The sequence below is a fragment of the Oryctolagus cuniculus genome, chromosome X (assembly GCF_964237555.1).
Source record: "Oryctolagus cuniculus chromosome X, mOryCun1.1, whole genome shotgun sequence".
Classification (NCBI taxonomy): Eukaryota; Metazoa; Chordata; class Mammalia; order Lagomorpha; family Leporidae; genus Oryctolagus; species Oryctolagus cuniculus.
This window is the reverse complement of record NC_091453.1, coordinates 75651961-75724049: the sequence shown is the minus strand read 5'-3', so window position 1 is coordinate 75724049 and position 72089 is coordinate 75651961.

The following is a 72089-nucleotide window of genomic DNA, read 5'->3' as shown; positions in this document are numbered from 1 at the left end:
ATAATAATGCATTATATACTTTATGAAGATATAGAAGATACAAATTCAAAAGCTCCAAACATAAAGAAATGATTAAAAGATGGAAGCAATGGTTACCCTCCCTAGAAATTTGGTTTAGGAGTGTTGAGATTAAAACCTGTGGCACTGATTAACTCCTCAACACTTCCTAGTTATTTTTTTTTTAATTTCTAAAACTTATTCCAAGATTGGGGCTCTTATATCTAAATTGCCTATTCCAGTATTCTAACTTTTGCGTTTTAATTGGTTACTCAATATATTGAGAGAAGTTTTAGAGAATGTCACTAAGATATGAAGAATATTTCAAAAGTATTTAATCTTTGTAGGTGAGGTAATTAAATGGTTACCCCAAGGATGTGTTCTCTTTAAAGCATAGAGCATATTACAAAAAATAAATTAGTTGCTAATTTTTGAAACTCAGGAGATTTTCCAGAATATTCTGAACATAGGAGATGTTCAAAAACGTGCATAGCATGTAGCAAAAGTGTTCAATAAATGTTAATTAAAAGAACTGAATACTGGAGAACAATCACCAATGCTGTGAAGTTACACAATAGCTTGTTTTGTAGAACAGGTGCAGTCACTAAAAAGAGGTGACCATGCAATTAGGAAGCTGTGTTTATATGCTTTGCTTATTGCTTTGAAAATAAAGTCATGTCACCAATTAGCTTACATTAAAGATTTTGCCATGTGGAAAAGGACCACAATAGCTTTAGGCTTTGTCTACATGCTGCCTAGCATCTGGATAAACAGTGATAGACTCAGTTAATCATTTGGGTAATCATAAACCCTTCCAGTTTGATAGTCTTCCTAGGCTTTTAAAGCACTACCACATTTACAGTCATATTTGAGTCTCACAGCAAGTGCATATCACTTAAAATAGCTTAATGAGTGAGACCTACAATGTAGAATCAAGCAGATTGAGCTCACATATTCATTCCTACATTTGCCTGTTATGTGGTTTTTGGCAAGCTACTTAACTTCTCTGAGCCTTAATGTGTCTGATTTAACTTGAAGATAAAAATAATACCTGTTCATCAGACTGTTGTGATGACTAAGTGATTATGTAGATCAAACTACTGAAAAAGAGCCCAGAAGATAGTAAATGCTCAGGAACTGTCAGTCTCCATTATAATTACAGCTATTTCTACAAATATTAATTTAGCTATTATACCTCACATAGTCAAATATTTGCCTGGTTGGCTGTGTCTTCAACTTTACTGTTTAGGTAAGTTACAGTACACTATGTGGGTCAGAGCAGGATTTGTCATGTTGCTTGTTTAAACCACAGAGGGCATATTTCAGAAGGTAAAAGCATCAAACACTTCATATTATTAATATACCTCTAGACTAAAGGCAAGACTTAGTCAAGATATTGGTGGCAACGATTGTATACAAGATGGTTCTTGTTACAAGAAAAGATCGAACTAAGGACATTTTTTAAGCAGTCCTCTCCCTCTTTTTGATCCAAATATTTGGCTATATTTTTGTGACAAATGGCCTTAGCATAATAGAGGATCATTGCTTAATACCTATCCTGATAGGAATAGATACCTTTTCCTATTTAATATATGAGGAAATGAGGTGCTTAGAAATCAATTTACACAAGATCCTGCTAATAAATAGGTAGAAGTAGGGCAAAAATATTTATTCACAGGTCCCTAAAACTCATACTTTTCCAAACATATTGTGTGGCTTTTATCTGTACCTAAGGATATTATTTGCCACACTTGAAAGGGAGTCAGCCTGTTTGGCTCCCAGTGTAGCTTGTTCTCCCCCTTGCAAAGAGGATCACCATGGCCCATGAGAAAATTAAGTAACCAGAAAGTTGGTACCCTCTCCAGAAATATCATAGCTCTAGCATTGGCTCTCAATTGGCATGATTTTATGGCTAGCTCTAAAATGTCCCAAACATTTTTATGAAAAGTCTAGTAAAAAATATTAGAATAGGTCTTGGGAATAAGAAAACAAAATGGTTTTCTCCAGACATCTTTCTTAGGAGCTGGAAGGAACCTTAGCGAGTCCCTATTTTCATAGGTAGAAATAATTATCATGCTAATTACAGATGGGGTCTCATTAATTCATTTATTAATTCTTCCTAGTTCCATCTGAAGTTCCTACCAAAACTAGAAATAGCATATATGGATGAACTCCCCCTCTAAGGATCTTAATTACCCCCATTGTATAGGCCTAGAAGCCAGGGTTAACCAGTTGGGAAAACAGACAGCATCTACCAAATGTTCCCATAAGGCAGCTGTATACATGCTTCTACTACTAGATTCATAAGGCCACCATTACAGTGAAAAATGTCTTCAAAAATCAAGACATAAAAGGCTAAATACGAAATGACTTATTTAGAGGTTAGAAAGTAGGAACAGAGTGAGATTTCAAGTGGTGAATGGAGCAGGCCCATCTTAGGGAGAGCTGAAGCATGCAGAGGCCTAACTAATGAGGTAAGGTGCTGCATTCCCTGTATATAGCCTTGGCACATCTCCATCTGGCTAGATTATACTATGGTCCAGAGATTATAATGATCTGGATAGTTTGATTCGTGCAAGTAATCTTATTTACATCCTTTTGTAATAATTTAGCTCTCTTTAACCAAAAGAAAACTAAGAAGCACAAATAGCACTTATATCACTTTTTTTAAAAAAAATTGGGGAAACACTAGACTTAAAAAGAAAAGACAGCTAGTAACAATTAAAAAACATTATATCCTGCCTGCCATAAATGATCATATTATACTACAGAATGCACTAGAGAGATGGTTCAAAATGGAAAGTGACTGATGCAATGGAAATATTTAATTCCATATTCAGCTGATAGTTTGAAAAAAGGAAATAATGGACAATTCACCAATTCCTGACAGAGCTTTTCTTCAAATACTGCTGCTGGGCAAACAGAGTATTCATATAATCTTGTTATTTTTTTCTAAAGGAATTTCTCTTCTTTTTTGTCCAGTTTTACTGAGGTATAATTGACATATATGTGTGTGTGTGTGTATGTATGGAATACAATGTGATGTTGGTGTTTTGGTATACATATACATTGTGGAATGACATGATACAATCAAGCTAATTAAAAACCCATCACCTCACATAGTTACTTCTCTGTGGTGAGAACATTTAATATACAGTCACTTGGCAAGTGTCAAGAATACAATATAGTATTAGTATTAGTAACTATAATCAGCTGCACATTATTATATAGCACTAAGTCCAGTCACAGTATTCATTTGATCTCTAGAGCTTATTCATCCTATGTAACTGAAAGCATATGCCCTTTGAGCAGTATCTCCCCATTTCCCATCCACTGCTCTTCCCCAGCTTCTGGTAACCCCTATTCTACTTCCTGCTAATGTGAGTTTAGATTGGATTTTTTAGATTTCACCTATAAGTGGGAACATGCAGGATTTGCCTTTCTGTGCCTGGCTTACTTCACTTGGCAAGATGTCTTTCAGATTTATCAATATCATTGCAAATGACATGATTTCCATCTTTTTAATGGCCAAATAGCATTTCATAGAAAATATATACATATCACATTTTCTTATCTAGTCAACCATAAGCAGATATTTAGGTTATTTCCAATCATGGCTATTGAGAATAATGCTATAATGAACATGGTGGTACATATAGATACAGATATATACATATAGATCTCTTCAAAATACTAATTTCATTCCATTTAGATGTATACTCAGAAGTAAAATGCTAGATCAATTTTTAATTTTTGAGGGACTGCTATAATCTTGCATAATGACAGTACTAATTTACTTTCCCATTAACAATGCTGGAGAGTTTCCTTACTCCATATCCTCACCAATATTTGTTATTATTTGTTGTTTGTCTTTTTAATGATAGCCATCCTAACAGATGTGAGATAATACCTGATTATGGTTTTTATTTATAATTCTCCAGTTATGTTGCAAATTTTTCATATACCCGTTGAGTAATTGTATGTCTTATTTGAGAAATGTCTATTCAGGTAATTTGCCCATTTTTAATGTTAAAATTTGTTTCCTTGCTTTTTAATTGAATTTCTTATATATTTGGATATTAATCATTTACCACATATCTGATTTTTAAATTTTATTTAAGATATACAAACTTCCAATCCAGCTCTCTGCTATGGCCTGGGAAAGTAGTAGAAGATGTCCCAGTCCTTGGGCCCCTGCACCCACGTGGGAGACCAGGAAGAAGCTCCTGGCTCCTGGCTTCGGATCGGTGCAGTTCCAGCCGTTGCAGCCATCTGGAGAGTGAACCAGCAGATGGAAGACTTTTCTCTCTCTCTGCCTCTCCTCTCTCTGTGTAACTCTGACTTTCAAATAAATAAATAAATCTTTTAAAAAAAGATATACAAACTTCCTGCATTTCATATATACAAATTTAGGAACATTGTGATTCTTCCCAACATCCCCTCCCCCTCCCACCTGCACTCCCACTCTTCTTCCTCCTCCCTCTTCTATTCCCACTTTTAATTTTTACAAAGATCTATTTTCAGTTTCCTTTATATCTGATTTGCTAGTGTATTCTCTCATTATGTAGATGGTCTCTTTATTCTTTTTTTTTTTTACTTTGTTATGCAGAAGCTTTTTACTTTGAAGTAGTTTCATTTCTCTATTTTTGCTTTTGCTATCTGGGCTTTTAGGGTCATGTCCAAAAAATCATTACCCCCAACCAGCATAAAGAGTGTCCCACTTATTCCTTCTAGGAGTTTTATATTTTCAGGTTTTATATTTAGCTTCTCAATCCATGTTGAGACGACTTTTAGATATGGTGTGAAATATGGATATAATTTCAATCTTCTGAATGTGGATTTCCAGTTTTCCCCAAATGATGAATGTGGAGATTTTCTTGCCCCATTGTGTATTCTTGGCACATTTATCAAAGATTAATTAATGTTAAATGCAGAGGTTTATTTCTCAGCTCTCTATTCTATTGGTTTACGTGTCTGGAGCTGAACAGATACTTCTCAAAAGAAGAAATAAAAATGGCCAACAAATATACGAAAAAAATACTCATTATCATTTTCTATCAGGGAAACACTAATCAAGACCACAATGAGAAATCACCTCACCTCTGTCAGAATGGCTATTAAAAAAAAAAAAAAAAAAAAAAAAAAAAAAAAAAAAAACAGAAAGTAGGGCCAGTAGTGTGCAGTAGTAGGTTAAGCCACCACTTCTGATGCCAGTTTTCCATATTTGAGTGGAGATTTTAGTATCAGTTAATACACCTTGGATCCAGCTTCCTGCTAATGCACCTGAAAAGGCAGCAGATGATGGCCCAAGTGTTTGGGCCCTTGTCACTCCTGTGGGAGATCCAGATGGAATTCGTAGCTCCTGGCTTTGGCCTTGCCAGATCTTTCTGTTTCACCATCTGGGGAATGAACCAATGAATGAAAGATCTGTCTGTCACTCTATGCGTTCAAAATAAATAAATAAGCAAATAAATCTAGGAAAAGATAGAAATTAACAGGTTCTATCAGCTAGTATTTGCAGACACTATTCTTGTTTATGTGATCCCTTTGGTTCTTAGTCCTATCATTATGATCAATTGTGAACAGAAATTGATCACTGGGACTAGTGAGATGGCATTGGTACATGCCACCTTGATGGGATTGAATTGGAATCCCCTGGTATGTTTCTTACTCTACCGTTTGAGGTAAGTCAGCTTGAGCATGTCCCGAATTGCACATCTCTTCCCTCTCTTATTCCCACTCTTATATTTAACAGTGATCACTTTTCAGTTAAGTTTCAGCACTTAAGAATAATTTTGTATTGATTACAGTATTCAACCAAAAGTATTAAGTAGAACAAACAAAAAAAATACTAAGAGGGATAACATATCAAGTTGCTCATCAACTGTCAGGGTGAGGACTGATCAAGTCACCATTTCTCATAGTGTTCATTTCACTTTAACAGGTTTCCATTTTGGTGCTCAGTTAGTTGTCACCTATCAAGGAGAACAAGTGGTATTTGTCCCTTTGGGACTGGCTTATTTCACTCAGCATAATGTAAGTGAGATACACAGCAGACCCATAGAATGGCAGATGTCCTAAACAGCACTCTGGCCTCAGAATCAGCCCTTAAGGCATGCGGATCCAGCTGAAAAGCCCATGAGACTATTTCAGGCGTGGAAAGCCAAGACACTCTGGGAAAAAAAAAAAAAACTAAATGAAAGATCTCCGCGAGTGAGATCCCAGTGGAAAGAACGGGTCATCAAAGAAGGAGGTACCTTTCTCTGAAGGGAGGAAAGAACTTCCACTTTGACCATGGCCTTGTCTAAAAATTATCAGAGTCAGTGAACTCAGGGGGCTTCCATAGCCTTGGCAGCTCATGACAAATACCTAGGGTGATTACTTATGCCATAAACAAGAGTGTCAATTTATTAAGTCAACAACAGGAGTCACTGTGCACTTACTCCTCATGTAGGATCTTTGTCCTTAGTGTGCTGTACTTTGAGATTTAATGCTATAACTAGTATTCAAACAGTATTTTTCACTTTATGTTTCTGTGTGGGAGCAAACTGTTGAAATCTTTATTTAATGTATGCTAAACTGATCTTCTGTATATAAAGAGAATCGAAAATGAATCTTGATGTGAATGGAAGGGGAGAGGGAGTGTGAAAGGGGAGGGTAGCGGGTGGGAGAGACGTTATGGGGGGGAAGCCATTGTAATCCATAAGCTGTACTTTGGAAATTTATATTCATTAAATAAAAGTTAAAAAAAAGAAATTAACAGGTTCTGGTGAGGATGGAGTGTAAAAGAAACTTTAATACACTGTTTCAAGAACATGAATTAGAACAGCTACTATGGGAAACAGTATGGAGAGTTCTTTTAAAACTGGAAATAGAACTACCATATGATCCAAAAATCCCACCATTAGATACATATTCAAAAGATGTGAACTCATTGTATCAAAGGCACTCCTGCTCCACCATATTATCATGCCACTATTCACAGTAGTCAAGACATGGAATCAACCAAGCCATCCAGCATTAGATGAATGGAAAAAGAAAATGTGGTATATATACACAATCTAGTAGTATTCAGCCACTAAAATAATGAAATATAATAATTTGTAAAAAAAATGGAAGACATCAGTGTAAGTGAAATAGGCCAGACACAGAAATCAAAATAATCACGTTTTACTTCATATGTTGGAGAAAAAAAAGAAACAAAATCTCAATCTGAAGATGTAATGGTAATTACTACACACCAGAAGGGGTTGGAGGGCTAGTGAAAGTGTGTTTAAAAATGGTAAGCTAGATGTGGTTCACTAATTGTCACAAATGTATCACACTAAGATGAGATGTCACTAATAGAGGAATCTGAATGTGGGTGTATGGGAACTCTTTGTACTACTTTACAATTTTCTTTTGTAAACTTGAAATTCTTCTGAAATAAAAAGCCAAATATACATGAGTGTGTAAACACATGTGTCTGTTTTTAAAACAGTTCCACATTGTTTTGTTTGCTATAACTTTGTAGTGTATTTTGAAATCAGTGTATATGATACTTCAACATTCTTATTGTTCAAGACAATTTTGGCTATAAACAGTCTTTTGTGACTCTATATGAATTTTTAAAAGATTTTTATTTATTTATTTCTGTTACAGAGAGGCAGAGAGAGAAAGAGAGAGCCAGAGAGAGAGAGACAGACAGACAGAGAGAGGTCTTCCATCCACTGATTCACTCCCCAAATGCTTGCAATGGCTGGAGCTGGGCCCATCTGAAGCCAGGAGCTAGTAGCTTATTCCAGGTCTCCCACATGGTTGCAGTGGCACAAGGACTTGGGCCATCTTCCACTGCCTTCCCAGGCCATACAGAGAGCTGGATTGAGACAGGAGCATCCGGGACTTGAACCATCGCCCATATGGGATTCCAGCACTGCATGTAGCGGCTTTACCCAATTTCCCACGGTGCTGGTTCCTCTATATGAATTTTTAATTGTTTCTATTTCTGTGAAACTCTCATTAGAATATTGATTGGTATTTCACTGAATTTGTAAAAATCTTTGAATAGTACAGACACATAGACCTGGGTTGTCTTTTTATTTATATTCTCTTTCATTTATTTCATCAAATTTTAATAGTTTTCAGTTTAAAGATATTTCTGGTCTTTGGTTAAATTTATTCCCATTTTATATTATTGTAAATGGGATTATTTTCTTTATTTCTTTTTCAGATAGTTCACTTCTAATATATAGAAACAACTGATAGTTGTATGCTGATTTTTTTATTCTGCTACTTTACTGATTTCATTTATTAGTTCCTAGAATATTTTGGTGAACTCCTTAGGGTTTTCTATATATAAGATCATATCATTTACAAACAGTGACAATTTCACTCCTTTTCCAATTTAGCTTCCATTTATTTCCTTCTTTTGACTAATTGTTTCTGGCCAGGACCTCCACTACTGTGTCAAACAGAAGTGAAAAGTCTAGGTACCCTTTTTTGTTTCCTGATTTTGTGGAAAAGCTTTCTACTTTCCAACATTGAGTATGATGCTGGCTATAGGTTTATTATATATTGTATTTATGATATTGGCTATAATCGCTTCAATACCCAGCTTGTTGAGAGTATTTAAAAAAAAAGCCTGCCATTGTTAAAAATAAATTAATTAGCGGCAAGCGCTGTGACATAGCAGATAAAGCTGCCACCTGCAGTGCCAGCATCCCATATGGGCGCCAGTTCAAGTCCTGGCTACTCCACTACTGATCCAGCTCTCTGCTATGGCACTAGAAAGCAGTAGAAGATGGCCAAAGTCCTTGGGCTCCTGCACCCACGTGGGAGACCCATAAGAAACTCCAGGCTCCTGGCTTCAGACTGGCCCAGCTCTGGCCATTGTGGCCATCTGGGAAGACCTCTCTTTCTATCGCTCTCATTCTGTCTCGCTGTCTTGCTCTCTCTCCACCTCGGCCTCTCTAACTCTGCCATTCAAATACATAAATAGATCTTTAAAAATAATTAATTTTTAAAAATATTTAAGGTAAACAAATTCATGTATTTCACATATACAGATTTAGGAACATAGTGATACTTCTCACCTTACCTCTTCTCCTCCCCATGCTTCCAGCCTTCCTCCTTCATCTTCTCTTAATTTTTACAATATATCTACTTTCAGTTTACTTTTTACTCATCAGATTAATCCTACACTAAGTAGAGAATTTAACAAATAGAAGAAAAAGAAACACTGTTCCTCAACAGTTGAGACAAGGGCTATAAAGAATCAACGAATCTCAAAATGTCTATTTCACTCCCATATATTACAAATTTTGGTTATTATTTTATTCTAGAAATTATGAACAATGCTATATATATATATATTGATATTACTGAATACAGGAAATAAAAATACTTGTGAGGACAAAAATGTAGAATGTTAAAAAAATATATTTTTCATCATTCACACATAATATGTTTGACCACCATAAAACTTAAGGGAATCAATTGGAAAACTAACAGAGCTACTAAGAGATCAGCCAATTAGCTGGATAATTCAAATCAATTACTGTTCTATATATCAACAATAATCAGGTAGGAAATCTAATGAGAAAAATGTCCATTTGTAAACTCATTTTGGCTTATTAGACCAATTATTATGAGACCTTATTTATTTTTGTTGGTCTTTTTTGTTGCATTTGTCATTGAATTTTGTCACATAATTTCCTTCTGCATGTATTGAGATCACATAATACAGTCTGTTGCATATGTTAAAGTGTCATTGCATTCTAGAAATTAGATCTGCTTGATTATGAATATGCTGTTGAATCTGTTTTGTAAAGATTTTTACATGCATGTTAGGCATATTGGCCTATAATTTCTTTAGTTTTAGTATCCTTTATCTGTCTTTGTTATAAAGGTAATACAGATTTTGTAAAATGAATTTGAAAATGTTCCCTGCTCTTCAATATTTTGCAGTTTGAGAAGAATTAACTTTAATTCTTATATGAGAGAAACTGAGATCTTGAGATGTGACTATTGTTTATAGTCCTTGTCTATACTCCTATGGAACAATGTCTTTCTACTTTCTACTTGTTGAATTGTTTGTTTAATGGAGGATTAAGCTTGTGATTAGAAATTGGAAGTATGCTATTTTAAACATTAAAAGGAAAAAAAAGAAAGGAAATAGGAAGGAGGGTGAAAAGTATCATTATGGGCTTAAAATTGTATATATGAAATGCATGAAATCTATTCTAATTATATAAATAAAAAATTTAAAAGAAAAATAAATCCAGTTCAAACAATAATAATTAAATTTAAAAAATCAAAAGTATTTTAAAGATTTGGTAGAATTCACCAGTGAAGACATCAGTTCCTGGGATATTCTTTGTTGGGATGTTTCTGATTTCTGATTCAATATTTTCCCTTATTATTTATATCTTAGGATTTTCTGTGTCTTATAATTTAGCCTTAGTAGGTTGTTTCTATGAATTTACCCATTTCTTCTATACCCATTTTTTCTAGGTATTTTCTTTATTGGCATGCTACTGTTTGTAGTAAAGCCTTATGACTCTATATTTCTATGGCATCAATTATAATTTCTCCTCTTTTATTAATAATTTATTTACTTGAATCAACTCTTTTTCTGACAGCTAAATTGTTGTCAAATTTTTCACCTTTTCAAAAACTTGATTTGGTTTCATTGACCTTTTCTATTGTTTGTCTACTCTCTATTTCATTAATTTCTTCCCAATGTTTATTATTTCCTATTTTTTTGTAACCTCAAACTTAGTTTGTTATTTTTGTAGTTCCCTAAAATGTATGGTTATAATGTTTATTTGAGATCCTTCTTTTTTAATTCATGTAGGCATTTATCAATATACACTTCCCTCTTATAATAGTTTTTGCTTCATCACATAAGTTTTGGTATGTTATGTTTTCATTTTCTTTTGTCACAAGATATTTTGGGGATCTATGGGAGATAGCCCATAGGATAGATGATCAGTACCCATAGGTACTAATTCCACAAGAGCTCGCCTAGTGCCAAGGTCCATTGGGGTGGGCCGGGTGCCTGGCTCAGGAGGGCCAGGATTGAAGACCAGGTTTGTGGGGCTGAGCTGATGTTGTGGGAGACTTAGATCCAAAGTAAAGTAGGGATGCCTGGGTCTTAGATCTATGGGACTAGCCAATAGTCTGGATCCATGGAGACCAAATTGGCAGTGTTGAGGGCCTGGAATCTGGTTCTATAGGGACTGACCTGGAGTCTGTGGCCATGGGATGGGCTTAGACCCTGATATTGCAGGGCACAGTCTAGCAAAGGGGCAATTCTAGAATGTGAGACTGTGAGGGCCAGCCTGGTGATGAAGTTCACTGAGGTGGCTATTGCTTCTGTCTTCAGCAAATCAGATAGTCATTCCATTCTTCCACATAGAGCGTCTCTCTCTCTGCACTGCATTGCATAGGCTTAAGGGAGAGTGACATGAATCACATGATGCGAAACTGTTCTTTCAGCTCCCTATAGTGCCATCCTTTCTGATTTCTCTGCTCTGCTGAAGTGCTATGCTATATTTTATCACATGGATTCCTTATCTCTTGTGAAAGTATCCTTGTGCTTTGATAGTTGTTCAAATGAATGTTTTTTGTCGGGGAACAAGTGCTAGAAACTCCTATTCCACCATCTTGCTGACATCACTTTTACGTTAAAGGAAGTTTTAATTTAATGTAATCCTGGGATGTGTTGCTAGATATGTGTCAAACCTCATAAAATAAATACTCAATTTTTATTTTAATGTGTTAAATTTGCCTCAGGGCATACCTATAATGTGCTAAGAGTATAGCCCAGATGATTTTACAGTCTCCTTTTCCTCATCCCTAAATATTCCCCAGAGATCCTGGGTATAGTAATCAGTCAAGGGGATTTTTAATAGGTCCATCTGTACTAGACTTCTTCATTAGAATTTTCTGGAGACTTCCAACTAAAATCTAGGCTCCATTTTTACAATGTCATTCAGAACCTGTTCAAATTCCACTAATTTCCTCATGAAAACTATCCTTTTTGATATTTCAACTGCCACACACTCGTGATACACTCAACTAGTTTTCATTTGCTAATTGCTTTAGCTTTTAAATCCTTTAGCTTCTTTTTCTCTTTCATTTTCAAACTTAATAGGATAAATAGCAAATTTTGTAGGCCATTTCAAATGATTTATTCATTAGGTTTCAAAGTATAACAAACTGTTGTATATAACTCTTTAAAAATCTAAAAATAAAATTTCTACTAGTGCCAAATAAACATAGAAACAACTTTATTGAATTAAAAAATGATTACTTTTAGAAACATACAGGAGCATTTGCAGTATGCAATATTTTAATATCCTAATTTATAGTATAAACATGAGGTTCAAAATACCCAGGAGATAATATCCAAAAGCTGTACTTTCAGCTTAAATGATACTTTCTCAGAAATTTTCCCTGGCACCAATCTAAAGATGCATCCAGTCTCAATTATTCATAAAACCTCGATTTTTTTCTACAAAAGACACCATAGACATAGTGATGGATAGAATTAATAGAATAATCTTCAAAATACATTCATAATTGACATTTTTGAATGTATTTTGAAGATTATTCTATTAATTCTATCCATCACTATGTCTATGGTGTCAATTATGGTATGCACTGCACTTAGCACATTGCCTAGCCCTCGATAGTATTTGTTGAATGAATGAATAAAATCATGCCTTGAGACAAATGATCTCTGTAAAAGCCTGTTTCATATTCACATTCTTTCATTCTAGATTGCATGTTTTAGAAAAAATCACCTTCTAGTGTATTGGATACCCTTTTTTGTTTTCATAAAATGCTCCACAAACAGGGTTGCCTGTTTTGTCAACCCTAACTTTTTATGAGGATTTTTCAAAAAGTTCATGGAAAATGCATATTATTTAGAAATTATACATGAATTTCAAAAAAATTTGCACCAAAATAAGCTTATCTTTTAATATCATCTTTTTTTTCACAAAATGTTTGCAGTACACTTGCATAAGAGGACCCAGAATCTCAGATAAACAGACAATACCATTTTAGTTGATCATACGTAGTACTGTCTGAATCCTAGGCTGGTAACCTATGTCCTCATAACAGTAATATTTCTGATATGGGCAAACAAGAAAATATCTCAGTAAAAGAAATTAAACTATCAAATATTCATCAATAAAGAAAAATAAAATTTTAAAGCCAACTAAGTTTTAGGAAAATGTAACTTTCATACATTTAGAATTGTGTGCCATCATCATTATATGATAACCAGAGACATCTTAATATTTGCTTCAATCCTCTATTTCACCTTGTTCATGTAGACATTGACACCACCTTCATAAATTTAGTTGAAAGTCATAGAACCAGATGGTACTTAAACTTTAATATATATAAATCTTTCAAATAATAATAAAAAAGTTTCAAATATTGCCTTTCCTTTAGTAAATGTTAATATTATTCATTCTCATGAAGTATTAACATAGTACAATCTCACTTCAGGATGTAAGGGCAAGCAACACAGGTATCAATTTGCAAAGACTCCTCTTTAAAATTGCTCTTGGGTGACAAGCTTATGAGTCATAACATTTGTGCAGTAAATTCATTATAGATTCTCATATCATGGTCCATCATCATTTCAGTTTGGCATGCTTTCAAATCTTCTGAATAGCACTAACAATTTGTTATTTTTCTTTCCAGCTGCTTTAATGTACTATCCTTTAGAATGCTGATTTGAATTATGGAAAATTTGAAAATACCCCAATTAAATTTGTCTACCACAATAGTAATTCTGAGCTAGCCATTAAGATTCAGGATGCCAGCTGAATCTTAAAAAACCAGGTTTTGAAGTTCCTACATTAGCTGTCTCTTTGAGAAGTTGGATGATGTTAACATATCACCATTGATCCAACTGTTTTCACGGTTGAATTGATTGCTTCAATCATCATTCCAATCAAGCCATCTGGTCCTTTCGGACATTAAGAAAACCAAATCAAATCAACTGTTCAATCGCTCAGCAATCTACCCATAAAATGGTCAATATAATCAATCCTGTCAAGCCAGCTTCAATCCTGGAGAGGAAAGCTGCTAAAATGCCACACTTCTAGAGAATGCAAATTGTTTCGTTTTCCCTGTCAGCTAGTGCAGAATGATGTTTTACTACTATATAGTAAAGACATCTTTAATAAATAATGACAGGTCAACTCTTCATTAATTGAGTTCAAGGTTCTTAAATATTAAATGTCACAAAATGCCTATGCAAAAGATGTCAGTTTAACATTTTATATATATAATCATACTCATACAGTGGTTGGTTTCATTTGGTTATCCATAAACCACATTTCTCTATGTGACCAGAATCTCTAAAAATGTATTGAGAAGTGAATGAGGAGATACAAGTCACACTGAATTATATGAAGTTGCAATTAGATTGATAAGCAAAAAAGAAGAATAACAAAATACTGTTACTTTGCAAAATTAATTACTGGGACCAATCTATATTTGGGGGCTATCAAAAAATGATGAACATTGAGAAAATATGCATGTTCTTAAAGGTACAAAATAAACTGCAATATGTTGAGTAAAATATACATAAGAATTAAGGTGAATTTTTTTCAAACTTGAAACTATAGTTCTTGTTAACTTTTGTTAAAACTCAACTTCAGTAACAACAGAAGTTGTATTTCCAAATGAGACAAGAAGACTATCATGGGGTTTTCATATCATGATTTTATATTACCACTGTAAAAATCTTAGTGTCTGTTACTGCTGTTGTCAGGCTAGCTACATCATTTTCTTATAAATTTGGAATATTCTATTTTGTATGTTAGAATTGGGTCATTTCAGTAAGAAAATTCCTATCAAATTACATCTCCTGGACACACAGGCAGAGTTGCCAAAATATTCTGATCAGCTGAGAAATTTTTGCTCAAAGCAAAAACAACAGAATGAAAAATAAAATAAAAGCACCCTACAATTTATATATTATCCCACACATGAAAATAAACTCATGTGAAAGAGAAATTATGCCCATGACATTACACACATATCTGTACATACTCATACATGCATCCTGAGTGTCATGTTTATCTCCTTTGAATAGCTTTTTTTTTTTTAGAGAAAGTCTCCTTGGAAGCAATTGTCATTATTCAGTTTTGTAGGGGCTGGTGTTGTGGCACAGCAGGTTAAGACACCACCTGCAATGCCAGCATCCTATATTGGAGCACTGATGCATATCCCAGCTGCTCTACTTCCAATCCAGTTCCCTGCTAACGTGTCTGGGAAAGCAGTGGAAGATGGCTCAAGAACTTGGACCCTTGCCATCCACATGGGAGACCCAGATGGAATTCCAGGATCCTGGATTCAGCCTATCTTAGCCCTGGCTGTTGCAGCCATTTAGAGAGAGAATTGGCGGAGGGAAAACCTCTTCCTCTGTTTCACCCCTTCTCTCTGTCACTCTGTCTTTCAAACAAATGCAGATAATACAATAAGTCTTTAAAAAGTAAATTCAGTTATATTAACAAATATCAAATGCCAAAATGGCAACATAATCATGATTCACATGTTATCATTTGACAATGGGACACATAAAGAAACACAAACTTGAAGGGAAAAGAAACAGTGCAAAATTCTCATCCATCCCAGAGAGTTAAGATGGCAAGGTGAAGTCAGAGATCAGAAAGAGCTGTCCTGTATGGGTTTTAGAGTAAGGGGGAAGGAGTTACTTCCGGAAAAAAAATTGGAAGAGAGTTCTACCACCCAACATGCAGAGAATATTTTGAACGGATGAGAATATAGAGAATCAGAGTAATTAAAATGTCATTATAGTCACCTAGATATAAAGCAATGAGGTCTTAGATTAATGTTAATTATACTGATAGCCATGTCTAAATGGTTTTGTGAGGAAGGATAATGCCATGTGAATGAATGCAATATTGTTAAAAGTATTGTGATCTATCCTCTTATGATTAAACTAGCTATTTATGCTCCCTATTTGCTATAAAATATGCTACATTAATTATTCTTTTTCTCTAATATCATCAATCACAGCCTATTCATTAATTCTTTCTTCTTTACCTACAATTAACTTAATGACTGCATGGATTAAAAAATGATGAAAAAGAACTAAACACAACAGAAACTTTCCTTCATCTCTAAATCCTCTTTATCCATCAGATTATCATTCTCCTTTCCTATACTACTAAACACTCTTGAAGAAGATAGACTAAAATCTATCTTCCTTCAGCTCATTTCAACAATTTGATGAACATTTAATGAGCACCTGATTTCTACCAAATGATGTGTAAGGTATTGAGAACAGAAAGGTTAATAAAGACATGATCCTAGTTCTCAAGAAGTATGTAGTCTAGTAAGGGAAATACATAAATAAATCCAGGTTTCCTATAACTTGAACACTTATTACATAAAATCCAAAAGCTAACTTTTTTGGGAAAAAATTTAGTTGAGACAGATATCTTTCATTATCTGACACTCACTACTTAGTATCTAAAGCCAAGAACAAAATATGTTCAGATCACAAGGTTTTCTTTGTTATCTGAACCCTCACCATTCAAATTCAGACATCAAACAGAGGTAGACAGTGATGGATACTTGGTTTTATAATATGACACTTAAAATACCACAAATACATACAAGTAACAGAAGTTAATACAATTTCTGCTACAAATTCAGCACTAGTTTCATGTTTGATAAACTTAATCTGAAGCTTTTCATACTATTGTGTACCCCTCATTCTTGACACTCTGCCCCATTGGCTTCCAGGAAAAAAATGTATCTCCACATATTTGTTTGCATCTTTTTTTTTTCTTAGCATCTCTCAGTAATGTCTTCCCTTCAAGCCTAGGCCTTTGCTATTGAAAATTCTGTCCATAGCCACAACCAATCATCATATCAGAGCTTATTAGAATGCAGAAACTCAGATGCCATCCCAGACTGACTGAAACAGAATCTCTAATTTGATAAACTCTTGATAAATTCAGAAAAGACACTTGGCAAAATCCAAGATTGTGCTGGAATAGAAAAAAAAAAAACTTAGCAAAGTCAGGTTATAAAGGAACTCCATCAAATTGAGAAAGATACAAAACTACAGTTTTCATTGTTGATAGTAAGAGATATATTTTTCCCCCAGAAGGTAGGGAATAAGGCAAGAACATCCACTCTCATCATTCTGTTTAGCATTGTTCAAGAAATATTAGCAACTGCAAAAAGCAAGAAAAAAGAATAAAAGTCTTTCAGATTATAAATTCGCTGAGTGTAACAAATGTTCTACTCTGAAGGATGATGACAAATAGGCTGTACATCGGGGTGGGGTGAATAAAGAGCATTTCGGGACTCTCAGTACTATCTCCCAATTTTCCTATCAATCTAAAACTACTCTAAAAATAAAGCCTATTTTTAAAAAGAAGAAATAAAACTGTACCTGCAGATACAACTGTCTATGTAGAAAACCCCAAGGAAAATTCAAAAAAGCTAATAGAACTGATAAGTTTGCCAAGGTCTAGGGCTAAAAGGTTAACAAATAAAAATAACTTGTACCACTATATTAAAGCAATAAGTAATTGGGAATTGAAATAAAACAAACTGTTTACACTACTCCATAAACATAAAATCTAAATAAAATGCTTAGATATAAATCTAGGAAAATTATATATAATCAGTATTTAAAAATCCTGCAAAAACATAATTGAAAGCTGTAATATTTAAATAAATGAACAGACATACCATGTTGATGGATTGAAAGAATCAATATTGTTAAGATGTCAAAACATGCTAAACTGTTCTATAGATTCAAAATAAATCTAATTAAAATCAGAGCAAGAAGAAGAATTTTTTGTAGAATATACAAGTTGATTCAAATAAATTTATATGTAAATAGAAAGGAACTAGTACAGTAAAAAAAATCTGAAAAACAAAATAAATTATTTTAGCTCATATTAAAATTTTTTGTATATCTACAATAATCGAGAGATATTAACAAAAGGATAGACATACATATAGATCAATGGGGCGTAACAGACTTCAGAAATAGATCCATACAAATACATCTGATTTTTGATAAAGGATAGAGGAAATGATGCTAGTATAGTTAGACGTTCATATGTACAAACGTGAGCTTGATCCATATCTCACAACATACACAAAAACTAGCTCAAAATTGATAATAGATAGACCTAAATATAAAACCTAAAACAATAAAGCTTCTAGAATAAAATGCCCAATAAAACCTTTGTGATCTTGGTTTAGGCGAAGATTTCATAGATATGACACAAAAAAAATGATCCTTGAAAAAACAATGACATATCAAGAATGTCAAAAACACTGTCAACATAATGAGAAAACAAGTCATGGACTTGGAGAATATTTAAAATACATACTTCACAACTGAGTTGTATGTAGAACACATAAAGAACTTTGAAAATTCAATGTTTCTGAAGAAGCTAAAGAAATGGTTATCATATGACCCAATTCTCTCCTAGTTATGTACTCCAAACATGTCCATACAAAATCTATACATGAATGTTTATGGCAGCATTGTATATAGAACCCAACAAATGGAAATAATCCAATGTTCTACAGACAGCTCAATTAAAAAGAAGCAAATACGTGAATAGATACTTCAGCCAAGGTTTAGAGACAGCAAATAGAGGCTAATATAAATTCTCATAATTAAACATAGGAAATTTCTAGTTAAAAGCACATTTATATACCATCACCCACTATTTAGAGTGGCTATATTTAATTTTTAAAAACTGGTTATTTCCAAGTACTAGCAGGGATACAAAACAAGAACTTTCATACATTGTTGATTAGTACAGTCATTTTAGAAAACAGTTTGGTATTTTCTTAAAAATTTAAACTTACCACACAATACAGAAATCCCATTCGTAGATATTTTCCAAAGTAAAATTAAAAAACATATTTATACAAAAACCTACGTAATCCAAATTGTAAATCCCCAATATCTTTAAAAATAAATGATCAGGCCGGCGCCACGGCTCACTAGGCTAATCCTCCACCTGAGGCACCGGCACCCCAGGTTCTAGTCCTGGTTGGGGTTCTGATTCTGTCCCGGTTGTTCCTCTTCCAGTCCAGCTCTCTGCTGTAGCCCGGGAAGGCAGTGGAGGATGGCCCAGGTCCTTGGGCCTTGCACCCACATGGGAGACCAGGAGGAAGCAACTGGCTCCTGGCTTCAAATACACGCAGCGTGCCAGCTGTGGCAGCCATTTGGGGGGTGAACCAATGGAAGGAAGACCTTTCTCTCTGTCTCTCTCTCTCTCACTAACTCTGCCTGTCAAAAATAAATGATCAATAAAATTCAATGATGTAAATAAATATTAAATGTATTGTGCTACATAAAAGAACATACATTAAAAGTATTTCATAATGTGTAACTTAGTTATATGGCATCCTGAAGAAGGCAAAGCTACAGGGACAGCTAAAAAATCTGTGGTTCAGGGGTTTAGGGTAGGGGGAAAGTTTGGTTACAAAGAACCAAGAGATATTTATTAGGATAACTGAATTGTACTCTAAAAAGAATGAACTTTACTATATAAAAACTATACCCTTACAAAGTGGGAAAATATGCAGCTCGAAAATATGGCTTTGTAGTGCAGCAGGTTAATTTGCTCCCTGCGACATCAGCATCCCATATGAGTGCCAGCTTACGTAACAGATGCTCCACTTCTGATCCAGCTTTTTGTCAATGGTCCTGGGAGAACGGTGAAAGATAGTACAAGTACGTGGGTTCCTGCCACCCACACAGGAAACTTTGATGGAGATACAAGCTGCTGGTTTCTGCAGTTATTTGGGGAGTGAACGAGCAGATGTAAGGTCGCCCCTTCGCCACCCTCTCTGTAATTGCGCCTTTCAAATAAATAATATTTTTCTTAAAAAATGCCTTTGTGGGGGACATTGTTGTGGTGCAGTGGGTTAACGCCCTGGCCTGAAGCGCTGGTATCGCATATGGGCGCTGGTTCTAGTCCTGGCTGTTCCTCTTCCAATCCAGCTCTCTGCTATGGCCTGGGAAAGCAGTAGATGGCCTAAGTCCTTGGACCCCTGCACCCACTTGGGAGACCTGGAAGAAGCTCTTGGCTCCTGGTTTCGGATCGGCACAGCTCTGGCCATTGTGGCCCATTGGGGGGGTGAAACAGCATATGGAAGATGACTCTCTCTGCCTCTCCTCTCTCTGTGGAACTGTGACTTTCAAATAAATAAATAAATCTCTAAAACAATGCCTTTGTGAATTTTTTTCATTTCTAGTGTTGAGATTATTTTAATGTTTTCCTTCAACTTTATTATAACATTAATTTTTTCTTTTTTTTAAGATTTATTTATTTATTTGAAAGAGTTACACAGAGAGAAGAGAGGCAGAGAGAGAGAGAGAGAGAGAGAGAGAGAGAGAGAGAGGTCTTCCATCTGATTGTTTACTCCCCAGTTGGCCCCAAGGGCCAGAGCTGCAATGATCTGGAGCCAGGAGCCAGGAGCCTCCTCCAGTCTCCCACGTGGGTGCAGGGGCCCAAGGACTTGGGTCATCTTCCAGTGCTTTCCCAGGCCACAGCACAGAGGTGGATCGGAAGCGGAGCAGCTTGTCTGGAACCAGCGCCCATATGGGATGCCAGGGCATTAACCCACAGTGCCACAGCACTGACCCCTATTATAACATTAACTTTGGTATCAATAGTTATATGCACATGACAGTAATTTTGTTTAACAGTATATAAGACTGGGTTTCTTTATGGTAAGGCCAGTATTCCCATATTTAGCACAGCTGGCCTTTGCACAGATCAGCTTTAAGAGAAAGAGCATAAAGACCTCAAATGCTTGTAAACTTAAATGAGTGAGGCAATGATGGCATCATTAGCAAAGGCAAAGAGAGCAAAAAGGAAGACAAAGCATTAGGTACACAGAATGTAAGCAGCGTGAGGGACTTGACCCAGTGCATTTTCTCATCCCACTATATACCAAATAAAATGTTTAGATTGAGTGAAATTCAGAGCCCATTGAAATGGATATTAGAATTACCATAAACAGAGATGAATCAAGAGATTAGGCAAGGCTGAAACAAGTAAGATAAGCAAGTGAAATCAGCAATTCAGAACTGGGAACATAATAATAGAATAAAATCCCAAATCCAATGGCCACAGGGATTTGCCAAGGAGAACAAGAAATAAGGCAGCATCTCAAATAGCTTGATACTGAGAAAATAATCTATTTTCTAAAGCACAAAACTTAATGACAACAACAACTGCATTTGCATAACACTTTCTACTTTTTAAACTGCTTTCCCAACCATTATCTTGTTTGGTCTTTGTAGATGGTTAATTAGCAAAGTTATTTACATATTATACATATTTATAATTTCCCACCACCAAATAAAGAAATAACATTTCCACAGACAATTATGATTCATTTCTTATTAGCTCAGTACTCTCTAGTTTTCCATATTTTACTTTCATATATATAGTTCAGTCTCTTTTGTCTAAAATGTTCTATAAGCAAATATTCTTGCCAGCTCTCATTTATCTGAAGTATATCTGCTATCACATTGAAGTTTTATCTCCCAAATCATGCTGCTATATTTTCTCTCTTTTGTTGTTTTTTATTAGGATCTTGATTTGGAGATCCAGCAGTCCTTCTATTGCTCTCCCTTAATCCAATGTCATCCATAATTCTACTAACTCAAAAACATTTTCACTAGGATATTTCCAAAGATGAAAGACACATCATATATTTTTCAGCTTTACAATTTTCTCTTGAGGGGGCACAGTGTCTCCTCTGAAATTTTGCATTCATTTTAAACAATTGTTTATTATACAAAGCAAAACAAACACTTAAGTTTTGTTTCTCCTAATTCTTTTAGTCCTTATACTTTCATTTTATGTATGTATGTATCTATCTATCTATTTGGAATAGATTTTATGTATTTCATATGTACAGTTTAAATAGAATAATGATTAGTTCTTTTAATTTCTTCAGCATATTTAATTTTTTTTCTCTTCATTGAGTTCATCTACCAGTTTTATAAGCCCCATCTGAAGAACCTTGAAAGGTTCTTTTGCTTTTTTTTTTCTTTGCTACAAACCTTTCATTCTTTACTTTTCCTAAATCTTCAGTCTTTAGCATCCACTCTGTCATACCCTTTTTGGTTTTGAAATGTTTTTACTTTCCAGCAAAGGGAAGCCTTCTCATTAATCATTGAATACTTTTACCTTTCAGTGCTATGAAGATATACTGTGGAAGGAAGTAATGGCACATACTACAACACGAATGGACCTTGCAAACCTTATGCTAAGTGAAAGAAGCCAAACACAGAAGTCCAGATACTATATAATTTCATTTCATGACCTGTCCAGAAAGGATAAATTCATAGAGACAAAGAATAAATTAGTAGTTGCCTGGGGTGAGAGGATGGATCTATGGGGAGTAATTGACAATGGGTACATAGCTTCTTTTTGAGGAGATGAAAAGCTAAAAGGATAATATGAATAGTCAAACAACATAAGAGAGTTATTAGAAGATTGATGAATGATACTTTTTAAATGGATGCTTTATGATATGTATGTTACACTGCAATATAGTTGTTGAAAACAAGAAGACAGCCAATGACAATTATGCTATGAGGAGTAAACTTCCAGCAAGGATGGTTGTACCAAACCATCCTTCCTTCTGTGACACTAAGTTGGTTTCCTCCTGAATCTATTTGACCTCTCAGTCCAAAGAACTGTAAAAGGCATTATTCAGTACATTGAAGTGATTGGGAAAGCAGTTTGAAAAGTGAAGAGTGCTATACAAATTATCAGTGGGAACTATACATTATTAAAGTACAGGAAAATTGGCAGCACAAAATGTTTGAATTGGTCTTGTTCCATGTTCTGGTCTAGTGGATGAGTTCAGCTCTTCCATGATTGCCCAATACTCACAACAATTTGCCTAGCCCTCCACATATCACTGATATTTTATTTTGTTGCTAGCCTCCAAGGACTGTTAGTATAAGCTCCATTCAGGTTCATTTACCTTTATGTCCATAACCTCCTATTCACCATGGGTGGGAATATTTGGCACACCCTTTCACTGACATGCTCTACCATCTAATTTGTAAGTGGAAAAGTTTTGTATGTTTATGATCATAAAAGGTATGCTACTTATGATAATGTTTTGAAGGGAAAACACATAGAAGAACCAGCACCTCCACTGTCTAGTTATAACTAGCTAACACGTTGTGATGATATCCTAAAAGAAGTCTTTGAGGTTTTGGCATCAGTGGATCTATTTTGTGGTGATTTACTTATAAGAAAATGTTATGAACAGGAACACCTTGGCTTCTGATTCAATCTGGAGTCTTCGCCCTTAGTATCTGTCATTCTTTATTTATCTCTCTTATTCTCTGTAGATGTCAAACTTCTTCAATATATTTCTTACGTTCTTGTGAGTGAGTGAACCTACCCCTCTGACCTCAGGAAGCCATAACTACTGTAACTGTGATTTTTTATTAGTATTTAAAAGGCAGAAAGAAAGAGAGTAATAAAGAGTTTAATGTTTCGTTTGCTGGTTCACTCTCCAAATGCCTGCAACAGTAAGGGATAGGTCAGGCTAAAGCCTGGAGCCAGAATTCTACTCAGGTCTCCCACATGGGTAGTAGGGCCAAGAGTACTGCCTTCCAGTGTGCCCATCAGCAGGAAGCTGGGTCAAAAGCAAAGCCAGGAATTGAATGAGGCACTCCAATATGGGATGCAGATATTCCAAGTGGTATCTTATCCACTGCACCAAATGCTCATCCTTTGATTGTGATTTCTAAAATTTCATGCAATATAATGTAATGTGGGGTAGCATATAGTGGTCATTAAGAATACGGGTACTGGGATTCAACAGATTGTCTAAATCCAAGTTCTATAACTTACTAGTTGTCCAATCCTAAAAAGTTTTCTTGATTTCTTAAAGTCCTAGCATCTTTATTTATAAAATGAAATAACTAATTCCCTCTTGTGATTATTTTGTGGATCTACTGAGATATTATATATTAAGTACTTATACAATGGTTGCCAAAGAGATTTTCATAGCATTTTCAATGTCAGCAGGTGTCAGAGATGGAAGACAGAAGAAAATAAATGGATCTTTTAGAATTAGAAATTTCTCTTGCATACATAATATAAAGTGAGTGACTAGGCAAACTTCTGACTCAGTTCCAGCATTTATTGCTGCATCTAACTGAACTTAGAAACCACAATAATGGGTCCAGCATTGTGGCATACCATGTTAAACTGCCGCCTATGGTACTGACATACAATTTAGGTGCTGGATTGAGTCCCAGCTGCTCTACCTCTGATCCAGTTTACAGCTAATGCACCTAATTTGCTTCTGTAAGCCCAGTGTCAGATGGCTTCACTATACCACAACCTATCATGTTTTCAACCAAAACAAAAGTCCTAAATAGAGATCACCAAACAGATCAAGCTGAATGAGATATTTAATTGGAGTACAAAGGAAAATTGCTAATACTTACCCTACTCCTATTGAGAATGAACAGGCTGGAATAAAACCCTCAGGCTCACAATCTTTTGTTTCCTCTGAAGAGTAGCTCAGTTTGGGTCTACGGCACTACCTACGGGCCATCCAAAGGTTTCCACCTGATTCCTGGGATTTAGAAGAGATCTTCACCAAAGTCCTGGGGAAGGAAGCAGGAAAACAGATATCTTAGAAAACCAGATATTCCATTCATCAACCTAAGGACTTATTGTGGGTTATATGATTCCTGTATCCCTAGTAGATCTCTTGGCATTTGTGGAATAAACAGAATAAAAAGAGACAAGCAATATGCTTAACTTCATTTTCCGATACAGAGTATCAAAAGACGCTTCTAGAGAAAGGAGGTAGATTCCATATTCCAAGTCAACTTCTGGCATACGTTTAGTTCAAACAAAGCTACACATACCTCAACATTTTAACACTCATCCTGAGAATGCTAGTATTGCTTAGCTGCAAGAAGTCTATCTAGTATGGTAAATGCAAGTTGAGGATTTATTTTTTCCAAATACTTATGCTGCATAGAAAACTTAGAGGATCCCATAGCAACTCAGCTGGTTCTGAGAAATGATGAAAGGTTACTCTACCCTTACAGAAAGCACAATACTGACATTGCATAGAGGGCAAAAGTTACATACATGATACATCTAAGACTATGACCATAACCCAGATCTCTTGTCCTCCTTTCTGAAGAATTTTCCACTATGCCACTCGTTACTTCATGAATTGGTTAACATTTATGTGTTTGCTGTTGAAAATATGTATTCTACTAAGGTGAGGAAATGTTGCTGCTAATAGCTACTTCTTTCTAAGCATGTCGAGAGCATGGGAGTGTCGTCTATCAACTGCTACTTCTCTGGGCCCAGATGGCGCTCTCAACCAGCAGGAAGGTAAAATAGGATTGAAATTTATTTTACTTTGTAATCATACCATTATAAATCCCAGCTCTTCAGCCACTGGTGGGGGTACTCAGTGAGGTTTATGTTCTTGTGGGTTGCAGTCCTCTGGATTCACTTATCAGAATATGATTATATTGTTTTTAAACAAAACATAAACCTAAAGGCATAAACTAGGGTCAGAGAAGTTTCAAAGTCAAGAAAACACAGACATGACAGCAGTAAGGCTTGGCCTGTCTTGGGCATCATAAAATCACAATAGGAAAAGATCATCCCTGAAGAGGTAGCCTAGTGGTGAGCAAGTCTATTGGCCTGCCATGAGAAGGAGATAAAGATAATATATGTGAGAATACATTCCCTAGATATGGAGCAAAAGTAGTAGTCATTTACACCTTTTGCCATGTCTTCTCAGTTCACACACCTTGTCTATTTAAACTACATCACTAACCTACCCATAGAGATCAACATCCCACTCAAGTGTAGTCACTCCACTCTATAACCACTAGAAAGCAATCACAATTTCTCTGTCAGAAATATGAACTAAGCACTGAATGTGAGAACATGGAGTGTAACCTAAGAATAATGGTTTTGCTTTTTTCTTTTTTATCATATAAATTTAAAGTATATAACATGATGTTCTGTATATGGATACAGAGTGAAATTATGACTCTAGGTAAGCAATTTAACATATCCATCATCTCACAAGGTCACCTTTCTTTTTGGTAAGAGCACCTAAAATCTACTCTCTTTGAGAATTTACAATATATAATATTATAAACTATATTCCTCATCCTGTACCTTAGCTCTGTAGATTTATTTCATCAAAATTACTACAACTTTGTATTCTTTGCATCCTACATCTCGCCAACTCTGCTTGCCATTCTATTCTCTGTTCCTATGTATTCAATTTTTATATAAAATTTTTTATTTTTATAAGGTGAAAAAATTTCATCTATTCATATATACAGATTTAGAAGCATAGTGATACTTCCCACCTACCTTCCCTCCTGCCCATGCCCCCACCTACCTTCCTCCTTCCTTTCTTATTCTTTTAATTTTTACAATGCCACACTTTCAGTTTATTTTATAATAACATTAACACTCCACTAAGAAGTCAAAAAGTAGTAATAAAACAAAAACACTGCTCCTCAACAACAAAGACAAGCTTCTACATGTAAGAGAAAATAATTTGTATTTGTATTTCAGTATCTGCTTTATTTCATTTAGCACAATCCCTTCCAGCTTCATCTAGATTGAACCAAACAGCAAAATCTCATATACATATATATATACACACACATATATATACATATACTTATATATATACTTATATATAAATACATATATTTATATTCTTAAAGTGAATGTATATTTTATATGAATATATTTATATGTGGCAATACATTTCATATATATATATAAGATTTTTATTTATTTATATGACAGATGAGTTACAGACAGAAAGAGGGGGATACAGAGAGAGAGAGAAAGGTCTTCCATCTGCTGGTTCATTCCCCAAATGGCCCCAACAGCCGGAGTTGGGCCAATCCAAAACCAGGAGCCAGGAGCTTCTTCCAGGTGACCCATGCGGGTGTAGGGGCCCAAGCACTTGTGCCATCTTCCACTGCTTTCCCAAGCTGTAAGCAGAGAGCTGGATTGGAAGAGGAGCAGCCAGACTCGAACCAGCACCCATATGGGCTGTCCTTCTCCTCCTATTCTCTTCGATATTAAATCTCCTAAACATGAGTGCTATATATATGGTTGACATTCCTTGTTCTAACCAATCAAACACCACTCATGGTAATATTAGTATTTGTTCCATAAGCTTAGGATCCTTGAGTGCATGTGTTTCCATACTGTTCTGAGGCAAATGCTTTGACTATATTGCCTGTGAACCTGTCCTGCTGCTCTTTGGAGCACATTAGTTTGTGAAAGAATATCCTATAGAGGTAGTTTAAAATGAAAGCTCTTACACTTCCTGAGTTTCTGCTTCAATAAGTTAGAGGTAGGTCCAAGAATCTACATTTTAAATAAGTACCCTAGATAATGCTGATGAAGGCAGTCCTGGGACCAGACTTTGAGAAGCACTGTTCTAGAGGGAGTTAATTAACCTTCATGAGACCAGCATTGTACCTCTTATTAATTTATGATAAAAATATCACAACCTTTACCAGCAACTTAAATATTTTTTCTCAAGATGCCTGCCTTCATTTAATGTTGATTTAATTTTATTCATTATACAAGGCACCCAAATTATTTCACTGTGGATCCTGTCTGTCTCTAGACTTTAAATATCATCATAACATCTCTCTTGTTAAATGTCACAAAGACAGTTTTCCTTGGAATACAAGGTTTAATGAAGGGTAAAATACCACTTTAGAAATACATGGTGCTTCTAAGTCTGTTAAGTGGAGTAAACCCAGGATGAAATTCTAGTGCACATAGTCCTAAAAGACATATTCTACTGTAAAACATAGGCGGAGGACCATTGAGACTGTCTCTCATTAGTGCCTCATCTATACTAAAGAGTATCCTAAAAGGATTAGAATATGACTAAGACAATGTTGTATATTGATCAAACTCCATTTAGCAGATTTCAGAATAAGGACTGTCTCCTAATTTAATCACTGAACATTTGCCATTTTCAACACTCTATATCTTGACTGATTGCCCATTCTGCTTCTTCCTCAATTTTTATAGAGGCATTTAACAGGAAAATAGCGTCAGCCTGCAAAACAAATTACTCCTTGAAAAGGTCAAAGTAACATGATTTTTTTGTCCTATTTCCAAAGATAAAACAGAAATTCTAAACTGTGTAGCCCTCAATCCCACCCCTACAAAGCACAAATGCTCTTCTAAAAGTTAGTCTTTGATGCTCATCAAAGCCCATTAAAAAACATCAGATTGTACTTATTCAATCAAATCCTTTTCAGTATATAAATTACTCTCCAGGGCTTTCAGAAGCACAGTAACTCTTTGAGGCCCCTTTGAGGTGAGTAAGGCATCACAGCAGTCATTTACTAATCGACCTTGTGGCCTAAATGCCTTAATGCACTCCCCAGGGGACTAACTGGCTTAATAGTCATCTATTCCTAAAGGACTACAAATGGATGTCATTATGCGAACAATGTCCTTTCAATACATGTCTTAGGCCCTACATTTCTTTATCATATTTAAAATATTCTAATTCTCAGAATGGAGCTTACTAGGACTATGATTCATGCTCTCAACTAAATTAAGGTGAAAGAAATACTCAAACAATGAAATAGTATAGAATCTTGTTATAGATTGAGTAGGAATTATCTCCCCAAAACTTATGCAGATGTTTAAACTCTGATGCATTACTATACAAGACTAATATATTAAGGGTGGAAACTTGATCTAATTATGGCACCCAGAGATGGGTCTGTAGGAGGTCTTTAGGTCATTGGGGGCATGATTCACAGGGTGGTTCTTGCAAGAAGGTTGATGATTTGAGTTCAAGTTCTTCCTAGCTCTTCTCTGTCTGCCTTCCTGGCTCACCTAGTGATCATTTCTCTGCACCGACCATGACTGGGCTCCCTAGACTCTGACTGGACTATGAGGCCACTCAATTCTGAATTGTACCATCAAAACCATTAGCGGAAGTAGACCTTTTCTTTCCCAAGAAAGTTCTCTCATGTCTTTTTTTAAAGATTTATTAATTTATTTGATAGGTAGAACTACAGACAGAAAGAGGGAGAGAGAAAGAGAGGTCTTCCATCCACTGGTTCACTCCCCCAAAAGGCCCCAATGGCCAGAGCTGGGCCGATCTGAAGCCAGGATCCAGGAGCTTTCCTCTGGATCTTCTGCATGAGTGCAGGGGCCCAAGCACTTGGATTATCCTCCACTGTTTTCTCAATCCATTATCAGGGAGCTGGATCAGAAGTGAAGCAGCTGGGACATGAACTGGCACCCGTATGGGATGCCAGTGCTACAGGCAGAGGCTTAACCTACTATGTCAGAGCGTTGGCCCCAGGTCTTTTATTTAAAGTAATGAAAAAAAAGATTAATGCAAATCTGAACCTTTCCAATAGCTGATATTTAATCTTAATGTAATATTCTAGGGAATTAAAAGATTAGGATAGTTTAACTATTCAAATAATTTGGAGTTAAATAGCAAGATTTAGAGTGCTCCTAAATAATATAGGAAATGTGTTGCTAATCTTGGAAATCTGCTATAGGTTGAAGCCTTCCTTGCACAACAAGTTAGAGGAAATTAAATTGCTGAAGACATGAGGGTTTGAGACGAATAGAAATACTCTGGTCAGACTCTTCTCCAGGCTTTTATATAGAAACATGGTCTTGATTTTTCATATATTGGCACATATATTGGTTAACTGACTAGAGCTTATAAATCGAAAATTATCCACATTAATGTAGAAGTTGGAAGATAAAGGGATAGCTCAAGTAAATTACTTATTACTAAGTTAATGTAATTCTCATCCCTTAAAATATTGGATTGTCTGTCTCCTACTTACAGGTTATCTCAAGTCCTTTTGAAATACTCCAACCCCATGTCCTAAACAGCACTCTGGCCTCAGAATCAGCCCTTAAGGCATTCAGATCCGGCTGAAAAGCCCATGAGAGTATTTCAGGCATGGAAAGCCAAGACACTCTGGCAAAAAAAATGACCTAAATGAAAGATCTCCATCAGTGAGATCCCAGTGGAAAGAACAGGTCATCAAAGAAGGAGGTACCTTTCTCTGAAGGGAGGAGAGAACTTCCACTTTGACTATGACCTTGTCTAAATAAGATCAGAGCCAGTGAACTCAAAAGGCTTCCATAGCCTTGGCAACTCATGACAAGAGCCTAGGGGATTACTGATGCCATAAACAAGAGTGTCAATTTGTTAAGTCAACAACAGGAGTTACTGTGCACTTACTCCTCATGTAGGATCTCTGATCTTAATGTGTTGTCCAATGTAAATTAATGCTATAACTGGTACTCAAACAGTATTTTTTACTTTGTGTTTCTATGTGGGTGCAAACTGTTGAAATCTTTACTTGATTTATACTAGATTGATCTTCTGTACATAAAGATAATTGAAAATGAATCTTGATGTGAATGGAATGGGAGAGGGAGTGGGGAAGGGGAGGGTTGCGGGTGGGAGGGAAGTTAAGGGGGGGTAAAAGCCATTGTATTCCATAAACTGTACTTTGGAAACTTATATTTATTAAATAAAAGTTAAAAAAGGGAGAAAAAATGAAAAACTAGTGTCCTTAGTGTGCTGTACATTGAGATCTAATGCTATAACTAGTACTCAAACAGTATTTTTCACTTTATGTTTCTGTGTGGGAGCAAACTGTTGAAATCTTTACTTAATGTATGCTAAACTGATCTTCTGTATATAAAGAGAATGGAAAATGAATCTTGATATGAATGGAAGGGGAGAGGGAGTGGATAAGGGGAGGGTTGCAGGTAGGAGGGACGTTATGGGGGGGAAGCCATTGTAATCCATAAGCTGTACTTTGGAAATTTATATTCATTAATTAAAAGTTTTAAAAAAATAAAAAATAAAAAAAATAAGTTATGAACTACCTTTATTTTAGTATTATTTTTAAATTTTATTTTTCACTGACACATGAAAGTTGTACATATATATCGGATGCCATGTGATGTTTCTCTACCTGTACACACTTTTTTTTTCTTTTTTTTCTTTTTTTTCTTTTTGGACAGGCAGAGTTAGACAGTGAGAAAAAGAGAGGCAGAAAGCAAGGTCTTCTTTCCATTGATTCATCCCCCAAATGACAGCCATGGCCAGCTCTGCACCTATCTGAAGCCAGGAGCCAGTTGCTTCCTCCTGGTCTCCCATACGGGTGCAGGGCCCAAGCACTTGGGCCATCCTCCACTGCACTCCCAGGCCACAGCAGAGAGCTGGACTGGAAGAGGAGCAACCGGGATAGAACCAGAGCCCCAACTGGGACTAGAACCCGGGGTGCCGGTGCCGCTGGCAGAGGATTAGCCAAGTGAGCCATGGCACTGGCCTGTACACACTTTTTAATGTCCAATCAGGTAAGGTTATTTATCTCCTCAAATATTTACCATTTCCTTATTAAATTTATTTGAAAGACAAAGAGAGAAAGACAGAGACAGAGAGAAAAAAGAATGAAACCCGACTTGCTGTTTAAACCCAAATACCTGCAAGAGCCAAAACTGGGCTAGGCCAAAGCCAGCATCCCAGAACTCAATCTGGGTCTCCCATTTGGCAGACAGTTAATCCAATCACCTAAGACATCACCACTGCCTCCCAGGGTGTGCACATCAGAATGAAGCTGGAGTCAGGATCCCAACCAAATCTAAGTACTCTGATATGTGATTTGGGCATCTGAAACTTTAGGCCAAACACTCACCCCCTAACATCTCTTTAAGGTGAAAATATTCCAAATTCTTTTAGAGGGTTATGCAAATCTTTGCTTCTTCCGCTTTTGCTTATCCCTCCACTGATCTTCATTGTGTTTCTAGTTCACTCATTCAAATCTTGCTGTTTTGGATTTGATCTGGCTCTTCAAAGGTATTATCCACAAAGACTCTCAAACATTTTTTCTAAAAAAAACCTTAAAGACTATTTACCTCCATGAATTTCACCTTACCCCATGTTTTATCTTTATGTACAGGCACTTTCTGAGCACTGAAACTCTGTGTGTGTACATTTCCTCTAAGGCTGAAGCTGTTTACACAAAAGAAACCTGAAAGCATAAAATGAAGTAGACTATAGTAAATCATAAGGTCAATTATATCTTATCAACTACACCACAGTTGAACTTTTTATATGACTTAGAGACAGTGTTAACATTAAGAGAGTCAATGAGATTATTAACAGCACACATTTGTATGCTACCATATGAATACTAAGCTCTTTCAGACACTGAGTCTAAATTTTAGAGATGAAGGACTAAAGCTCAGAGTAGTATACTGATTTGTCAAAGAACATGAAATTAATAAGCATAAGCATATGTAATTTCAACCTGGTAGTTAGTAATCTGTAAAAACACAGATTATATGGTTATGAGGCTACTGTCCATGAGAATATTGCAACACAGTGTCAAAGATAATGTCACTGTAAATTTTTAGTAGATAATTATTTACATGGGTCCAAACATATTTTTATCATCTCCACAAACTTTTAACATTTGCTTAAAGTAAAAACATTCAAAATCTTACTTCTAGTTCTTTAAGGGAAATACACAGTACGTTAACATTACTTATAGGCACCATACTATGCAACAGAATACCACTACAAACTCTTACCTAACAATAATGGGTCCAAATTCACATTAAAGATATAATTTGGGTCAACCTTATTGGATAGAGTGTCAAGCAAGCCACAGGTATTTGCCCTTCCTTGTGTTCAACCCATATGAAATTGGATATGACGTTGAAACTAATACAAAGATTTAATTCTCCATGGCTACAGCTCCATTTAAAGTGAATCAGTCTTACAAAGTTCTTTCTAAATAGAGTTGCCATGGCTGACAAGATGAAAAATAGGGGCCAGCATTGTAGCATAGTAGGTAAAACCAATGCCAGCAATGTTGGCATCCCATTTGGGTACCAATTAGAGTCCCAGCTACTCCTGGGGGAGCAGTGGAGGATGGCCCAAGTTCTTTGGCCCTGGTACCCATATGAAAGACACTGAAGAAGTTCCTGGATTCAGGATCTTCAGCCTGGCCCAGCCCTGGGGTGTGAACCATTGGATGAAGGATGTCTCTCTGTCTCTCCCTCTCTGTAATACTGCCTTTCAAACAAATAGAATAAATCTTTTTTAAAAAGTAAAGATCTTCCAATCAGACTCACAGCAGACTTCTCATCAGAAACACTACAGGCTAGGAGGGAATGGCGAGACATAGCACAGGTGCTAAGAGAGAAAAATTGCCAGCCCAGAATATTATATCCTGCTAAGCTCTCATTTGTGAATGAAGGTGAAATAAAGACCTTTCATAGCAAACAGAAATTGAAAGACTTTGTGGCCACTCGTCCGGACCTGCAAAAGATAATTAAAGATGTGGTACACTCAGAAACACAGAAACACGGCCATCAATATGAAAGAAGGGAAAGGAAGAACACCTACCAGTAAAAGAGCATGGGAAGCTCAAAGCATATACTAGAAAATATCTCCGGGAAAATGGCAGGGCAAAGTCACTATGTATCAATAGTCACATTAAACGTGAATGGCCTGAACTGTCCAGTTAAAAATACAGACTGGCTGACTGGCTTAAGGAACAACACCCAACTATTTGTTGCCTACAAGAAACACATCTCTCTAACAAAGATGCATGCAGACTGAAAGTGAAAGGTTGGAAAAAGATATTCCATTCCAACAAAAACCAAAAAAAAAAAAAAAAGCAGGTGTAGCCATATTAATATCAGACAAAATAAACTTTAATACAAAAACTGTTAAGAGAGACAAAGAGGGGCACTATATAATGATTAAGGGTTCAATTCAACAGGAAGATGTAACTATTATAAATGTATATGCACCTAATTACAGGGCACCGGTCTATTTAAAAGATATGTTAAGGGACTTAAAGGGAGACTTAGATTCAAATACAATAGTACTGGGGGACTTCAATACTCCACTCTCAGAAATAGACAGATCATCCAGACAGAAGATCAACAAGGAAACAGCAGATTTAATCGACACTATTGCCCAAATGGATCTAACAGATATCTACAGAACTTTCAATCCTACATCTAAAGACTTTACATTCTTCTCAGCAGTGCATGGAACCTTCTCTAGGATTGATCACATACTAGGTCATAAAGCAAGTCTCAGCAAATTTAAAAGAATTAGAATCATACCATGCAGCTTCTCAGACCACAGTGGAATGAAGCTGGAAATTAGAAACTCAGGAAACCCCAGAAAGTATGCAAACACATGGACACTGAACAACATGCTCCTGAATGAACACTGGGTCATTCAAGAAATCAAAAGAGAAATCAGAAACTTTCTGGAAGTAAATGAGGATAACAACACAACATATCAAAACTTATGGGATACGGCAAAAGCAGTATTGAGAGGCAAGTTTATAGCAATAGGTGCCTATATCAAGAAATTGGAAAGGCACCAAATAAATGAGCTTTCAGCGCATCTCAAGGACCTAGAAAATTTGCAGCAAACCAGACCCAAATCTAGTAGGAGAAGAGAAATAATTAAAATCAGAGAAGAAATTAACAGGATTGAATCCAAAAAAAAAACGTTACAAAAAATCAGCCAAGCGAAGAGCTGGTTTTTTGAAAAAATAAACAAAATTGACACCCCATTGGCTCAACTAACTAAAAAAAGAAGAGAAAAGACCCAAATAAATAAAATCAGAGATGAAAAAGGAAACATAACAACAGACACCACAGAAATAAAAAGAATCATCAGAAATTACTACAAGGACTTTTATGCCAGCAAACAAGAAAATCTATCAGAAATGGATAGATTCCTGGACACATGCAATCTACATAAATTGAACCATGAAGACATAGAAAACATAAATAGACCCATAATTGAAACAGAAATTGAAACAGTAATAAAGGCCCTCCCAACAAAGAATAGCCCAGGAACAGAAGGATTTACTGCTGAATTCTACCAGACATTTAAAGAAGAACTAATTCCATTTCTTCTCAAACTATTCAGAACAATCGAAAAAGAGGGAATCCTCCCAAATTCTTTCTATGAAGCCAGCATCACCTTAATCCCTAAGTCAGAGAAAGATGCAGCACTGAAAGAAAATATAGACCAATATCCCTGATGAACATAGACGCAAAAATCTTCAATAAAATTCTCGCCAATAGAATACAACAACACATCAGGAAAATTATCCACCCAGACCAAGTGGGATTTATTCCTGGTATGCAGGGATGGTTCAACATTCGCAAATCAATCAGTGTGATTCACCACATTAACAGACTGCAGAAGAAAAACCATATGATTATCTCAATAGATGCCAAGAAAGCATTCGATAAGATTCAACACCCTTTCATGATGAAAACTCTGAGCAAATTGGGTATAGAAGGAACATTCCTCAATATAATCAAAGCCATTTATGAAAAGCCCACAGCCAGCATCCTATTGAATGGGGAAAAACTGGAAGCATTTCCACTGAGATCTGGCACCAGACAGGGATGCCCACGCTCACCACTGCTATTCAACATAGTTCTGGAAGTTTTAGCCAGAGCCATCAGACAAGAAAAAGAAATTAAAGGAATACAAATTGAGAAGGAAGAAGTCAAACTATCCCTCTTTGCAGACGATATGATTCTTTACTTAGGGGATCCAAAGACTCTACTAAGAGACTATTGGAACTCATAGAGGAGTTTGGCAAAGTGGCAGGATATAAAATCAATGCACAAAAATCAACAGCCTTTGTATACACAAGCAATGCCATGGCTGAGAAAGAACTGCTAAGATCAATCCCATTCACAATAGCTACAAAAACAATCAAATACCTTGGAATAAACTTAACCAAGGACGTTAAAGATCTCTACAATGAGAATTACAAAATCTTAAAGAAAGAAATAGAAGAAGATACCAAAAAATGGAAAAATCTTCCATGCTCATGGATTGGAAGAATCAACATCATCAAAATGTCCATTCTCCCAAAAGCAATTTATAGATTCAATGCAATCCCAATCAAGATACCAAAGACATTCTTCTCAGATCTAGAAAAAATGATGCTGAAATTCATATGGAGGCACAAGAGACCTCAAATGGCTAAAGCAATCTTGTACAACAAAAACAAAGCTGGAGGCATCACAATACCTGATTTCAGGACATACTACAGGGAAGTTGTAATCAAAACAGCATGGTACTGGTACAGAAATGGATGGATAGACCAATGGAACAGAATTGAAATACCAGAAATCAACCCAAACATCTACAGCCAACTTATATTTGATCAAGGATCTAAAACCAATTCCTGGAGCAAGGACAGTCTATTCAATAAATGGTGCTGGGAAAACTGGATTTCCACGTGCAGAAGCATGAAGCAAGACCCCTACCTTACACCTTACACAAAAATCCACTCAACATGGATTAAAGACCTAAATCTACGACCTGACACCATCAAGTTATTAGAGAACATTGGAGAAACCCTTCAAAATATTGGCACAGGCAAAGAATTTCTGGAAAAGACCCGGGAGGCACAGGCAGTCAAATCCAAAATCAACTATTGGGATTGCATCAAATTGAGAAGTTTCTGTACTGCAAAAGAAACAGTCAGGAGAGTGAAGAGACAACCGACAGAATGGGAAAAAATATTTGCAAACTATGCAACAGATAAAGGGTTAATAACCAGAATCTACAAAGAGATCAAGAAACTCCACAAAAACAAAACCAACAACCCACTTAAGAGATGGGCCAAGGACCTCAATAGACATTTTTCAAAAGAGGACATACAAATGGCCAACAGGCACATGAAAAAATGTTCAAGATCACTAGCAATCAGGGAAATGCAAATCAAAACCACAATGAAGTTTCACCTCACCCCGGTTAGAATGGCTCACATTCAGAAATCTATCAACAACAGATGCTGGCGAGGATGTGGGGAAAAAGGGACACTGACCCACTGTTGGTGGGAATGCAAACTGGTCAAGCCACTATGGAAGTCAGTCTGGAGATTACTCAGAAACCTGAATATAACCCTACCATAGAACTCAGCCATCCCACTCCTTGGGATTTACCCAAAGGAATTTAAATTGGCAAACAAAAAAGCGGTCTGCACCCTAATGTTTATTGCAGCACAATTCACAATAGCCAAGACCTGGAACCAACCTAAATGCCCATCAATGGTAGACTGGGTAAAGAAATTATGGGATATGTACTCTTTAGAATACTATACCGCAGTAAGAAACAATGAAATCCAGTCATTTGCAACAAAATGGAGGAATCTGGAACACATCATGCTGAGTGAAATAAGCCAGTCCCAAAGGGACAAATACCATATGTTCTCCCTGATTGCTGACAACTGACTGAACACCAAAAAGGAAACCTGTTGAAGTGAAATGGACACTATGAGAAACGGTGACTTGATCAGCATAGCCCTGACTGTTAATGAACAACTTAATACATTATCCCACTTAGTAGTTTTTTTTGTCTGCTCTACTTAATATGACTGGTTTAATTCTGTAATTAATACACAGTTATTCTTAAGTGTTGAAATTTAACTGAAATGTGATCCCTGTTGAACATAAGAGTGGGAATAAGAGAGGGAAGAGATGTACAATTTGGGACATGCTCAGGCTGACTTGCCCCAAATGGTAGAGTTAGAAACATACCAGGGGACTCCAATTCAATCCCATCAAGGTCCAAGTGATCAATTTCAGTTCACAATTGACCATAATGAAAAGAATAAGAGTCAAAGGGAGCACATAAACAAGTCTAGTACCTGATAATACTAACTGATAGAATAAATAAAGGGGAGGGTGATCCAACATGGGAAGCGAGATACTCAGCAGACTCATAGAATGGTGGATGTCCTAAACAGCACTCTGGCCTCAGAATCAGCCCTAAAGGCACGTGGATCTGGCTGAAAAGCCCATGAGAGTATTTCAGGCATGGAAAGCCAAGACACTCAGGCAAAAAAAAAAAAAACCTAAATGAAAGATCTCTGTGAGTGAGATCCCAGTGGAAAGAACAGGTCTTCAAAGAAGGAGGTACCTTTCTCTGAAGGGAGGAGAGAACCTCCACTTTGACTATGACCTTGTCTAAACAAGATAAGAGTCGGAGAACTCAAGGGGCTTCCATAGCCTTGGAAACTCATGACTGGAGCATGGGGAGATTACTGAGGCCATGAACAAGAGTGTCAATTTGTAAAGTCAACATCAGGAGTCACTGTGCAGTTACTCCTCATGTAGGATCTCTGTCCTTAATGTGCTGTACATTGAGACTTAATGTTATAACGAGTACTCAAACATTATATTTCACTTTGTGTTTCTATGGGAGTGCAAACTGTTGAGAGCTTTACTTAATGTATACTAAACTGATCTTCTGTAAAAAAAAAAGAAGAAGAAATTATCAATTCCCAACTTGACTCTCACTGGGATTAAACATGACAATAGGTCTGATCTGATTTCATCATCATTTAAAAAATCATCTATTATTTTTCACTTTATGTTTCTGTGTGGGAGCAAACTGTTGAAATCTTTACTTAATGTATGCTAAACTGATCTTCTGTATATAAAGAGAATCGAAAATGAATCTTGATGTGAATGGAAGGGGAGAGGGAGTGGGAGAGGGGAGGGTTGCGGGTGGGAGGGACGTTATGGGGGGGAAGCCATTGTAATCCATAAGCTGTACTTTGGAAATTTATATTCATTAAATAAAAGTTAAAAAAAAAGTAAAGATCATATTTGATATTTATAAAAGATGAAAAATAAACTTGGTTTCCATAATTATACCTGATTAATTTCAAGGTCATACCCAATTGAATATAGTTTGAATACAAGGAAAGGCAAATCCCTGTGGCTTCCTTGACACTCTATCCAATCAGGTTGACCCAAATTATATGATGATTAACTTATTAGATTTTATCTTTCAGTGAGTATAAGGTTAGTTACCTACAGAGCTTAGATTGGATCCCAAAGTATTGTCTCTTAAAAGCACAGCCTTCAATTAGTCATAACTCACAGTCCAGCTGTGAAAACACTGACACTCAGGGTAGGATCAAACAAAGAGCATCTGTCTATACTTTCACATCATGTATCCTATCCATAGACTTCACACACCCACTCTTTTTTAATTTATTTATTTGAAAGGCAGACTTGGAGAAGGAGAGGGAGAAGAAGAAAGAGAGAGAGAAGGAGGGACAGGGAGAGGGAGATTTTCCATCTGCTGGCCCACTCCCTAGATGCCTGCAATGGCCCAGCATGGGCCAGGCCAAAGCCAGGATCCTGAAACTCCTTCTTCAGCCATCTTTCTCTGCCTTCGCAGGCACATTATCAGCTCCATTAGAAGCAGATCAGCTGGTAATAGAACCAGCAACCATATGGGATGCTGGCTTCACAAGCAGTGGCTTAACCTGCTAGGCCACAACATTGACCTCTCATGCTTATGCTTAAAGAGCCTAAGTAAAGCACTTAGACTCTTATTCCCCCTTTTAATACATGGAAGCATTGATTGCAGTCACATGGCTGCTGTATGATTGTGAATACGGTACCTACAGCCACTGATGGGCATGGGCACAAAAGCATTTGTCTAACAGCATTGCAGAGCCCCTTGTTTACTCAGGAGATTCTACTTCCAGTTTCTCTTTTCTGATGGACTCTTTAGGACATCAGTTATTCAGTAGCATCCAAAAACTTAAATTGTTAACTAGTAAAGAACCCTAGATGAGAAAATAGCACCTTCACTGTCCTGAACAAATGAAGTTCTGTTTACCGTATCTTAAATAGTTTCCTGAGACTATTTAAAGTTCTTTAAACATCTAAAATGCTGGCATAAAAAGTTTCCATATCATAAATGTAGCATGGTAATTATAGTTTCTATGTGATTTTTTTAAAGAAGGAAAAAAATGATAATGGCTAGGCTATCTACCTGAACAACTGCCTGTAGGATTTAATAGAAAAATCGATTGTAGTGATAAGCAAACATTATCTATGGAGGAAACATCCAGGATAGCAAAAACCTAAGCCTTCCTTCTACTATGTTTTTAAGATGTATGCATATGTATAGATGGATAAATATATTTTCATTCATATAAGAAAATGTTTCTGAATTGACAATGAAATTAAGCAGCAATATGTAGCTCAGTTTTCAAATATGCAATTGATAAAAAACATATCCTTGTGGTGGCAAGAAAAAACAATTAGTAAATTTGTTTATCACATGCAGAATAATGACCATGCCTGGCTCCTGCCACCGTGTGCACCGTTTGTCCATCCCTGGGGGAAGGTTGCCGAGCAGGGTGGGCTGCTGGGGGCACCTGCTTGGGCGTCAGAGAAATGATGAAAGTCACGAGGCTGGGCAACGACTCATTGGGGTAGACAGTCAGCGACTCCAGCTTGATGGGTGCATCCCAAGGTCAGAGCCTGCAGGGGACGGCTCTGAGGCTACAAGTGGATGGAACTTCTCTCTTTTCTGTCTTTTCTCTCTCCCTCCCTCCCTCCTTCCCACACTCTCTAACTCTGTCTTTCAAATAAATAAATAAATCTTTAAAAAAGAACTTAGGTTCTGTAGTCAGATAAATCTAGATCTAAATCCCAGTTTTGTGATTGAAAAACCATTAGTCTTTCCAAAACTTAACTTCGCTGAACTTCTGTGTGTTCCTGTGAAAATTAAATAATACAAGAGTAACTTACATGTAACAATTCTATAGAAATTTATGTTGTTGCTGTCAATCAATACAAAACATCTTCCAAAGCTAGTGATTTTCTAGCAATTTTACAAACCAAGTCAAACTGAAGAAGTTTACTTCTATCACAAATATAAATAACAGATAAACTATATCAAAATATTTAGTTTGGCAAGGTATTTTGCTTCTGCACATGATAAAGTGACTAGTACTAGCCTTAAGCTCATGCTGCTAAAAAAAATCTAGGAAAAGGCGCAAAAGTGTAGAACAACTGTTTCCATACATTGGATAAGAGACTGTGTAGGTTAAATATCCTTGAGCAGAAGGAAACAATAGGTAAGCTTAAGGTATCTGCATATAGATTCTATTGTGTCTTTGGCTAACAAGGAAGCACTTTATGTATAGGTTAACACTCTGAAGCCAAGCAAAGGGGTGTAGTAAGCTGAACAATTCACAGGGACACATGGTTGGAAAACACTCTAGTTCGCATCAGCCCACAGATGACCAATAATTTCATAAAAGAGTTAAATAGTAAATATTTTAGGCCTTGTGGGCCAAATATAGTCTCTGTCACATATTTTTTTACTACAATTTATAAAACAATTCTCAGTTCTCAATCTGTTCAAAGTACTCTACCATCTGGCTTTGACCTAAAACTTTGAGCTAGACTGAAAAGACCTCCTTGAGCACCAGAGGAAATTCAGCAAAGACCCATTAAGGTCACACTTTAGTAGTATCAGTAATCAGGATATAGAGTACAGAATATTTTTGTACAAATACTAACAAAACTGAAAAACAAATCAAATGAATCAAGAAAAAAAGAACATAAAAACAAAAGTATCTTCTGGTTTCTAGTTCCACATGTAAGGAGCTTCTAAGTCACCACCCCGTCCTAACAAATAAAAAACTGAATGGACTGTGAATCATCTATTTTTCTTGAATCCAAAAAATGATAAGGAGACAGACATGTGGTATAACAGTAAAGACACTGCTTGAGATGTTGACATCCGATTTGGGAGCGCCTTGATGCAAATCCCAGCTCCACTCTCAATTCCAACTTTCTACTAATGCACACCCTGGAAAGCAGCAGGTGATTGCCCATGTAGTTGTGTCTCTATCATGCATATACGGGACTTGGATTGAGTTCCAGGCTCCCTCTTTCCATTATAGTCATTAAAGAGAAAAAAACAGTGAGTGGGAGCTCTCACTTTCCCTGCTTCTCTATCCCTCATATTCTCTCTCAAATAAGTGATAAATATAATTTTTAAAAAGATAAAAGCACAGGGTAAACCAGAGCTCCCAAAATTGCAGAGACAGATAGCTGAGTAGAAGGAATCATAGCTTAACAGAGCAGGGACTCATGAACAGAAACCTCCATGGGAACGAGTGCTAGGTTAGAAAACCTGAATGGCTATTGATGAATTGCTAGAAGCTCAGAGTAGATAACTCTAAAAGTGAAAAACTCAAAGGGGACCCAATCATAAGGGACCCCCTATACTTTTATAAATTCAGCTCCAAGAGACTGACTAGGGTCTCAGAGTAAAAATCAAAGAAAAATCTCCTCCTGCTTCCATCAGGGGGAAAGAAAATATAAGCACATTGAAATATGCTAGTACACTATATATATTTTTTAACAAGGTCTGCCCTCAGGAAAAACTACTTATCCAGAGCCTAACCTAAGATATTATCAAATAACTGACATGAGGGAAGAGAAATGCCCAATTCCAGTCTACTTGATCCCAGGTGTTGTCTGCTCAAATTTTGGTTTTCTCAAAACATTGCCCTAATAAGCAGTTTTTATTATTCTTTTGGCTTCCAAAAGATCAACAAGTAAAATGCCTTTTCCTCTTGACTAGTCCATTTGGTTTGACCACTTCAACATTTTTGACGCCATGATTTTTTTTTTTTTACTATGTTCATCAGGGTTATTTTTTTTTTACTATGTTCATCAGGGTTATTGGTCTGTAATTTTTTTCAATGCTGCATCTTTCTCTGGCTTAGGGATTAAGGTGATGCTGGCTTCATAGAAAGAATTTGGGAGGATTCCCTCTTTTTCGATTGTTCTGAATAGTTCGAGAAGAATTTGAGTTAGTTCTTCTTTAAATGTCTGGTAGAATTCAGCTGTGAATCCTTCCGTTCCTGGGCTTTTCTTTGTTGGGAGGGCCTTTATTACTGTTTCAATTTCTGTTTCAGTCATGGGTCTATTTAGGTTCTCTATGTCTTCATGGTTCAATTTAGGTAGATTGCATGTGTCCAGGAATCTATCCATTTCTGATAGATTTTCTTGTTTGCTGGCATAAAAGTCCTTGTAGTAATTTCTGATGATTCTTTTTATTTCTGTGGTGTCTGTTGTTATGTTTCCTTTTTCATCTCTGATTTTATTTATTTGGGTCTTTTCTTTTTTTAGTTAGTTGAGCCAATGGGGTGTCAATTTTATTCTTTTTTTTTTTTTTTTTTTTCAAAAAACCAGCTCTTCGCTTGGCTGATTTTTTGCGATGTTTTTTTGGATTCAATCCTGTTGATTTCTTCTCTGATTTTAATTATTTCTCTTCTCCTACTAGATTTGGGTCTGGTTTGCTGCAAATTTTCTAGGTCATTGAGATGAATTGAAAGCTCATTTATTTGGTGCCTTTCCAATTTTTTGATGTAGGCACCTATTGCTATAAACTTTCCTCTCAATACTTCTTTTGCCGTATCCCATAAGTTTTGATATGTTGTGTTGTTATCCTCATTTACTTCCAGAAAGTTTCTGATTTCTCTTTTGATTTCTTCTATGACCCAGTGTTCTTTCAGGAGCATGTTGTTCAACCTCCAAGTGTTTGCATATTCTCTAGGGATTCCTGAGTTGCTAATTTCCAACTTCATTCCACTGTGGTCTGAGAAGCTGCATGGTATGTTTCTAATCCTTTTGAATTTGCTGAGACTTGCTTTATGGCCTATTATGTGGGTCCCATGCACTGCTGAGAAGAATGTAAAATCTTTAAATGTAGGATTGAAAGTTCTGTAGATATCTGTTAGAGCGATTTGGGCAATAGTGTTGATTGAATCTGCTGTTTCCTTGTTGATCTTCTGTCTGGTTGATCTGTCTATTTCTGAGAGTGGAGTATTGAAGTCCCCCAGTACTATTGTATTGGAATCTAAGTCTCCCTTTAAGTCCCTTAACATATCTTTTAAATAAACCAGTGCCCTGTAATTAGGTGAATAAACATTTATAATAGTTACATCTTCCTGTTGAATTGAACCCTTAATCATTATATAGTGCCTCTCTTTATCTCTCTTAACAGTTTTTGTGTTAAAGTTATTTTGTCTGATATTAATAAGGCTACACCTGCTTTTTTTTGGTTTCTGTTAGCATGGAATATCTTTTCCAACCTTTCACTTTCAGTCTGCATGCATCTTTGTTGGAAAGATTTTTCTTTTTGTAGGCAGCATATAGATGGGTTTTGGTTTTGTTCCCAAATCCATTCAGCCAGTCTGTGTCTCTTAACTGGACAGTTGAGGCCATTAACGTTCAATGTGACTATTTATAAGTAGTAACCTTTCCCTGACATTTTTCCAAAGATATTTGTAGCCATGCTTTTAACACTTTGTTTTTGCAATGACTTCATTTTCAGGATCACAGCTGTAAAGCCACATTCCAGCTCCTAATACGGTTCTACCAAGAAATACTTCAGGATCTTCATACCACTTGTTAAAAACTGTCATTGAAATCTCTGCCCTTATCTGCAGCTGATTTGAAAATCACTGAGCAGAAAGTTTACAGCACTTTAATATTTCAGTCAGAATTGTGTAAGCTTAACCAATTGAGATGTCTCTGGTCCTGGCTACTGTTCATGCTGTCAATCATTGTTCTTCTTCAATTAGAGCATAAGCAAGATTAATTTCTGTCCTTGCCAACTGATGTGGATAGTCTCCTGCTGCAAGTTTCATCTTCAACATCATTTCACTTCACCCTTTTTTAAAATGAGTTTTTCATTTGAAATCTGCTGATTTATTTGAGGTATTGTTCTCATGTAGTTTTCATAAAGAATCAATAATTTCACCTGAGGCTCACAATAAATTTAAGGTTTGTTCTTGCTTTCATTTTAGCAGAATTTGTGTTGCTATAATAGAGGTTCTTTTTAAATTGATGACTTATCATTGTGCCTCAAATTATATCCTGTTCAGATAAGTCCTAACAGCTTAGTACAATACAAGTGTATTCGTGCATTTGTACAAACAAAATTGAAGTCCATGTAAATGCTTTAATAGTATGTATTTCCATAAACTTTTTGAGAAATACATATATATATATATATATGTATACTACCTTTCATATTTGGTAATATATAGAGAAAGGAAATAAATTTGGCTCATAATTCTGGTGGTTGGAAAGTCCAAAGAAAATTGTGCTAAAGGACACCAGCTATATGCAGAAGGAACAATTATGCAAGCCCGGAAGAAACAGAGTCAGGGTAGGCACCAAGTTCAACTTTTAACAACCCACTCTTGAGGACTTGTAATGAGAACAGGAATACATTCCCCAAAAAAGCATTAATTCTTCTTAATCACCTCTCATTAGGTACACCTCTTTTTAAACTTTTATTTAATAAATATAAATTTCCAAAGTACAACTTTTGGATTATAGCAGCTTTTTCCCCCCATAACCTCCCTCCCACCCACAACCATCCCATCTCCCGCTCCCTTTCCCATCCTATTCACATCAAGATTCATTTTCAATTATCTTTATATACAGAAGATCAATTTAGTATATAATAAATAATAATAATAATAATAATTTCAACAGTTTGCACCCACCTCTTAATGGATCCACCACCCCTCAACATTGCCACACTAAGTACCAAGGACCAAGCTTCACAGCACATAAAACTTTGGAGGACAAAACACACTAAATACAGTATTTATATATGTTTACATATATAACAGGGTCTTTAAATTTTTATTGGAAATACACATTATCTTTTAATTCCATTTTTTCATGAACTTTCTGCAGTACTCTCATAGATAAAATGAATAACATCAATGTTACAAGGGATAAGAGAGAATAATTAGGTTTAATTTGTTATCAAAGACATTCACACTACCCATGAAGTATTTGAATATTAGACAAATAGTTCTATGAAAGTAAAATTAATTAGTTTTCAATAGATATTGTAAAATCTAAGACATTGAATTTTAAAAGTAACAAAAAGCAAATAACTGCTATGCCAATAAAGGAAAATGGAAACATAAACATTAAAGAAAGAAATAGAAAAAGAAACAAAAGATGGAAAAATCTTCCAAGTATGAATATTGGAAGAATCAATATCAACAAAATGTCCATACTACCACCAAACCAATTTATAGATTCAATGCCATCCCAATCAAAATACCAATGACATTCTTCTCAGATCTAGAAAAAAATGATGCTATAATTCATAAGGAAACACAAAAGACCCTGAGTAGCTGAAGCAATCTTAAACAACAAAATCAAACTCAGAGGTATCATAATACCAGACTTCAAGACATACTACAAGGTAGTTAAAATCAAAACATCTTGATATGGTACTGGCACAAAAATAGACAGGTAGAATATTAGAACCAAATAGAAAACCCCAGAAGATAATCTACATAGCTGCAAGCAACTAATCTTGGAAAAAGGAGTTAAAATCAATCCCTGGAGAAAGAGACAGTCTCTTTAACAAATGGTGCTAGGAAAATTGGCTCTATGCATGTAGAGGTATGAAACAAGTCCCCTACCATACACCTTATACAAAAGTCAACACAAAATGGATCAAGGACCTAAGTCTATTACCTGATATCATCAAATTACTAGAGGAGAACATCAGGGAATTTCTACAAGACATGGACATAGGCAAAAACTTTGTGGAAAATATCCCAGAAGCACAGACAAAAAAAAAAAAAAAAAAACCAGCAAACCATTTAAATCATGAAAAGCAGCTTCTACACTGCAAAGGAAACATTCAGAATGGGAGAAAATATTTGCAAACTATGTAACTGATAAAGGATTAATATCCAGGATCTATAAAGAGCTGAAGAAACTCAACAACAAAGCAAACAAACCAGTTAAGAAATGGGCAAACGGCACAAACAAGCAACTAAGATGAAATACAGGCTGGCACTGTGGCTCAATAGGTTAATTCTCTGCCTGTGGAGCTGGCACACTGGGTTCTAGTCCCGGTCGGGGTGCCAGATTCTGTCCCGGTTGCTCCTCTTCCAGTCCAGCTCTCTGCTGTGGCCCGGGAGTACAGTGGAGGATGGCCCAAGTGCTTGGGCCCTGCACCCCATGGGAGACCAGGAAGCACCTGGCTCCTGGCTTCCGGCCGCAGTGGCCATTGGGGAGTGAACCAACAGAAAAAGGAAGACCTTTCTCTCTGTGTGTCTCTCTCTCACTGTCTACTCTGCCTGTCAAAAAAAGATGAAATATAAATGTTCAATGGACACATGAAAAAACGTTCAGGATCAATAACCATCAGTGAAATGCAAATCAAAACCACAATGAAGTTTTAACTCACCCCACTTAGAATAGCTCTCATACAGAAATCAAAAACCAATAAATGCTGGCAAGGATGTATGCAAAAAGGTACCCTAATCCACTGTTGGTGAGAATGTAACTAGTACAACCATTACAGAACACAGTATAGAGATTCCTCAGAGATGTGATCATAGATCTGCTGTATGACCCAGGCATTCCACTCCTGGGAATGTACCCAATGGAATTGAAATCAAAATATGAAAGAGTTATTTGTACTCTCATGTTTATTACAGCCCAATTCACAATAGCTAAGATAGGGAATCAACCCAGATATCCATTAAGTGATCACTGGATAAAGAAACTATGACACATATATATATGTTATGCCCTAAAAAAAAGAATGAAATCTTGCCTTTTACAGCAAAATGGATGTAACTAGAAACCATTATGCTTAGTGAAATAAACCAGTCTCAAAAAGAGAAATATCTTATGTCTCCTTAGATATTAGGCAGTTAATATAGAACACACAAAAAATGCTTAGAACAAAATGGCCATCTTGGGATATGATCGTTGTTTTAGCCCTTATTTATATATTTATATTGCTCCAGAAGTGTGGACGTCCTAATTTAATCAATTAATGAATTATTTGAAAGTCATAGTTATAGACATACAGGGAGAAACAGAGACAGAGACAGAGAGACAGACAGAGAGAGAGAGAGATCTTAAATCCACCAATCCACCTGTTCACTCCCCCAGATAGCCGCAATATCCAGGGCTGGGCCAGGCCGAAGGCAGGAACCAGGAGTTTCTTCTGGGTCTCTCATGTGAATGCAGGCACCCAAGCACTTGGGCCATCCTCCACTGTCTTTCCAGGCACATTACCAGGGAGCTGGATTGGAAGTGGAGCAGCTGGTACTCAATCCAGCACCCATGTGGGAGGCCAGTTCTGTGGACTACAACTTAACCTGCTGCACCACAGCACAGGCCCCAGTTATTCCTTCTTTCACTTGTTGAATATTATAATTAGTGATGAATATAATGAGGATTAAAATTATTTCTTTGGAAAAACTGATGAAGAGAGGGGAGGGAGAGTAGGAGATTTGGGAGGTACAGGGCAACAAGGAAATTTCTTCTTGGAACTGTTCCTATGGAATGCATAAAATTTGTCCCCTTTATATTAATAAAATTTTTTAAAATAAAGCTGTTTCCCCCCAATAAAAATCCACAAAAGACAAGAAAAGAGTGAAAGACAAAACAATTTTGTCTATATTAATACTAGACGGAGTGAACTACAAAGCAAGGAAAAATATCAGGGATAAAGAAAGGCAATACATAATGATATATAGGTCGATTATCAAAGAAGATATAATGATCCTTCATGTTTGTGCCAAAAAATAGATTGTCAAACTATATGAGGCAAAAACTGACAAAACTTCAAGAATAGATGAATGCATTATTACAGTTGGAGACTTTCATTTATAAGAAATTGACAAGTCCCTCAGGAAGAAAATCAGCAAGGGGTAGCTTGCTGGATAAGACACTAATCAGGACAACCCTGTCTCATATTTGAGTAGGTGTGTTCAATTCCGGATTCTAGGTCCTGACTCCAACTTCCTACTAATGCAAACTTTGGGAGACAACAGTGATGCCTCAAGAAGTTTGGTTCCTGCCACCTACATAAGAGACCCAGAATGAGTTTCCATCTCCCATCTTCAGCTCCCTGGCCATTGTGGACATTAGAACCAGAATATAGAAGCAGGTGCATTCTTCCTCTTTCTCCTCTCTCTCTCTCTCAAATAAATTACTTAAAAAATAGAAAATCAGAAAATCAGTGAGGACATAGTTGACCTCAACAAAACAATCAATAAACTTGATATAATAGACATCTACAGACTACTTATTTCAACAATAAAATATACAATCACTGAAGTCACATGGGGTTTTCAATATTCAAAAATCAATATAATTTATCACATCAACAGGCTAAAAAAGAAATCATATGACTTTTCAAGATTCAAAAAACTATTTGACAAATTACTTTACCCATTAAGAAACCTCTTAATAAACTCAGAATATAGAAGTTTCTCAGCTTGATAAATAGTGTAGACAAAAACCCTACAGCTAGCAGCACACTTAATATTGACAAACTAGAAGTTTTCTAATTTCATGAACAAGATAAGGTTTTTTTTTTTTTACTTCTCATCACTTCTTTTTAATATAATACTGTAAGTCTCAGGTAATGCAAAAAGACAAGAAAAGAAAATGTATACAGATTAGGAAGGAAAAAAGTAAAACTCCCTTTGTTCATAGATGATATGATCATCTACAGAGAAATTCCAAAAAAAACCCTCTGGAATTAATAAGCAATTGTAGCAAAGTTTCAGGATAAGATGTTAACAAACTAAAGATAATGACTCTCCTATATATGAGAACAGAACAATTACAAATGCAATACTGGGGTGAGTGCTATGGTACAGCAGATTAAGCATCTGCCTGTGAAGCCAGCATTCCATATGGGCACTGATTCGGGTGCTGGCTGCTCCACTTCCTATCCAGCTCCCTGTTAGTTGTGCCTAGGAAAGCAGTGGAAGATGGTTCAAGTACTTGGGCCCCTGCACCCGCATGTGAGACCAAGATGAATGTCCTGGCTTCTGGCTTCCTTCTGGCCCAGCTGCTGTTGCCATAAATTTAGAAAAGAGAATGCCATAAATTTAGAAAAGAGAATTCATTTTGAATTATTTTTTTCTAACCTTTTTTAAAAATTCAGAATAGTTTTAAATTTATAAAAAAAAACTTGTGAAGTAATACAAAGTATCCTACATACCCCATACCCTGTTTCCCCTATGTTTACCATACATATGTATATATATATATATATATATACACACACATCACAGTTGAATAACCACATCCAATAGTTGTTATATAACTAAACATATTATTACCATTTAATACAGCAATAATGTTATTTACCCAAAGGTGTTGAAAAATTATGTCCACAGAAACACTTGCACAAAGATGTCTATAACATCTTTATTCATTACTGCCAAAACTTGGACCAAGCTAAAACATCCTTCAGTAGGTGACTGGATAAACTATGTTCTACACAAACAATGTAATATCATTTTAGGGCTAAAAAGAAATGTTATCAATCCATGGAAAGACATGGAGGAATCTTAATGTATATTACTACATGAAGTAAGACAATCTGAAAATACTACATAGTGTATCAATCCCACTATGTGAAATCCTGGGAAAAGGCGAAACCTTGGAGAGAATAAAAACATCAGTGGTTGCCAGTGATTAGGGGTGGGTGAATAGTTGCAGCACAGAGGGATTTTAGTGCTGAAAAATGCCTTGTAATTGTGAATACATGCCATTATACATTTATCCAAACCCACAGAATGTATACTATCAATAGAGAATCATAACGAACACACTGGTTGATAATCAAGTGTCAATACAGGTTTGTCAACAACAACAAATGTTGATAGCTGGGGATGCTATGTCTATGTGGAGATAAGGACTATATGGGAAATCTCTGAACCTTCCTTTAAATTTTGATGTGAACCTAAAAATATTTTTAAGAATAAAGTCTTAGAGTGGTTCCAAGATGGCAGAATAACAACAGAGCAGTCTGATTTAGGATAGGTGAAATTAATATTAAAAAAGTGGAGAAAGCACACTCTCAGGATAAAGCTGCAGGGGAAACTGCAGTGGGAGATCCTGCAAAACAGTAGAAATGGTCCGGAACTGTGCAGAAAGTAGAGACATGCAGCAAGGTGCAACAAGACAACAAAACACCCAGCAGTTTGGATTCAGGGAAGAAGGCACCTGCTCTGGCAAATCAGGTGAGATTGGATGACTCAGGCTTGTGCCACTGTTCATACAGTTGGAGGGAGAGCTTAGTGAACTACACTGGTTTGAGGCCGGCCCAAATCCCCCAAGACAGCAGGGTGACTCCTCATGGGGTAGGGAGTTGGGGTGGGAAGCAGTACTTGGCTTGCTCTGCCCTCCCCCTTCCTACAACAGCAACCTGCAGCCAGAAGTAAGAGGGCTGGCACCATTTTTGGACATAAGCAGGTAGTGGCAGCTCCAGCTCATGTGCACACACCCAGAAATTACTGGGGACATCCTCCACCTAGTTGGTGGGGCAACCACAGCAATTCAAGAGCAACTGAAATGTACAGTCTCCACTGTGCCAGCTGCAGTCACCCTGCAAGGGGTGGGAGGGGGAGCCATCCCTACAGAAGGGAAGTGCTGCCTGCAGGACTATCCTATGTGTCCAGCAAAATTGTAAAGCAAGTGAGGCTGCAGCTACCTGGTACTGTGTGGATCTGTGAACCAGAGATCTCACCAGAGAGAAAAACCCACATTCTCCACTGATAACAAATGTGGTTGGGAGGACTGGACTTAATCCAGTGGGCTGAAATGCACAGGAACAATGGTTCTGGGAACACCTCAGACTGTCTAAAGACAGGACTGGCTATTGGGGCGAAGTGGCCCCACTGTACTCCTTGACACTGAAAGCCCTGGGAGCAGAGACTGAGAAAACACTGTGACTGCATGAGAGGAGGCAGGGTGTAGCTGGGTTCTGCATGGTCACAGAGGACTGCTATACACTCTCAGAGCTCCTTGTGTGCCCAGAGCAGCTCATAGCAGAGGGAACCATGCTCAACAGAAAAGACTGTGCAGATCAAATGTGTGGTTCATATGGCTGGGAGGATGAATGTTGAACGTACTGGGGGCTAACACCTGGGTGTTCCTCAGCCTGGAGGAGAAAGGGTGATCACACCAACCAAGGGGACCATTCGCCTAGATCCAGTTAATGAAAGGAGAGCAATTATGACAAATCTGAGTGTTATCCTGAATACTCGCCCCATCCTGGAGCACGGACCAGAGCAACCTGGTCACACACAGCACAAACCTCTTGGTATTCATTGAAAGTATAGACATAACAAACAGAAATTAAAAGAATTTGCCAGCACATGTCTAGCCTTACAAAAGATGCTAAAGAATGTGCTACACAGAGAAACACAGAATAAAGGCCATCATCATGAAAGAATGTAAACACAGAAAACAATCCAGTAAAAGTACAAAAGAAACCTAAAGTAAATGATAGGAATATTCATGGAAAAATGGCAGGGCCAAGTAGTTACTTATCAATAGTTATCCTGAATGTAAATTGCCTCAACTCTCCAGTTAAAATTACAGATTGGCCAAATGGGTTAAACAAGACCTAACTATTTGCTGCCTACAAGAAACACACCTCAACAACAAAGATACATGTAGACAGAAAGTCAAAAGATGGAAAAAGATATTCCCCGCTAACAGAAATAAAAGATAGATGTAGCCATCCTAACATCTGACAAAATACGCTTTAACACAAAAACTATTGAAAGAGACAAGAAGAACACTATGTAATGATTAAGAGAACAATACAACAGGAAGATGTGACTATAGTACATGTATATGCACCCAATTACAGGGTGCCTGGCTATTTAAAAGAACTATTAATGGATCTAAAGGGAGACATAGATAAACCAGACAGAAAATTAACAAAGAAACAACAAAGATAATGGACAATATGGACCAAATGGATCTAACTAATATCTACAGAATATCTACAGTTGCAAAACGCACATTCTGCTCAGCAGTGCATGGAACTTTCTCTTGGATAGACCACACACTAGAGCAAAAAAAAAAACAATTACCTAAATGAAAGATCTCTGTGAGATCCCAGCGGAAAGAGAGGGCCATCAAAGAAGGAAGTACCTTTCTCTGAATGGAGGAGAGAACTTCCACTTTGACTATGGCCTTGTCTAAGTAAGATTGGAGTTGGCGAACTCAAAAGGCTTCCATAGCCTTGGCAACTCAAGACAAGAGCCTAGGGTGATAACTGACGCCATAAACAAGAGTATCAATTGTTAAATCTCAACAGGAGTCACTGTGCACTTACTCCCCACGTAGGATCTCTGTTCTTAATGTATTGTCCAATGTGAAGTAATGCTATAACTAGTATTCAAACAGTACTTTATACTTTGTGTTTCTGTGTGGGTGCAAACTGTTAAAATCTTTACTTAGTATATACTAAATTGATCTTCTGTATATAAAGATAATTGAAAATGAATCTTGATAAAGAATGGGAAGGGAGAGGGAGTGGTTGCAGGTGGGAGGGAGGTTTTTTTTTGGGGGGGAGCCACTATAACCCAAAAGTTGTACTTTGGAGATTCATATTTATTAAATAAAAGTTTAAAAAAATTCAACAGTTTGCACCCCCATAGAAACACAAAGTGAAATATATTGTTTGAGTACTCGTTATAGCATTAAATCTCAATGCACAGCACATTAAGGACAGAGATCCTACATGAGGAGTAAGTGCACAGTGACTCCTGTTGTTGACTTTACCAATTGACACTCCTGTCTATGGCATCAGCAATCCCCCTATGCTCCAGTCATGAGTTTCCAAGGCTATGGAAGCCCCTTGAGTTCTCCGACTCTTATCTTGTTTAGACAAGGTCATAGTCAAAGTGGAGGTTCTCTCCTCCCTTCAGAGAAAGGTACCTCCTTCTTTGAAGACCTGTTTTTTCCACTGAGATCTCACTCACAGAGATCTTTTGCCAGAGTGTCTTGGCTTTCCATGCCTGAAATACTCTCATGGGCTTTTCAGCCAGATCCGAATGCCTTTAGGGCTGATTCTGAGGCCAGAGTGCTATTTAGGACATCTGCCATTCTATGAGTCTGCTGAGTATCTCACTTCCCATGTTAACTGATCCTCTGTAAAAAAAAAAAAAAAAAAGAAAAAGAAAAGAAAAGAAACTATCAACTCCCAACTTGACTCTCACTGGGATTAAACATGACAATAGGTCTGATCTGATTTCATCATCATTTAAAAAAAATCATCTATTATTTTTCACTTTATGTTTCTGTGTGGGAGCAAACTGTTGAAATCCTTACTTAAGGTATACTAAGCTGATCTTCTGTATATTAAGATAATCAAAAATGAATCTTGATGTGAATGGAAGGGGAGAGGGAGTGGGAAAGGGGAGGGTTGTGGGTGGGAGGGACGGTATGGGGGGGAAGCCATAGTAATCCATTATTCGTACTTTGGAAACTTATATTCATTAAATAAAAGTTTAAAAAAAAATTCAACACTCTTAAGCAAATTGGGTATAGAAGGAACATTCCTCAACATAATCAAAGCAATTTATAACAAACCCACAGCCAGCATCTTACTGAATGGGAGAAATTGGAGGCATTCCCATTAAGATTCAGAACCTGACATGGATACACACTCTCACCATTGCTACTTAATATAGTCCTGGAAGCTTTAGCCACAGCCATCAGGCAAGAAAATGAAATCAAGGGGATAACAATAAGGAAGGAAGAAGTCAAACTATCTCTATTTGAGGATGACATGATTCTATATGTAGGGAACTCAAAAGACTCCACAAAGAGACTATTGGAACTCATAAAAGAGTTTGATAAAGTAGCAGGATATAACACACAAAAATCAATAGCCTTTGTATACACAGACAATGCCATAGTTGAGAAAGAACTTCTAAGATCAACTCCACTTACAATAGTTACAAAAAATTTAAATATCTTGGGATAAATTTAACCAGTGATGTCAAGATCTCCATGATAAAAATTACAAAACATATAAGGAAGAAATAGAAGAAAATAAAAGGTGGAAAAATCTTCCATGTTCATGGATTGGGGGAATCAACATTTTCAAGATGTCTATACTGCTGAAAGCAATTTATAGATTCAATATGATCCCAATCAAGATACCAATGATATTCTTTCTAGATATAGAAAAAATAGTGCTAAAATTTATATGGTAACACAAGAGACCCCAAGTAGCTAAAGCAATCTTAAACAATGAAAAACAAAACTAGAGGCATCACAATCTCAGACCTCAAGACATACTACAGGGCAGTTATAGTCAAAACAGCCTGGTACTGGCACAAAAACAGATATGTAGACCAATGGAGCAGAATAGAAACCCTAGAAATTAACCCACACATGTACAAACAACGTATCTTTGACAAAGGAACAAAAATTTACCCCAGGAACCAAAACAATCTCTTCAACAGTGGTGCTGAGAAAATTGGATCTCCACATTCAGAAGTGTGAAGCAAGATCCCTACCTTATACCTTACACAAAATTCCACTCAAAATGACAATAGACCTAAATTTATAATGTGATATCATGAAATTACTGGAGAACACTGGGGAAACCCTACAAGACATTGGCATAGGGAAAGACTTCTTGGAAAAGACCCCAGAAGCACAGGCAATCAAAGCCAAAATTAACAATTGGGATTACATCAAACTGAGACGCTTCTGCACTGCAAAAATAAACACTCAGCAAAGAGGCAACCAACAGAATCAGAGAAAATATTTGAAAACTATGCAACTGATAAAGCATTAACTTCAAAAATCTATAAAGAGCTCAGGAAACTCAACAACTACAAAATAAACAACCTAGTGAAGAAATTGGCCAAGGACCTGAACAAACATTTTTCATGAGAGGAAAGTCAAATGGCCAATAGACACATGAAAAAATGACCAGGATCACTAGAGATCAGAGAGATGCAAATCAAAAGCATAATGAGGTTTCACCCCACCCCCATTAGAATGGCTCACATACAGAAATCAACAAACAACAAATGCTAGTAAGGATGTGGGGAGAAGGGTAACTTAATCCACTGTTGATAGGAATGTAAACTGGTACAGCCACTGTGCAAGACAGTATGGATATATCTCAGAAAGCTGAATGTAGATCTACCACATGACTCAGCCATCCCACTCTTGGGAATTTATCCAAAGGAAATGAAATCAGCATATGAAACAGTAATCTATACCCCATGTTTATTTCAGTTCAATTTACAATAGCTAAGATATATAATCAACCAAGATGTCCATCAACTGAAGATACTTAAGATTGGATAAAAAATTATGATATTTATATACTTTGGAGTACTATACAGAGGCAAAAAATGAAATTCTGCCATTTGCAACAAAATGGATGCAACTAGAAACCAATATACTTAGTGATATAAGGCAATTACAAAAGGACAAATAACATATGGTCTCTCTGATCTGTGGTAACTAATAGTGTACTTAAAATGTAATCTACAAGAGTGAAACTGACACTTTCAGATACGATGATTTTGAACAGCCCTTACCTTGACTGTTGAGGAACAACATTTTTCTTGTTTGTTTTTCCTTTTTTACTTCTTTTCTTCATACTAATTGGTGAACTCTCTGCTTAGTGGAAGGTTAATCTTATGATTTAAAAACTTAACTGAAAATTGATCTCAGAAAAAAATAAAAATTGGAAAGGAAGAGGGAGGAAGAAGAAATGCAGGAGTATGGGTGGGAAGGAGGTTGGGGGGGGTGAGGAAGAATTGTCATGTTCCCAAATCTGTATATATTAAATGTACAAAGTTGTATTCCTTACACAACATTAAAAAAATAAAGTCATAGAAAGAATTGAAATAAATAATGTTAATGAAATTCTACAGAGTAACAGAACAGTTGGGGGAATAATAATGTTATGCCAATAAATTCAACAATTACATAAAATAGACACAATCCTTGAATTACACCAACTATGGAAAATATCACAAAAATGAATACAGTGTCTGAATAATGTCATAACAGTTTAAGAAACTGAACTTATAACTAAAACCTCCACACAAAGAAAACCTTTAAAGTAAGTGGTAAATTCCCAGAAATATTTAAGAAATAAGTAAACCAAGTGTATACAAATACTTTCAGAAAACAAAGGAATGAACATTACCCAAGCTATTCTATGAGGACAGCATTATACTTGTACCAAAACTATAGCCATAGCAAATATATAATACAATTTTTACGTATTTATGCCCTTCATGTACGTGGGAAAAATATCTGTAATGAACCTGGAGGGATAAAAACAGAATAATCCATCATGACCAAATGGGACTTAACGTAAAATTACAAAATTGGTTCAAAGTCTATAAATCAATCAGTGGCTGGCGCCATGGTTGACTAGGCTAATCCTCCGCCTTGCGGCGCCACACACCGGGTTCTAGTCCCGGTCGGGGCGCCGGATTCTGTCCCGGTTGCCCCTCTTCCAGGCCAGCTCTCTGCTGTGGCCAGGGAGTGCAGTGGAGGATGGCCCAAGTGCTTGGGCCCTGCACCCCATGGGAGACCAGGATAAGTACCTGGCTCCTGCCATCGGATCAGCATGGTGTGCCGGTCGCAGCGCGCCAGCCGCGGCGGCCATTGGAGGGTGAACCAACGGCAAAGGAAGACCTTTCTCTCTGTCTCTCTCTCTCTCACTGTCCACTCTGCCTGTCAAAAAAAAATGAAATAAAAAATAAATCAATCAGTGAAATTCACTGCATTTACAAACAAAAGAAGGAAAATTATATGATTATATCTACAATACAGAAAAAGCACTTGATATAAATATAAGCCATTTAAAATAAAAGCTCTAATTTCATTAAGAAAATAATTACCTGAACATGCAAAAGAGGTTTTACAAAAATATTTACAGCATTATATTTAAATAGAAAGACTTAACATGTCCCTCATATTGGGAATATCAGGATGTCTACTCTTACCACTTTATTCAACACTGTACCTAAGGTCCTAGACAGTGTAATAAGATAAGAAAAATAAATAAAATGCATATATTTTAGAAAATTTCTACTTTTCTAACAGTATAGATGAGTTTTGTTGGTTTTTGATATACTTAACTTGAATCTTAGGAACTTGCTTAGCTCAATTATTATTTATACTACCTTTTTGTGATTCCTTGGAGATTCATAACATGGAATTTTACTTTTTCCTTTATAATATGATTCTATATTTTAGAAAATGACAAAAAGAGAAAAACTCATTTATTCCTGTTCAAATAGTATCTGGTTTTCAGCAAGCACTCTGTAAATGTAAGTTATTTTGAATTGAATATATTGGATTGGTGAAACTACAGTATACCTATATCTGAGGGTAATGTCTTCCCAATCTCTAGAAATACCCAAGATGACTCTGTAAATTATCTTCCAGTTTGGCTGTAAAAGATAATTTTCTAGAATTAAGTTGCTTCAGCCTTAATTGATGTGCATGATTAAATGACAGTAAATTCACACAAAGCTATTAATATTGCCTTCCAAGTGATTTTTATTGTTTTATTGAGATATAATTTACATATGGTAAAATGTATAAATCTTAAGCATACATGCTGGCTTCCACAAACACACACACCCATGTAACTGACACCTTTAGCAGAAAGTTCCTGGTGCTCATCTCTGTTACCTCTCTCTTACAAGATAAGCATTGATGTTGTCATCAAAAATTCTTTTTTTTCCTGTGTTAGCAAGTTGTAGAAATTGAATTACATGAAATATTCTTTTCTGTGCCTGACATTCTTCAATCCGTCTAATATAAATTTTCTATTTTTAATTAAGCTACCAGGTAAGGGCAGCACAGAATTAATCTGAAAAAACATGAATGTGCCATAGGATATGTATCAAAATCATCATAAAAAGGTAAGGCTTCTTAGGCTGGTGTTGCTCTCTCTCTCTCTCTCTCTCTCTCTAATAGGTAAGAATATAGATAGGTGGCAAGATGTTTTGAAATATTAACCTTTGTTCTTTTCTTCTGCTAGTTCTTGAACCACGAGACTACCCACATGCTTCAATCAGCAAGAAAATACTTTGGTTTTTGCTTCATGTGGGAGACATGATGGACAATAGAAATATGAGTGGACATTTGACCTAGTAGTTAAGCGCTTATTGAGATGCCTGTACCCATATTGGATTGCCTGGGTTCAAGTCCTGACTCCATCCCCAATTGCAACTTCATACTAATGTAGAAACTAGAAAGTAGCAGGTGATGGCCCAAGCAGTTATTGCTGCCTCCCAAGTGAATAGAGTTCTGGGCTCTTGGCTTTGGCCTGGCACAGCCATACTATTGTAGGCATTTGGAAAAAAAAATCAGTAGATGGAATCTCTCTGCCTATCTGTCTGTCTTTCTGTCTCTCTGCTTTTCTAAGAAATAAATTAAGATTTTTTAAACACAAAAAAACCTATATTTGATCCTTAGGGACTTTAAAGTAAAGAAAAATATCAGGGGTTTGAGAAATATGGAAACATTCTATATGTCAACAGGATATCCCCACACCAGGGAGAGGTGGGAAAAGGAGTTGGTAAGATGAATAGCAAGGACAGTGGAGTAGATAGGGCGAAGGCAGCATCTTAAGAAACCAGAATAAGAATGAGGACTGTATAGCAAACAGCTATTTAGCAAGGAGCCTTACTCCAGTGTCTAGGAGCCTCCTAGGAGCATTCTGTCCAGACTTCACTTATTTAGGAAGTACAGTCTGCTAACCACACACAGGAATAAGCTAGGAGTCCTGCTCTTTGAAACCTCTTAGAAAATTCCTTTCAACAACAGCAGTCACCTCATTCAATGAATGCTAATATGGCATTGGCTAGCAGACTACCCAGTGTAGACAAGATCCTTTGCAGTGACAAAGAAAAGTCAGCAATCCAAAGGAAGCAGGGTGGCATTGTGATATTGTTGAAGGGAAAGCTCTCCTACACATACTTGTGAACTAAAGGCAGTTAGATGTTCTTTAAATACAACATTCAGAGGCCAGCATTGTGGCATAATGGGAAAAGCTGCTGCCCATGACACCACCATCCCATATGGGTGCTGATTTGAGTCCTGGCTGCTCCTCTTCTGATACAGCTTCCTGTTAATATGCCTGGGAAAGCAGCATAAGGTGGCCAAAGTGCTTGGGCCCTTGCAACCACATGGGAGACCCACATGGAGCTCCTGGCTATGGCCTGGCCTTCTGGCCTTATGGTCTCGGTCTGTCTGTCTGTCTGTCTCTCTCTCTCTCTCTCTCTCTGCAATGTCACCTTTCAAAAAGATAAAACAGTCTTTTTTTAAAAAAAATTGGTTATGTGTGCCTAACCTTGTCATCTCCCTTCAATGACAACAAGTAGAGAGCAGTCTAGTCAACCAACCAAATGCAATAAAAAGCAAGGTTTTGGATATTCTTTTTTTCACATTATGGGGATCTGAGGATCTTATGGTCATGTATCATACTGTTCCCCATGCAAAACTCATATATTTTGATTAGAAGATATGGTCTACATTAATATATAATATGGATGACCGGATTTCTTTTTTTTTTTTACCACTGTGTAGTACTCAATAGAGTAGTACATATCCTATAATTTCTTTATCCAGTACTCCATTGATGAGCATTTAGGTTGATTCCACGTATTAGCTATTGTGAATTGAAATGCAATAAACATAGAGGTGCAGATAGCTCTTTTATTTGCCAACTTAATTCCTCTTGGGTAAATTCCAAGGAGTGGGATGGCTGGGTCATGTGCTGGGCTATATTCAGGTTTCTGAGGAATCTCCAAACTGACTTCCATAGTGGCTTTACCAGTTTGCATTCCCATCAATAGTGGATTAGTGTGCCTTTACCCTACATCTTTGCCAGCATCTGTTGTTGGTAGATTTCTGTATGTAAGCCATTCTAACCAGGGTGAGGTAAAACCTCATCGTGGTTTTGATTTGCATTTCCTTGATGGCTAGTGATCTTGAACATTTTTTCATGTGTCTGTTAGCCGTTTGGATTTCCTCTTTTGAAAAATTGGAGGAATCTGGAAAGCATCATGCTGAGTGAAATAAGCCAGGCCTAAAGGGACAAATGTCATAAATTCTTCCAGATCTGTGACAGCTGAGTACCTAAAAGAAAACCTGCAAAAGTGAAACTGACACTATGAGAAGCAATGACATGATCCACCCTTATCCTGACTGTCTAGGAATAGCTTACTATTTTATTCTTTTTAATATTTTATTTTTCCACTTAATGCCATTGGTTGAACTCTTTAATTAATTCAGAATTCTTCCTAGGTGTTAAAATCCAATTGAAAATTGATCTCTGTTAAAAATAAGAGTGGGAATAAGAGAGGAAGGAGATGTACAGTTTGGCACACGTTCCCCTGGACTTATCCTTAAAGGTAAAGCTAAAATTGTGCCATGGGACTCCAAATCCCATTAAGTTGGCTGGTACCAGTGACATCACACTAGTCAAAGTGATCAGTTTCAGTTCATAACTGATCATAAAGATAGGATTAAGTGTCAAATGTATCACATAAATAAGAGCAAGTGTCTGCTAATAATAATAGAATTAAAAAGGAGAGAATGATCCAACATGGGAAGTGGGCCACACAGCAGACTCATAGAATGACAAATGCCCTAAACAGCACTCTGGCCTTAGAATCAGCTTTTAAGGCATGTGGATTTGGTTAAAAAGCCCATGAGAGCATTTCAGGCATAGAAAGCCAAGACACAGTGGCAAAATATGACCTAAATGAAAGATCTCTGTGAGTGAGATCCTGGTGGAAAAAAGGGGCCATCAAAGAAGGAGGTACCTTTCTCTGAAGGGAGGAGAGAACGTCCACTTTGACTATGGCCTTGTCCAAATACTGACAAGAGTTTGTGGTCACAAAAGGTGTCCACAGCCTTGGCAGCTCATGACAACAGCCTTGGGTGATCAATGATGTCATAAATAAGAATGTCAAATGTTAATTCAACAACAGGCATCACTGTGCACTTGCTCCCCATGTAAGACCTCTGTCCTTAATGTGTTGTATTAAGAGAATTAATGGTAAAACTAATCTTCAAACGATACTTTATACTTTGTGTGTCTGTGTGGGTACAAACTGTTGAAATTTGTACTTAGTATAGCGTTGATCTTCTGTATATAAAGACTTTCAAAAAAATAAATAAAAAATAAAAAAATTTTAAAAAAAAGAATTGGATGGGAGAGGGAGTAGGAGATAGCATGGTTTGAGGTGGGAGGGCAGGTATGGGGGGAAGAACCATTATAATCCAAAAATCGTAGTCATAAAATTTATATTTATTAAATAAAGTCTTTCTATAAAAGGGAAATTACTAACAAATATATATATATATATATAATATGGATATATAATCCCTATTTTCTTCAGCACTGTGATGTAACAATGACAGAGACCATATGATATGAGGCAAGAATATAGGCTTTGGAGAAGACCAATGTACTAATCTCAGATCCACTACTTACTAGATGTGTAACATTAGACAGGTTACTTTAACTCTATGAACCTCAGTTTTCCTGATCTGTGAGCAAGGATAATATCACTTTCTTTGTCTAGTTGCAATGAAAACTAGAGACAACAATCTGATATGTGATAATAAAACCATCTACTATAATACCTGTAACATAAAATAAATGGAATTATTAATGAAAAATCTTCTGGCTGAAGTGCCACCATTAAAAATATACTCCTTTGTGTTAATGAGTTAGTCACTTAAATAGTCATTCCAAGCCAACGTTGTAAAATACATAATTTGCCTTTAGCACCTACATTTAGACTCCTCTTTTCATGTCCTTCTGTGCTTAAATTGGTGTTTCAATAGAGAGAGAAGAATAGGGAGAGCGAGAGGGAGAGAGGGAGAGATATCAGAGAATTCTTGAGAGAAAATGGTACAAAGACAAACTATTTCTAGCCTAGAATGTGATTTTGGAAGTCAGGTGATATATGTGACATGTTTAAGAACTTATTTTTCCAGAAAATGGAGGTGGACCAGGCAGGCAATACAAATTTTCCTGATATAATGATAGACATAGTGCACTATCATTTAAGTATTACTCTTCAAATGTGGCTAAAAATATATATCTATGTGTCTTCTCTCAAACTTCACGTACTTCTGATTACCTTAATCATTCATTACTTCTCAAATGTTACAACATAAAAATGAAGAATGGTTTAATGTTAAGAAAATTTGCAAGAGCAAACATAATAATGTTGAACAGCTGCAGTCATGAATTTTATGAATGCTTTGTTGAAAATAACGTTAAATGGCAAAAGCAGGTCACACATAAATTCTGCAATGTTTTGTTCTAGGTTGAAAATTCATCATTCTTATCTATGATGAGAAAAACATGGAAGAACGTAGCTTAATTTGTATTGGATAGCAATCATCATCATACTTGTCATTGTCTTCATCATTATCATCTCTTTCTAGAGAAAACAGTATGTGGAGGAGACTGTGCAAGAAGCTGTGGACTTAAAAACAGATAACTGCATTCAAAGAACTTCAATTCAGATTAGGAGATAAGCTGCACAAGGGGACTTCAAAAAGATCATGGAAAAAATGGAATTAAAATTTAGGGGCAAAACATCTGAAACTCATGCAGAGTTTTCTAAATAATAGACACTTGCAGAAACTTCTTAAAGAACACTCCTTTAAGCAATCAGAAAAGCCCTGTATCCAGATCAAAGCTGGCTGGTAAGTTTCAGGTCAACAGACACTTTTTGGTTTCTGGGCTCTGCATTCCATCTCTATGCAAAGCAGATACCCTCAATCTATGCACTTAGTGTCTTTTTAGTAAATATAAACTTCAGGATTACCAGATAAAATTTTTGCAAAATTATGACCAACAAGTCAAAAGTAGATTTATTGCACTCTACAGATATTTAATTTGCTCTTTGAATTTTACTCTTTGAATTAGTTATCTCCATTTTAAGGATTTGTTTCAATTTATAATTCAGAGTTCCAACTTTTCTTGAACTATTAAAAGATCTGAAATTAGATTTATTTTTCACATTTTAGCCATTGCTAAATAGTAGAACCCCTCTTCAGATAGGGCATAAGAATTCTTTCATAGGCTCCAGCCCTGTTGTTTTTCCTCATACTTGTCTTGCTTCACTCCTTTTACCTCTCAATCTCTATGGGTATTTGAGTTTGTGGCCAACCATCTAGTTATAATCTGACTTTGCCTGACATATAACTCTGGCCTAGTTCTTACCTAAATGTCAATTTTTATTCCTCCTGTCATATTTCCAGTATCAGTAAGTCTTCTAACATCTGCAAGTCCTGACTTGTGACTTCCTGTTACTTCCCCCATCCCAAGAATATTTGTTTCTGAAACTGTGTCCTGAAAGAATTGACTCAGATTCTATTTACTAACTTTACCTTTATCAATTGCCACTGGATTAGTGCAATCAATAACAATGAAAGCTATGGTTGGCTGATTCATTAAATGGAAAAATGCTATTTAATTGTATGCATGTGTAGTTTGATATAGCAAGTTTATAAGCCTCTAATCCAAGAAAATTTTCAGAAAAACCACTGCTTCCTTTCAAAATACATCAGAGCAGGCAGTAATAAAACACCAATTAAGGCAATTGATTTGGGCAAGGGCCATCAAAGGAAAGGAAAACTTTTAGGTGACAGGTAGATGGGAAGACTGATATTCACATAGTGTCAAAGTATTATCTCTGCGGATTACTTGTTAGCTGAAAGGGGGAAAGGTTAACTTTTCAATAAAGCAAGTTGGCATTCATATTTTTAAGACCCATTTTTTATTTATTTGAAAGGCAGAGTTGTATAGAGAGAAGGAGAGACAAAGAGAGAGGAGGAGATCTTTCATCCTCTGGCTCACATCCCAAATGGCTGAGGCTGTGCCAGGCTAAAGCCAGGAGCCCAGAGCTTCCCCCAGGATCTCCCATGTGGGTGCAAAGACCCACATACTTGGGCCATCTGCCATTGCTTTCTCAGGTGCACCAACAGGGAGCTGCATTGGAAGTGGATCAGCTGGTTCTCAAACTGGTGCCCATATGGAACACCATCATTGCAGGCAGTGGCTTCACTTGCTACACTACAATGAAAACCCCAGCAATCATCTTAAACAAGTCATCACCTTAACTGGGTTCAGAGTCAACCACATATGTAGTATGTGTCGCTCATTGTGACACATTTTGAAGTACCCAGCCTCACCTATGAAGAAATCTGACAAAAATGTTTAACCTGATTTCAGGAAGCTTCAGCTCTAACTTCCAGTTTTCAGAAATAAAAGGAACATATAATGACACCATGAAGAAAATAAGGCAAATTCAAAAGTTGATTTAAGTGACAGTATTCCTAACCCCTTCAATAGTCAAAATTATGAGAAAAACAAAAGTAAAAGGAGTTACATTTTAGACAAAAATTAGGTAAACAAACATAACAACCAAATACTATGCATAGCTTTGAATTCCAGGTTGGAAAATAGATATAAAATTATTTTAATAAATGAGGAAATTTGAATATAAACTATACATGAAATGATATGAGAATTACTATAATTTTAGGCTCAGTAATGGTATTATAATTATGAAAATGGAAGAACGTGCTTATTCTTAAGAAATACATAAATATTTACAGATACCCTATCCTGATACCTGAAAATTACTCTCAAATAGTTCAACCCAAAGCATCACACAACACTCAAGTGTGTGTCTATGTATATCTGGAAAGAAAAAGGAATTTGATCTTAAATAAAAACACAAGAAGAAAATTCATCAATGAGGTTTTCAAAACAAGCAAAACAATGGTTTGGTCATTCACAAAATGTGAAATGGTTGGCATAACAACTGAGTACAAAGGAGTCTATGAGTACAAATACAGGTGACCAGTAGTTCAGGATGTTTCAACTGTAGTCAACACCCAGGAAATGATTAGATACTGAACCAAGTCCTCCAGGATTGTGAATCTTCCTTCCTTACACATTCCTTCACTCATTAGTACTCATCAGGTATTAGTCTATTTCTCCCTCAGTTTTGCTTTATCTCCCTTTCTATGTGATCCTTCCATGCTCTGTTCTATCACAGTATTTTTGTACTAAATTACTTAAGTTTCTATCCTTCTGAATAGAGCATGCTTACAGGTCAAGTCAAAATTCCTCACTATTTCTCAAGTCTATTCCAGCATCCGGAACAGTGTAAGTATTCAATAAAAATGATAAATCTTGCTTTTTAACTTTATTAAAATGTTACATTTAAATTTGTATTAAAATTTAATTTTTTAACTTTTATTTAGTAAATATAATTTTCCAAAGTACAGCTTATGGATTACAATGGCTTCCCCCCCCCATAACTTCCCTCCCACTCACACCCCTCCCATCTCCCGCTCCCTTTCCCATTCCATTCACATCAAGATTCATTTTCAACTATCTTTATATACAGAAGGTCAATTTAGTATATATTAAGTAAAGATTTCATCACTTTGCACCTACACAGAAACACAAAGTGCAAAATACTGTTTCAGTACTAGTTATATATTTTTGACTTACATGCAAGACTGCTACATTTTTATGTGGTATAACATAATAGTTCAGCACAAATATACAGTATAAACTGATAAAACCAGGCAACTAGCATTTCCAATTCTCTTTCCTTGTATTCAGAATGATATCTTGATATTTAAAATTGAATTCTTACTAGTTCCTCTCCTGAGATTTGGAGCCAAATTCTTAATCCCTCCTAATAATTGGGCCCTCATTACCTAACAAGACTGCATTGTCTAGCTGCCCACAAGTCTGTCTTAATATCGCCTCCCAGTGGAATCTTATCATGCTGTTCTGTTCATCTGTCAATGCATCCTTGTTACTTAATTTTCTAAAATGTCAAACTCAATGTCACTATTCTTTCTTGTTCTTTCAAAATGCTGAGGTTTTCTGTGGAAATTTTAAAACATCTGAGATGTGATTGGGATGAATGGCAGTTTAGTGCCACCCTAGCCCTCAAAGTCCATTATCTGAATAGTAGTTAAGCTTGATGTAAAACAGTGATCCAATAGAGTTGCTTATACTGAATGTGATCTAGATCATCATTTATCCTCATTGTCACTGTCCACTAATTGTCAGCACTTTACTGCTGTAAAATCCCAAAGAGGCTAACGAATGCAAGTCTAATTTAAATTTTGAGTGTCTTTTACTATCCCTGGCTTTGTGGGCAATGCTTTGACACAACAGGCAGGTCTGTGAGTATTTAGCCCTCCTAATAAAAGGCAGAAGACAGTGAGTCTGCACAAATGCATTGTAGAATATATTTAGATATGCTGGTCTTGTAATTATGAATAGAAAAGTACTTTTGCAATGAGAGATCAGTAATCTTCAAATCAACTCCTCTTCAAACAGCATTACAGCACAAGGATGTTTATTAACTAGCTGCTACTTACATTTCCTGAAAGTATCACCATCATGTTTCATACATGGAATAAATGATACCCCATCCAGATTGACACTTTCATGAAACCTCTAGGAAGCAATATAATACTAATTCTAAAGGCTAACAAGAAGCAATAGCTAGTTTTGTAAGGTTTAAAAATGTGAATATTTGGGCCAGATTTCCAGAATTGACAAAAAAATGAAGGAGCCTAAAATATCCTCAGACTTTCACAAAGAAAGTACATTATCTCTATCTGCTTCACTGCTCCCTTTGGTTAATTGTCAATGGGGCTTGCTGCCAAATGATGCTGCAGTTGGCCAAGCTGTAGTCAGCACCCTGCAGCCTTTTTGATCACCTGCCATTCCAGGCTTTAAATGTAGCACCCAGCACAAATGATCAATGCTGTAATCTGTCAGACTAGTCCTTTATTTGTCCCTTTAGCAACATACTACAATGTCATACTCATTCAAGATCCTTCAAAGGTTCTTACCCAACTGTCCTGTATCTTTCCATTTTGCTTTGTGATAATTACCATCACATCTGTAAGACCCAAGATATTGAACACCCACTATTAATCTTGGCAACACCTTTCACCTCTGTATCCCTAGCACTTAGAACAGTACTGGTTACATAGAAAGTGCTCAATAAATATTTATGAACTGAACAAATAATAATAAGAGCCAAGAAAAATTGAAAGTTTACTATGCTGTGCGCTGTTAAGTGCTGTACATGGTTCATTATGCTCAATCTCCATGAATATTACTGTGAAGGAGGTGCTATAATTATTTCCAGTTAATAGTTGAGGAAATTTAGGATTGATTGGAAACCTGAGTTATGTTTGGGAAGGCTATACTTGTGATGACTGATAACATATCAATATTCAATAAGGAACAATAGTGGGAGTAAGGGTTATTTAGGAATTTAACATAATCTGCACACCCATGGAAATTAACAATAACTAGCATTTAAAGAAAGCTTTCTATGGGCCAGGCACCATTAGAGACTTTACATCTCTTTCAAACTCACCCACTCTGTGTGGTAGGCATGGTTATTATGCCGATTTAACAGATTAGAAACCGAAGCGCAGAGCAGATAAACAACTTGCCCGAGGTATCACTGATAGTAACAAATAATAAATTCATACTTTGTTAGTCTGCTTTTTGAGACAGATTTCAGAAGATATCTATGAGTGCTGAGACTATAGTTGGGTGTAGGGAAAGAAGGAAAAAGAAAAGCAAAGAATATTGGTTGAATACCAATCAAATCTAGTTACTTGCACAATTTTATATATTCCTTAAAATGGGGAACTATATTTTATTATCCTGAGATTATGGATGAGACAAAGACTTACAGAATTTTTAGCCCAAGGTTTCACACCCTGAGAGTATTCTAATTTCGGGGCATCTCCTACTTCCATTATCCCTGTGCTGCCTGAAGAGCCCAAAGAACTTTTTGTCTGCAAGATCCCACGGAGTGATGATAGGTTGGTGAGGGGATGGAAGCAGGATGGAAATGAGAACAAGAACTAAGGGAAACACTAACCAAGGTAAGAAAAACCTAGTCTGAGAAGAGCTGAGTACAGAAATTAGAAAGAGAAAAAATAAGACTAAAATTTATTTCCACAATTACAGAGACCATTTTCGTTTGGGGTATGGTGTAACATGAATAGCATTGTGTGATCATTAAGAAGTTCTAACTGGACTGCTTATTAGGTTTGTGAATTTGGATAACTCACTTTAATTCTCAAAGCTTCAGTTTCTTAACCTATAAAAACCATGTTATAATAGTGCCTTCCTCAGAGTGTTACTGAGAGATTCATCTGATATATAGCATCTACTTACTAGCAAAAGTTATTAGTGGAGAAACAAGGGATAGAGAAATTTTCAGTTTCACAACATCTACCCTCCAATCAAGCCTGCTCCTGCTTTTCATATAGTAATAGGCATCTGAGATAGGACACATAATTCACAAAGACCTTTTAGATATAATTACTGAAATGTTTGTGCATTGTGAATTTGGTTGATGACTGAAATACCTTGATCATATTTTTGTGTAAAGACTGGCCCTTTCAAGCTCGCTCATAAGTTTGCCGTGCATCTGAGAGATGGGCATCAGCCCTATATCCTAACATTTGTACCTTGACCATTTCCTATCTAAATATTCTGAGTGTGGGCTTCCTACAAGATAGCTCCCCACTATAGTCCCAGTTGACCCATTTACCCTCTGCACAGCTTTCTAAAATATCCATAAATCATTTCCAGTCAATCTCTTCCATTTGTAAGGAGTTAGACAAACAATATCATTTACCAGTTCTGTATTTCCAATCTTATGTTTTTCCCTCTCTAGGTCTATCAGTTTACTGAGTACCAGCCTCTAAAAATGAAGAATTTGTACTTGACTGCTTTAACAATGTTGGAGCTGTGAGTCAGGAACTATGCTGGCATCTCCCAAACGTCTTATTTTCCAGATGGCTAGCAAAAGTCCTACAAAGTTTGAATTTCCGTGCCTATTTTAACATATAACTCTCAAACTTATATAACTATTAGGTGGCAAAGCATAAACAGGTAATGGGCATTGAAACTGCTAGTCTAAATGCCTGCCACAAAGGGACTTTTCAGATGTGATTAAGTTAAAAATCTTGCAGTACGAAGTTTCCTGTATTCTCCAGGTGTATTCAATGTAATAACAATGCTAGAAGGATAAAGCAGAATTAAGTATTTGAAGATGCTGTCAGCAAGTTTCCAAGATGTAAGAGCGTGCCATAAGCCAAGGAATGCAGGCACCTTTAGAAACTGGGAAAGGCAAGGAAATGATTCCCATTTATAGTGTCAAAAAGGAACACAGCTAGATTGACACCTTGATATTAGCCCAGTGAGATCCATTTCAGATTTCTGTCCTTTCTAACTGTAAGATAATAAACAGTGTTTTAAGGTACTAAGTTTGCAGTAATCTGTTACAACAGCAATAGGAAACCAATATGCCTCGTTTGGGGACTCAATTCAGGTATCATCTTCACCTGAAAGGCTTGCTGCCCAAGGCAGACCCAGGTGTCAGTATCCCTGTTACTTGGAGTATGTCTCAATCTCCATTCAGCATCCCTTACCAAGAAGCTGAGTTGCGTTCCATTTTGATCCTTCTCTCCTCTCTTCTGGATGTCTATTGGTGTGTACATTGGAAGTTGTAGTCATTCCTATGCTTTTGAAACAGTGTCATTCTGGGAAATAAACTAAAACCTATGGTGGGGAAAACACTAAACTTTCAGAAGCTAAGTGTACTTCCTTCCACCTTTTGTAGGTGCTTATGATATGGCAACTTGCCCACTTGGGTTAGAAACATAGTCATTCACCCATCTGGTCCTATCTATGTTTCTAGCCTCAACTTCTCCAATTCCCAATACAGACAGCATCAGTCAAGATAGAACCAGAGAAAGGACACCCACACCAGGTGGTTCAATCAAGTGAATTTGATTAAAAAAATAAGTTACAAATGTGTTAGAAGAAAGGAAAGAGGAGCAAACAGGGGAAAGGCATTGCAACTTAGAATTTAGGAACTGCAAGATGTTGCTACAGCTCAAAGGGATGAGGGACAAAGGTGATAGGTAAATATGACTACAGCCTGGGAATTAGGATCCAAGGCTACCAGGACAGAGCAGGATCCATGTAGGAGGAGATGCTCAACAAAAGCTGGGGACCCTGGAATCTCCTGGTAAGAAGTACAACCATAGAAGTGATACCATCAATTGTCCAAGATCCAAATGAAAACAAATCATTGGGGCAAGGGGCGGAATACCATGACCTTTCCACTTCTCCTGCCTTCAATTTCTCACCAGCATTTCCTATTGGTCAAATATAACCAAAAGTCATTTGGGAAGGGAGCCCAGGAAAAATAATTGCAGGGCTCAAATTGCTTGCAGAGCAGGGGAAGGATCTAGAATAAATCTAAAAGCAAAACTAACTTTCTTGCTGTTTTCCAAATACATCGCATCCTTTTCTTATTCTCTTCACTTGAATTGCTTTACCCTTCTCTTATCTGAAATGTCTCTCTGTCTCTCCTCTGTGAAGACTTCTCTGATCATTCCAGGTTTCTGAGTGCTTAATTAAATTTTTAAAATAAATTTAATTCTTTAATAAATTTAATTTTAGTTTTAATAAATTTAATTTTAACAAATTTATCAATTTAATTAACATACTACAGGGCCAACCTATATAAATGAACATGACTACTTGATTACCTAATAAGCACGAAATAAGCATTTTGTGGGGCAGGAAGACCTACACATCAATGTCTCAAGAGGACTTCTGGCACATGGCAGGATATTAGTAATCTTAACTAAAGGATGATATTTTCTAGCATCTTAAGATTTCCTCTGGCATTCAGGGGAAATATTCAACTGTTTGGCAATAAGTACAACATGGGCACCAATCAGAGTGTACGCCAGCATCAAATGAACAGATCCTGGTTATAAACAATACACCTGTAATTAGATTTTCACTTGCTGAATATCTTACTAAGCTACATGGGAAGGGGGAACAGTAACTGACAGTTGAGACAAATGTCATAGCTGTACTATATGCACTGTGAGACCAAATACTAAATTGAAACACAACAAACATATTCTCTGAAGAAATAGTAAAGCATCATATGCATGTAGATAGACAATATGCTATGTATATTACATTACAGTTTATATTTTATTATATATTAATGTATATTATTATTGCCTACATATTTCATGCATAAAGACATAGAATATAATACAATGATTACCACTAGGTACCCAATAAGAATGAACATCATTTGCTTCTTATTTGAGCTTTTTGGTGTA